Source organism: Erythrolamprus reginae, chromosome 3, assembly GCF_031021105.1.
Source record: "Erythrolamprus reginae isolate rEryReg1 chromosome 3, rEryReg1.hap1, whole genome shotgun sequence".
Classification (NCBI taxonomy): Eukaryota; Metazoa; Chordata; class Lepidosauria; order Squamata; family Dipsadidae; genus Erythrolamprus; species Erythrolamprus reginae.
In genome coordinates, this window is record NC_091952.1 from 221,380,980 (window position 1) to 221,453,068 (window position 72,089).

A 72,089-nucleotide genomic window follows, 5' to 3' on the forward strand; every position below is an offset into this window, starting at 1 on the left:
TAGATTTGTTGTACATTGTTTTATTGTTGCTGTGAGCCGCCCCAAGTCTACGGAGAGGGGCGGCATACAAATCTAATAAATAAATAAATGAATGAATGAATGAATAAATAAATAATAAATGGATGGATGGATAAATAAATGTATCCTTAGTGAAAGCTAATTTTTGTAAATATTCTTTAATCAAATACAGTGCATACAGATGATAATTGCAGTGTTATGTAGTGACGATTACATAGCATAAGACTCCTTTACACTCTCAAATTGCTCTGTCAACTATTTGCACAAATATATCAAGAGGGCAAAAATCACACATTGTGCCGAAACTACCTGCATGTCTGCTGTACTATGATAGGATGAGAGGTCACAGAAACAAATGTGCTACATGTGTTGATATTAAGAATTTTGGAACATTAAAGTTCTAAAACCTTTTAATGAGTACAAACATAGGCCCATTCTTCTAAGTGAGTAGTCATTACCATGTAATAGAATCTCATATAACCCCATCTTTAGTTCTCCAGCAATATTAAAAGCAGGTTGACAAAGCTGGCCCCTAAAAAGCATAACCTGTTTGGACAATATGTTATTAAAGCTTAATAAAGTATGTTTAAAGTACTGTAGCTTCATGCTGCAAATGACACAAAGTTACACTGCTAAAGTTTTTGATGCAGTTCAAAGGTGGGAAAAAGATGACCTGTTTTCTATCTACATTGCAGAAACATGATTTTATTGCTTATTAGTAACCTGTGACTATCACTAAGTGTTGTATCTTATGATTCTTGATCAGTGGTGGGTTGTAAATGATTTTGCTAACGGTTTGGACACACATGCTTCTGTGCATGCGCAAAAGTTTGTGCACATCACAGAAGTGTCCTGGGTAAATGGGCCCAGTCTCTCGCAGACAGCTCTACCGGTTCTAAGAACCGAACTGGGAGAAACCCACTGCTGTTCTTGATGATTGCATTTTTTTCTTTTTAAAAAAAGCTTTATTTATTTATTCATTCAATTTTAAAAACATCACAATAGTTTCGTACAGATCAGAACCAGTGTCTTATATTACATCTATAACTTACTGTTGTTATTTAAATTTACATTATTTACACATGTTCTTCATATTTACATAATTCTTATATTTGTAAGTACTTTCACATTATATCATGTTTTTTTATTACATTTATTTTCCATCTAATTATACCATCTTTGCCAGGAATCATAATATTCTGAGTTATGTAATCCTTTGATCTGCATTGTAAGCCTATCCATTTCTGCACATCAGTATATTTTGTCTTTGACTGAATTTACTGAGAGCATATGCACCAAAGAAAAATTCATTGCGTGTCCACTCACACTTGGCCAATAAAGAATTCAGTTCTATTCTATTCAAAAAGTCGCATACAAAACCGAGTAGAACAGATCTATGTATACAGTATATATTTAGAATTAAACTCAAAGTACAATTACTCTGTAGTGCAATCCATATAAACTGTATTTTAAAATGTTGATAGCAGCAAAAACCAGAACATAAAATAGATCTCTCCAGAGTGATACTATTCTGATCTTAAATGTCTCCTGTCTTTGGATAATTATTTGGGGAATCAAATAAAGGATATGTATGGCTACTAAGAGAAATAATGTATGGCTACTAAGAGAAAGCATACCCGATTTTCTCATTTTAACAGCCAAGATTTCTTTACTATATAGGAGAAACTTTAAATTCCTCTAAATTCTGAAATTAATTGCCTCTGGCATGTCTGTCCCAGTTGCCCTGAAATTGCAACTCCAAAATAATTTCCTATTTCCCAAAATAATATTCCTATTCGCTTAATTATACAGTAGTACTCCATTTCATTTTCATACTTGCTGCACCTACTGTAGTTTCTACATTCTCTTCTACACAAGAGATTGCATTTTTCCCTGCATGTCTTTTTCTCCCAGCTGAGAATAATGATACTAGATGTAAGACAAGTGGTGGAAGTAGGTAGTTTGAAGGAGAAGAGAGGAAAGGAAAAAGTAAGATTATGAGAGGTAAAAAGAATATTGCATACCCTGTTAATTTCACCTTAAGTAATAAGATGGGAGTAGAAATTCATGTAAGATCTGACATTTACTATGTGTTTCAAATGGTCCCATTCTGGGAGGCAACAACATTGTATAGTGAAAGCTACAACACTGTTTTATATCTATGATTTTGAATATTTCCTAAGTGGAAATGCCTGAAATAAACTTCAGTAATTAGTTGGTTGACCTTAAAGACCAGCCCTATAAAATTTTCATACAAACTGTTATACAAAATACATACCTTTTTAATTTTTTTTTTCAGATTTGGAAAATAACTAATAATGAGCCGAGGTGGCGTAGTGGGTAAAGTGCAGTACTGCAGGTCACTAAAGCTGACTGCTAGATCTGCAGCTCAGCGGTTCAAATCTCATCACCGGCTCAAGGTTGACTCAGCCTTCCATCCTTCCGAGGTGGGTAAAATGAGGACCTGGATTGTAGGAGCAATACGCTGGCTCTGTTAAAAAGTGCTATTGCTAACATGTTGTAAGCCGCCCTGAGTCTAAGGAGAAGATTACTGACGAATGAGTTAAACACTGAGAGACTTATGGATACATTTTTCCACAAAAGACGGCAAAAGATCTTATGTCCAAATCTTTATTTTCCTCAGACAGCTTTATACAATTCTACAGAGTGCTTTTTCTCAGAGCCCAAAATTACAAAGTGAACATTGAAAAGTCTAAACACATGGAGATTCGTGTGCTAACAATATTAAGACAAACAAATAGTACCGGTAAATAGCATGAAGAAGAACAAAGCTTGCTTTCTTTTCACAGGAAGAGGAGACAAAAGGCACTTTGAGCGAACAGCCGCTCAGCAAAATGTTTCTGAGGATTCCATAAAGCTGACCCACACTACAACAAACATGTGTAATAGAGACATGATTGTGCAAATCACCTTACCTTTCCTTAATCAAAAGGTATACATGGGTGTGTGTATATGTGTCTCTGTGTACGCATATGCCAATGATCTGTTTACAATAAAGTGCATTGTTGGGCATAACACAATTTGTATGTAAGCTACAGAATCCCTGGTATCTTCATACAAACTGCAACTAGATTTCATTAACGGTACAGAGGTATGGCTTTAACAAATGGCCATTATCATTCATATACATATTGAATAGGTATTAAACAGCACACATGCATAAGTAACAAAGTAGGAGGTAGTGGTTTTTTTAATATATATATATATAAGGCAATCATTAGTTATGTAGAAAAATTATTATAAGATTTAAAGGAAAAAAAAGTACAATGTTAAATCAGTTTTTACATTATTTTCAAGTGTATATGATCATCTACAGTATAACTAGGCTATTATTGTCCCTCTCCCATTATAAAAACCTCCCAAGCTTATTTCTATTTTTGAAATATTATTTTGGTACTGTAAGGTTTTCTAATTTATTGCATTAAAACATACATACAGTATTTAAATTTATCAGTTTAAAAACATGAGAGATCATATACTGTTTGTGAAGCCTGATAGCAGAATTATATTTCCAGAGCATAAAACTATATCCTATATAAAGAATCTGCAAAATCAGATACCAAAAGCTGCCCATACAAAATAGTCACAAATTAGTAATAAACAGGCATGACAAGCCAAATGATAATTGATATTTAACCTTTATCTACTGCTAAATTATACACATTACTTAGGATTCTTGGTGTAACATAAACGTAACCAAAGTTTTTTATATATTAATATAGTTCTCCACATATCTATATATCTTAGATAATAAATGAATTAAAGCAGCAGCAATGATTATTCTTCTTATGTCAAAAATGTATTGTGAGTGATTCATGTAAACATTCCTGTCATCTTCAGTTCTACTGCTTTTTTTCAACAACTTCCAGATAGATTCTCTTAAAATAAAAATAAAAATAAAGCAAAACAAGCCATGCTTACATATTTATATCAGCAGTATATGCCACTTCGGCTACTTCAATTTCTGGCATAAAATTTTCTACCAGTGACCCACTCCAAGAGGTTTTCCAATCTTCTTTTTCAGACCTGCAGATTCAGATCAATATATTTATCATAAAAATGTGAGCCAACAAGCTCTTTTTATCACTCAGTTCTAAGTTTTGCTATGTCTTAAAACAACAAGTTTGGGGAAACTGTCTATCTGAAAATTGCTGGGCTCATATTTTATATAATATTCATATCTTATGAGTTATAATGCTGTGCAAGTTCTTCAGCAGACACCCAATTGGAGAGCTAGCGGCATCAATTGATTGATTTTTAATTTCAGTTTCATTGAATAGTAGAAAAGCATTGGAAAACCCAAGTACATGTGGGTATATATAGAAACTTGAACACAAGTACCGTGCTTCCCCAAAAATAAGACCTTGATTTATTTATCTATTTTGAACTCTAAAATAAGTGCTTGGCCTTATTGCCATGATCACAAAAGCCTGATTGGGCTTATTATCAGAGGATGTCTTATTTTGGGTGAAACAGGTTAATATAAAATTTACTATGTTGGATTATAATAAAAGCACAATCCTATGGAAAATATCTCCAGCAAAATGCCTTGAAATGTCGGGTTACCCCAAAGGACTATGATTTGCATTTCAGAGCTTAAAATTGCTCAGTGATAATTTACCGGCTGTCTTCTTCCAATGTTCTTTGATCTGCCTCTGTTGCCGATGACTCTACTTCTCCACTGCATTCACTTCCATCTCCTGACAACTTACAAGACTTTGTTTCCACTAAATTTAAGTCCCTGTAACAAAATCAAGGTAGTTTTTTTTAAAAAGCTAGAATTATTATAAAAATGTCTATGGAAGAAAGCTTCCTTCATAGGGGAAAACTATGCACATGTATTTAAAAGAGTCATTGAATTCAGTGGAATTTGCTTCTAGAAATTGGGGATAAAACTGTAGCCTTAGAAGAATTTTCTAGGAATAATTACATTTTACTCATTGTTTTAAAGTGCTGCTTTTTCTACTGATAGAACAAAACAGTAATTTTCATCATTATTACAATAATTAATAATATATACTGAATATATGCTGAAAAATGTTCATTGAAGATAAAGTCATCTCTGATACCATTTATATTGTATTTGGGATTGTAAAATTGAATATTTCTGAAATTATTAAATATAAACGGAATATTAATTTTGAAAAAGACCTTTGCCAGAAAAGCATTCTCCAAGAGACTGCAAACTCTGTTGCAATTTTCCCACTCCTCTTTTCAAAAAGAAGTTAAGACATGATACGCGTTGTATCACACACATGTTCTTGGTAGAGACACAGAACTTAAAATGTCTTCTTTGATTAGAATCTCCACAAGTATTTCCTACCTTTTTGGGTCCCCTGGGGAATTGGCCAATAGTAAGATGGCTCTGTTATCATTAATATCCTTTGTAGATTTTTGTTTTTGTTTTTTCCCCGTTTTATAGTTTTTAATGCTTTTAATAATTATACAGTGATCCCCCGATCATTGCGAGGGTTCCGTTCCAGGACCCCCCGCAACGAGCGGGTTTTCGTGAAGTAGCGCTGCGGAAGTAAAAACACCATCTGTGCATGCGCAGATGGTGTTTTTACTTCCCAGCAGCGAGGAGCCGAAGATTGGGGTTTCCCCGCCGCCCACGCAAACTCCTCGCTGCTGCCGCGCCCGCCGCTCGCCCGCCCTGGAAGGGAAAGCCCCCCCAGGCCGGCTCCGATCCCCCCAGGCCGGCTCCGATCCCCCCAGGCCGGCTCCGATCGTTTTAAAACAGGCGCGCCGTTCTCCGCTGACTCCTGGCGAACTTCCCCGCTTTAGGAGTCAGCGGAGAACAGCGCGCCTGTTTTAAAACGATCGGAGCCGGCCGGCTCCGATCGTTTTAAAACAGGCGCGCCGTTCTCCGCTGACTCCTGGCGAACTTCCCGGGCGAAGGGCGGGTGAGCGGGTGCTGGGGGGGGCTTCGCCCTCCTGCCAGCAAGAGGGGGAAGACCCAGGGAAGCCGCCCAGCAGCTGATCTGCCCGGCGCCATCTACGCATGCGTGCCCATAGAAAAAAAGGCACGCATGCGCAGATGGTGTTTTGACTTCCGGGTTCAAAAATCGCAAATTACCCTGTTCGCAATGGTCGGGGACGCAATAACCGGGGGATCACTGTAATTGTTATTTGTAAACTATTTTTTTTAAAACTTCCTTGTAGGCCTCCCAGAATCATTTCTGTTGGGCATGTTAGGACTATGTCCAAACAGTTGGTTTGTTAATATATAAACAAGTCATCAATCTATGTTTGTATATATTGGAGTAATTTAACTTTAAATGTACTGCTTTATTATGATTGGCTATGGTGTTTTAAGTTTGCCATAAGAGGGAGCCAGAGATCCTAGTTCAGTGATGGCGAACCTATGACACGCGTGTCACCACTGACACGCCTAGCCATTTTTGGTGACACGCGGCCGCCGGAGAAACGGAGCTTTAGGGAGTGCAATTGCAACCGCAATTATTATTATTTTTCCTCTCCCCTTAATTAAGAGGCCGGGCGATTTTCGCCCCGCCGATATTTGCGATGGCTGGGAGGGGCGAGAACACCGCCTCCCAGCTGATTGGCATGGTGCCAAGCATCGAACGGTGGTTGGCTCGCAGGGGCCGCTGGGAGCGAGGGGAGGGGTTGCAGGCCTCCTCCCTTCCCCCTGCCCAGGAAAGAGTTGTAAGAAAGAAAGTTGTAAGAAAGCGCGCTGCTTTCTCGGAAAGCCAGCTTTCCTGGCCAGCACAGGGCTTTCCCGCCGCTCCCTCCCTCCGAAAACACAACGGAGGTCCACAGCGAAGCCGAGTGGAGCAACGGGAGGCTCAGGCTGGTGGCGGTAGACCTCCGGGTTTTTTTCGGGCGGGGGGGGGGCAGGAGGACCTTCCTGGCTTTCCGGGGCAGCTGGCTTGAGACTTGTGCCGGTCAGCAAAGCCAGCTGCACGCCGGAGATGTGGAGAGAAAGAAGGGAAAGAGAGGGAGGGAAAGAGGAGAGGACAGAAGGAGGGAGGGAAGGAAGGGAGAGAAAAGTGAATGAGAGGGAGAGAGAAAGGGAGGAAGAGAGGAAGGAAGGGAGACATAAATATAAAGAGGGAGAAAGGGGAATAGGGGAAGGAAGAAAAGAGAAAAAAATGGAAGGAAGAGAGAAGAAAGGAAGGGAGAGAGAGAGAGAAAGAAAGAGAGAGAGAAGATAGGAAGGAAGAGAGAGTGAGAGAGAGCAAGAAAGAAAGAGGGAAAGATTGAGAAAGGCAGCGTGTGTGTGTGCGCGTGTGTGCGTGCCGCTGATGGTCCGGGAGCTTAGCGTGTGCGTGGAGAGATGAAGAGAAAGAGGGAGAAACGCAGCGTGTGTGTGTGCTGCCAGCGTGTGCGTGGAGAGATGAAGGAAAAGAGGGAGAAACGCAGTGTGTGTGTGTGTGTGTGTGTGCTGCTGATGGTCCGGCAGCTGCAGCGTGTGGGGGGGGGGGCGCCAATGCTAAGGCAGTCCGTCCGTGGTGGGGCTGCAGGGCAGGCACAGCAGCCCAGGGAGAAAGAGGGAATTGAGATAAAGAGAGAGGGAGAGATGAAGGGAAAGAGGGAGAAAGGCAGGGAGAGAAAGATAGAAAGGAAGAGGGAGGGAGAGATAGAAAGGAAAGAGGGAAGGAGGAAAGGGAGGGAGAGATAGAAAAAAGGAGGGAGGGAGGAAAGAAGGAGGGTGAGGGGTAGTAGGATAGGGAGAGGGAAAAGGAAGGGCTTGGAGAAAGGCAGGGTGAGAGAAAGATAGAAAGGAAAGAGGGAGGGAGGAAAGAGGGAGGGAGACATAGAAAGGATAGAATTATAGATGCAAGAACTCGCTCATGTGTGATAGCGCACGCCCACACTTTATTTATTTATTTATTTATTTATACTTATATGCCGCCCAGTCCCAAAGGGATTGTCACTCAGACACTGTACTTTTCCGCCCACCCCGAAAAAAAATTAGAGGGAACACTGCCCTCGCCCCTCTGCTCCCTGCTCGCCTTCCAGAACGGTGTTACAGGAGACGGTTCTAAGGTAAACCCTTTCCGGGTTATTAATTTGTAATTTTAAAAAATCATGCCGGGCTCGCAAAAAAGAGAGTCTGAAAAAAAAACCCTGTGTGGACGTCGCACCATTTGCTTCCTCCTTTGGCGGCTCATAACTAGATTTTTACAACCCCCCACCCCCCTTGATAAGCTTTTACTTGAATCTGAACAGTTTGGGGGTTCGCCAAAGAGAGAAAAGTGAACGAGAGGGAGAGAGAAAGGGAGGAAGAGAGAAAAGTGAACGAGAGGGAGAGAGAAAGGGAGGAAGAGAGAAAAGTGAACGAGAGGGAGAGAGAAAGGGAGGAAGAGAGGAAGGAAGGAAGAGATAAATATAAAGGGAGAGAGGGAGAAAGAGAGGGAGGGGAAGATGGGAAGGAAGGAAAAGAGAGAGAGAAAGAGAAAAAAGTGGAAGGAAGAGAAAAAAAGGAAGGGAGAGAGAGAGAGAAAGAGAAAAAAGTGGAAGGAAGAGAGAAGGAAAGAAAGGAAGGAAGGGAGAGAGAGAGAAAGAGTGTGAGAGAGAAGATAGGAAGAGAGAGGGAGAGAAATGATAGAATAAAGGGGAGAAAAAAAAGAGAAATGAGAAAATGATTGAGGCAGAGAATGACAGGAAAGAGAAAGATAATTATGCATATTTATTATTTAAACTATAAATATCACAAAATTATGTTTTTTTCTCAAGGTGACACACCACCCGAGTTATACTCAGTTTTTTGGCGAATTTTGACACACCAAGCTCAAAAGGTTGCCCATCACTGTCCTAGTTGGAGGCCAATATGTTCCAGAATGCTGATTCATTCCTGATTGGCTGTATGTGATAAGGAGGTCTGTGTGAAATTCTTATTCTCCAAAAGTATTGAAGTGTTCCTTAGCTGTAATCTTTGTTTGATGTTTAGGCTGGTAAGACGATTATAGTACTTCTTGATATTGGCTGACTAAACATGAATGACCTTGACTGTTTAAGGAGACTGTTCTATTTATCTAAAAGTAAACTATTTTATATACTTTAACGTATCTGTTTATCACTCATCATTTACTGGATATCTACTGCAATCCCATTTCCTAACCCCAAGTCTCTGATAACTCAGGGGTAACTCTGATCACTTTTCCTTAACAGGGCATATATGGTACCTCTACTTATGAACTTAATTCGTTCCGTGACCAGGTTCTTAAGTAGAAAAGTTTGTAAGAAGAAGCAATTTTTCCCATAGGAATCAATGTAAAAGCAAATAATGCATGCGATTGGGGAAACCACAGGGAGGGTAGAGCCCCTGTTTTCTCCCAGGAGATTCCTAGGGAGGCCCCACGGAGGCTTCTCCCTGCCTTTTCCGGTTACAGTTTCGGAGGCTCGGGTTTGTAAGTGAAAAATCGTACTTGAGACGAGGCAAAAAAATCTGGTTCTTATCTAGAAAAGTTCATAAGTAGAGGCGTTTGTAGGTAGAGGTACAACTGTACATATAAGGAAGCATTCAGACATCCTAAAATATTAGATTTATATCACTAGCTATGATAGTGAGATTTTGTGATGAGCAGCTTTGTTTTGGTCTTACCCAAGTCTTTTTTCCATTTCATTTATGTACAATTCTTTTTCATTTAACAACTTTTTCAGAGTTTCCACCTCTTTTTGTTTTTCATTAAGTTCCTTTTGAAGCCGGTAGTTTGTTTCCTCCAAAGTTTCACAAAAAGCCTAGAAGGAAATTTAAATTTTTGAAAGTAAGGAGGGTTTTTTTGTAAAAAGTAACACAGAGACATTAGCTTGCTCTGCTGTTACAAACAGTTATGAATTATTTTTGTATGTACACAAGTAGCATCACTTGGATCTGGTTTTCTTTTATTGAAAATAATATTCTGATATACTAATAATGTGATCTAGCTATCATTCCCTAATTACTGGACAAATCTGTAATGAAAATGTAACACCTACAAGGTTTTATTTTGGCCTCTGCTCATGTATTGCTGAATTATTATTATTATTATTATTATTATTATTATTATTATTATTATTATTATTATTATTTATTAGATTTGTATGCCGCCTCTCTCCGAAGACTCGGGACGGATCACAACAGTAATAAAAACAATATAGTAGTGGAACAAATCTAATATTAAAAAACATATAAAACCCTATCATTATTTTTTTAAAAACCAAACAGCACATTCATACCAAACATAAAACAAAGTATAAAAAAGCCTGGGGGAAAGGTGTCTCAACTCCCCCATGCCTGGCGGTATAAGTGAGTCTTGAGTAGTTTACGAAAGACAGGGAGGGTGGGGGCAGTTCTAATCTCCGGGGGGGAGTTGGTTCCAGAGGGCCGGGGCCACCACAAAGAAGGCTCTTCCCCTGGGGCCCGCCAAACGACATTGTTTAGTCGGCTGGACCCGGAGAAGGCCAACTCTGTGGGACCTTATGGGTCGCTGAGATTCATGCGGTAGCAGGCGGTTCTGGAGGTACTCTGGTCCAATGCCATGTAGGGCTTTAAATGACCAACATTTTGAATTGTGACCGGAAACTGATCGGCAGCCAATGCAAGCCACGGAGTGTTGAAGAAACGTGGGCGAATCTTGGAAGCCCCACGATGGCTCTCGCGGCTGCGTTCTGCACGATCTGAAGTTTCCGAACACTTTTCAAGGGTAGCCCCATGTAGAGAGCGTTGCAGTAATCGAACCTCGAGGTGATGAGGGCATGAGCGACTGTGAGCAATGACTCCCTGTCCAAATAGGGCCGCAACTGGTGCACCAGGCGAACCTGGGCAAACGCCCTCGCCACAGCCGAAAGGTGATGTTCCAATGTCAGCTGTGGATGAATTATGAATTTCAAGCTTCCATTATAGCAACAAGATACAAACTTGTAGCACTGACTACCAAGATTTATTCTTACTAATGCAGTTAGTGATTTTAATGGAATTTCACTTAAATCTGATGAAGTAAATTTTCATACTGTGTATAACTAAGGTACTATGTAACCAACCTTGCTACAATATGCCTTATCTTCAATTATCTACTGATATTCCTGTATTAGAAAACTAGAAAATTAATAACCTGAGAAACCATTACATTTTTTTGGATAAACCTTTGATTTGATCAGTTAATTTCATCAAACAGGGTGACAAGATTGTGTAACCGTCTCAAACATGTCTATTTAAAGATAAAAATAAAACTGAGATGGGCTATACATTATTTACAGTAAGTAAATAAGCCTAGAGGATATATATGTGTACAAACTATTCCGATTTTGAAAGACTAATTATGGTATCCTGTTTTATTTTTACATCTTAACCACAACTAAAAACAACAACAAGCAATTCAGGAGGATGTTCAAATGTCTTTGACATGAATGCTACACTCACTGGTAGCCTCAGCAGATCATAGCATCAGAGGTCTTCAAACTTTAAGACTTGTGAACTTCAATTTCCAGAAATCAGTGCCAGAAATCATTAACTTTGTAGGATATCTCATTTGGCATTTTAGCCTTTTCAGTTAACTACTGAAGTTGTTAGATGTTCTCCAATTGTAAAATATTCATGCAATATTATTTATATGCTACAGTTAAAAATATTTGGAAGTAGATATTGGATATAAAATAGGTTCAATCTTATTTAGAAAAGTCCAATGAGCATTAACAGCCTTATATAAAGCTATTATTCTTTTAAGATTGCTAGTAAATCCATTGTAATGTCAACATTAATCTGTTTTAATCATATTTGCTGGACATGATGCCAAACAATACATTATTCAATATCCTTTCTGCTTAAGGATAGCAATTTTATGAATTATCACAATACTATTTGCACCATGTCAAAAAAAATAGAGACTAATATATTCACAAAAATATGACCAAATACTTATTTCTCTTATTACAATAATAACAGTAAGATGATTTAAATAAGAGATTATTGATAAGGCACATATATCAACTATCTCTGATTGATTTTGACAATATTTCATGTCTGACTTACTTAGTAGTCTAGAATTATATAAAGGGCAGGAAAACACATTAGATTTAATATTTTTGCAGAAAAAAAGAAAAAAGGCCCATTCAATTGTACATCATGACTGAAATGGTTTAAAAAACCTATAAACAAACATACAAATAAATCACATTTAGTATAATTATAATAAAATAGATCATACAAAGAGAATGAACAAAGCTGTGGAATCTCTGTACATTTAATTACAGTGGTACCTCTACCTATGAACGCCTCTGCTTACGAACTTTTCTAGATAAGGTGTTCAAGATTTTTTTGCCTCTTCTCAAGAACCATTTTCCACTTACAAACCCGAGCCTCCAAAACTGTAACCGGAAAAGGCAGGGAGAAGCCTCCGTGAGGCCTCTCTAGGAATCTCATGGGAGGAAATAGGGCTGTAAAAAGTGGGGAGAAGCCTCTGTGGGGCCTCTCTAAAAATCTCCTGAAAGGAAACAGGGCCGGAAAAGGCAGGGAGAAGCCTCCATGGGGTCTCTCTGGGAATCTCCTTGGAGGAAACAGGGCCAGAAAAGGTGGGAAGAAGCCTCCATGGGGCCTCTCTAGGAACGTCCTGAGAGGAAACAGGGCCTCCACCCTCCCTGTGGTTTCCCCAATGGCACACATTATTTGCCTTTAGATTGATTCCTATGGGAAAATGGCTTCTTCTTACAAACATTTCCTCTTAAGAATCTGGTTATGGAACAAATTAAGTTCGTAATTAGAGATACCACTATATTATGTTTCCCAAATTCTTTTCCTCGCCCTCCTATTCTTTTCACTTTCATTCTCTTATTAGATCCATCTCTTTGCATTTTAGTACCCAGCTTTATCCATATACAGTTCATAGATTATTCATTCAATCTATTTTGCTACATGATGAACATGTTTAATTTATACTTAGAGAAAGAACAAAAAGTTGCTGCTGTTCACATCCAGGCATTATGTGATAAAACGTAGGTCACTGTGCAATTAAAATATTCTCTTCCTCTATTGCACTTACCCTGCTCTCTTCAAGGCTATCAAAGGGCCCCGGAGGTTCGTCCAAATGAAGAAATTCTCTCACTGCAAGGCTTTGAAAAGAATGGACAATAAGACCAATTGACAATGAAAATACGGGACTATGTTTTATATCTTATAATATGGAATGAAGACTGGGAATAGGCCAAATGTTGTATAGTAATGCTTCCCCAAATAGGAGTTAGCTGCATTATTAACATTTATAAAGACAGATCCAAACATAATTAGAGGCAAAAGTTTGAATGTAATTTTCTCTCTAATAAGCATACATGCCATTAAAAAGAGTGAAATATTTTGAAAAGTTGGTTCAAGACAAAAGTAAAATTAAAAGTTCAGTTACACATCATTTTCTTTGAATACAACAAGTTGTGTGTAATTGAGATTTAAAACAATCAACATCATTTAAGGTACTGGTATGCTTTAAATGGCTTATTTGATGCACCAAACTGTTTCTTCCTGCCTTTTTGTTCAATTTATGCACTACATTTAACCACAAAAGTTCCATATAAGTATCAGCAGTTATATATAAGTCTACATTTTTGCAACGGATTGATACATAATCCAATTTGTAGAATTATTTCATTTAAGAAGTCTATCCTAAGATTCCAATCAAAGCTATAAATAGCTGTGGCTACAACATAAATACTATCAAAATGGGGGGAAATCCTCACATTATAATTATCTATTCCATATATAGGTTTTTATATTTTAAAAATATATTACTGTTTTAAGTTTAAAAAAATAAAAATTAATTTTAAAAAATACACTAAAAGTAATGGTATCTGAAAAGTTCTAACACTGCAAAGTAAAATTCTAAATATTGACTGTCGTTAAAAAAAATATCCTACCATGAAGTTACAAAAGTTCTTTATTTTATTTTACCATCATCCATTCATCTGATTTAGTCATCTAGGGGCAACTTTATATTATACCCCCATTTTAAAGGTAAAATAAAATAACCAATTTTTAGGATCCTACTGACTGACGTTTTCACCTAGGTAAGGCAGAGGGAAGGAGAAATAATACGGTACTAAAATCTATCTAAAATCTATTTAGAAAAATGGAAACAATAACCCTTTTCTTCATTTGATATGGTAGCTGAACTGCTGTTTTGAAAAGAAATGAGATGGGGCGGCAAAAGGCCACGTCAGAAAGGTTTTTTTAAATGAAGTTCTGCTGCTTGTAATTGTCCAATTTGTCATGGACTTTACTTGTTCCGTAACACATTCAGAATGAACTGTCAAGTTAAGAGGACAGCTCCAAAACTACATAACTATAAAACTGAATATTTAGTAGCCAATATGAACACATGATAATAAGGCGTACATTTCTATGCACTTATCTAAACATGTCAGTTGCCTCTACAATAAGACAGGTAACATAATTAGCGATGCAATTTATAGCTGTGTAACAGTACTCATCCTATATGTACAAGAAACAAAGTTTTCATTAAGAAAAAATGCAGCTTAAATGTGCAATTCGGTAACTCACAACCACACTTGAAAATAAGCCTCAGATGGCAATATGTTTCTAGGTGCTAAATAATTGGGGGGGGGGGGGGGGGATAAATCCACACAGAACATTTGCTCTCAAGTCTTAGTACAGAGAACCAACTAGCTCTTATTTGAAACAAGACATAATGTAGCAAACTACTTTAATTAAACATATTGTGTGTAATCAATATAGTGAAATGTGCTACCAGCAAATTGGCTAAGATCTGGTTGATTTGGGTTTTTGTTATTTATTTATTCATTCATTCATTCATTCATTCATTCATTCATTCATTCATTCATTCATTCATTCATTCATTCATTCAATTTTTATGCCGCCCTTCTCCTTAGACTCAGGGCGGCTTACAACATGTTAGCAATAGCACTTTTTTAACAGAGCTAGGCTATTGCCCCCGCAATCCGGGTCCTCATTTTCCCCACCTCGGAAGGATGGAAGGCTGAGTCAACCTTGAGCCGGTGATGAGATTTGAACCGCTGACCTTCAGATCTACAAGTCAGCTTCAGTGGCCTGCAGTACAGCACTCTACCCGCTGTGCCACCCTGGCTCATTAGTAGGATTTCAGGGAAGAGAATTTTAGTTTTGGATTTTAAGGCACCTGAGAGCCGTTACAAACTACTGTATTGAGATTACAATTGTATAGCAATCACACTTAAGACATATACCACTCAGTCCTCTCTACAATGTCAACATATTGCTATCCATCATCTCGGTTCTCATTTTATTGACCGCTGAATGGGAGGCTGAATCAATCTTGGGCCTGTCAAGATCACAGTTTATATCAATTTGCTTATTAACTCATTAACAAGATTGTAAAAACATTTATCAGTTATTACTTATATGTTTTCTACAAAAGGTTGCAGTTATAGTAGTAAAAAAACATTTGTGCTCGAACTCATATCTTGCTCTCTAAGTACAGTATGCTGAAAACAGAAAAAAACACTGAGTCCCATTTTTAGATATTTTTTTTTTGCGGCATCAAGCAATTACTATTGATAGACTGAGGAAATGAAGGAGAAGATAGAAGACAACCATTATAGCTTTAATTTTTCTCCAGTTTTTAATATTCACACATGGGCAAAACTCTCTAATAAAATCCTACCTATCATTATCATCCAGAAATGCTTCTCATAAAGCACTCTAGAATCAGTACAGTACAGAACGAGTCTGCGGAGAGGGGCGGCATACAAATCTAAATAATAAATAAATAAAATAAATAAATAAAATGTTTTACTATATTTCATGCACACCAGAAAAAATATAAAAAATATATAAATATATATATTTATATATATTTATATAAAATATATAAAGAGGAACATGCACTCATGATTAAGGATTAACAAGTATCTTGATACAATTGGAAACCAAATAGCTAATCAACAATGCCTTCATATATTGTTAATCCTTAAAAGTGAGATCCAAACATTTAATTATTATTGTTTTTCCCCACATACTTGAGGTATTATTAAAAGAAAAATAATATAATATAATAATATGCACAAAATCAGCAAAGTTCATGGATTTAAGCAGGGGTGAAATACTCCTGATTCGCTTATGCTTATTAGTTGTCGGAGAGATGGTCGTGAAGGCACCCACCCGGCATGCGCAAAGGGTAAAAGAATCCAAATGGCGGCTGGGCAGGTAGGCGGAGCCTCACGCTGCCTTCGTGACCAGCTCTCTGATGACCGACAGGCACAAGAGAACTGGGAGCATTTCACGCTGTGGATTTAAGTCATAGTGATGTCTGTCTGGTATTGTTTTGTTTCGCACAGTGTTTCCCAACCTTGGCAACTTGAAGTCCAGATATCTTCAAGTTGCCAAGGTTGGGAAACACTGGTTTAGCACACTCTGAAAATCCAGCCACTGTGTCATATTCAAGAAATCACGGTTAAGCAAAAATAAAGCTAAGAATAAAGTATTTTCTACAAAAGTGTCCCAAAAGAGGTTTGTGCAGCTGCAATATTAAAGGCTGAAACATCTGGGATAGACAACAAATGTGCTCTAAGATTATCCAAATCAAGAGTTTATGTAGCAAAGTTGATGATTGTCAACCACTTTTTTTTGCCACTACTGTTCTCTCTCTCAATCAGTCATTCACACATTCCCTGTTTCTGTATTGAAATATTCAAAAAGAATATATAAAGTACAACTTTTCTCAACCAATTCTCAGTCCTTATATCTTTTATCCATTCTACTCTAGCAAGACATTACAACCACTATTCTGAATCTCTACTATTAAAAAAAAGACCTCTGAAACTGAACCTTGCAGTCTGAAGAATTATTTAAAATGTAAGCATTGCCATATTCTTGTGTTATTAAATATTTTGCTTACAGAAGAAAATTATTTACATCCTCTGGAAAAAGTAACAATGCAATTTAAAGGAGGAAAAGGAGATCTGCAAAATCTGCTAAGATGAGAATAGTTTTTAAAAAATTACCTACCAGTTGGCAATGTCTTTGTGAGCTACTAAATTCTGTAGGAATGCTTGGAGTCCTAGCTGTCTATCTTCTAGGAAGTCAGGATTGTAATTATCCTTGAACCAACGTTTTGGGGGCAATGCCAGTCGAAAACCAGGAAACATATCTTTCAGCTGAAAATATATATTGGAAGGTTATGGCATACAGAATATTAATTTCTGTAGATAAGAAGGAATAGTGACATTATACTATCAGAGTTATAAAAAGTCAGTGGTTAAGGCATAAAGCTGAAAACCAAGAAAATCTGTGAATTCTAGCATAGGGTGGATGGAAGGAAGGGAGGGAGGGAAGGAAAGAAGGAAGGAAGGGAAGAAAGCAGGCAGGCAGCAGGATAAAAACTGGGAGACTGTGAATTCTAGATTAGATTTAGGCGTGAAGCCAGCTAAGCGAGTGTGGGCTAGTCATTCTCTCAGTCTTAGAAAAAGAAGAATGTCAAACCACTTTCAATTTTTTTGTTGTCTTTCTGAGTTTATTATTTATTTATTTAGCCCCGCCCCAAAATGTAGGGAGGTTTTCTTTCTTTATCTAGGCAGTCATTAAAAAACAAGAGTGAAGGAGCATTCATGCATGCACACACATGCCCAAACCAGAAGTGGGTTCCTCCCAGTTTGGACTGGTTTGTCCAAACCACTGGCGACCCACTGGTGATGTCATGATGATGTCACGGAAGCAGTTCAGTCAGTGACGATCTGTGGGCGCCACCATCTTTTAAAAAAAGTATTTTTATTTTATTTTTTCTTCTGAGCATGTGCAGAAACCGAGTTTCTGGCACTGTGCATGCGGTTGCCATCTTGTTTTCGCCTTTTCCACCCCGGAATTTTTCGGCATTATGCATGCACATATGTGCAAGCCAGGCCCACGCAGCATGGGAGGAAGCGAACAAGCAGCAATGTAAATTAGAACCGACCCCTGGCCCAAAGTCACACAAAATGAATTACAGCAGTTTAGCAATGATCTAAAACAGTGTTTTTCAACCTTGGCCGTTTGAAGATGTGTGGACTTCAATTCCCAGAATTCCCCAGGCAGCGTTGCTGGCTGGGGAATTCTGGGAATTGAAGTCCACACATCTTCAAACGGCCAAGGTTGAGAAACACTGTGCTAAAATGTACTTTGTATTTCAGATTTGCATTAACATTAGATTTAGCAACGTTTCCCAAAGTTGCACTCTGCAAATTAGACAACTTTTCATGCTCTACTCTATTATACTCAATGATTCATCTTATGAATACCTATCTTTAGATACGTAAAGTAGAAGCTAGCCATACTATATCTAAGCTGCAAAAACTTTCCTTTTTACCACCTATAGCAGTAGTTTCCGCATATTTGCAGCCTACCTGTGATACGCCCATTTAAAAAATATAGAAACTGTATTATAAATCAGTCACTTTCTCTCAGAGCCTTTTCACATTCTTTGATAATTATATGTGAACTATTGAAATAGAAACAGCATTTAATTTTCATTCATTCATTTCAACAGTAAATATGTCAGGCAAATGATTTAGGGCTCCTATCCACATTTATTTTCTTTGAAGGCTGCAAGTTTCAATTTCATTTAACTGATTACACAGGATTGCCATGGCTCATTTCCACAAATACATTCATTGTCAATGCAATGTGCTTCGGAGTTTGCATCACTTAAACCAGTGTTTTTCAACCAGTGTGCCGCGGCACACTAGTGTGCCGTGAGACATGGTCAGGTGTGCCGCGAAGCTCAGAGAGAGAAAGAAAACAAGAGAGAGAGAAAGAAAGCAAGAGAGAGAGAGAGAAAGCAAGCAAGCAAGAGAGAGATAGATAGAGAGAAAGAGAGAGAGAGAGAAAGAGAGAAAGAGAGAGAGAAAGCAAGCAAGAGGGAGAGAAAGAACAAGAGAGAGAAAGAAAGAGAGAGAGAGAAAAAGAAAGAGAATGAGAAAGAGAAAAAGAAAGAAAGCAAGAGAGAGAGAGAGAGAAGAGAACAAGAGAGAGAAAGAAAGCAAGAGAGAGAGCAAGAGAGAGAGAGAAAGAAAGAGAGAGAGAAAGAGGGAGGGAAGGTGGGAGAGAGAAAGAGAGCAAAAAAAGGAAGGAAGAGAGAAAGAAAGTGGGATGGAGAGAGAGAGAAAAAAGAGGAAGGGAGAGAAAGAGGGAGGGAGAGAAAGGGAGGAAGAGAGAGAGAGAAAGAGAGAGAGAGAGAGAAAGAGGGAGGGAAGGTGGGAGAGAGAAAGAGAGCAAAAAAGAGGAAGGAAGGAAGAGAGAAAGAAAGTGGGATGGAGAGAGAGAGAAAAAAGAGGAAGGGAGAGAAAGAGGGAGGGAGAGCGAAAGGGAGGAAGAGAGAGAGAGATAATTTTTTTGTCCAAACTTTTTTTAGCCGCCCCCACCCCCTCAATGTGCCCCATGGTTTTGTAAATGTAAAAAATGTGCCGCAGCTCAAAAAAGGTTGAAAATCACTGACTTAAACATAAACTAAACATGATCATTCAGCAATCAAAATGTAAGCATTGTTGACAATTACCAAAAATGTTATCTGTAGTTTCTGAAATACCGATTATTAACACTTTTCTGTAACAGGAAACATTTGAAAAGAGCATATATTCCATATCTATTTCTAGAAAAACTGTAATTGCAAAATGCTAAATTTTGAAACAGGTACAGTGATCCCCCGCTCTTTGCGAGGGTTCCGTTCCAGGACCCCCCGCAACGAGCGGGTTTTCGCGAAGTAGCGCTGCGGAAGTAAAAACACCATCTGCGCATGTGCAGAGGGTGTTTTTACTTCCGCAGCGCTAGCGAGGAGCCTAAGATTGGGGGCGGCGCGGGTGTTTTAAAACATCCCCGCCGACATGAGGGGCTCGCTAGCACACCCCCAAACCCGGGTTGGGGGTTCGGGGGTGTGCTAGCGAGCCTCCCATGTCGGCGGGGATGTTTTAAAACACCCGCGCGACTTTCCAATGAGTCCCGAAGACAACGCGTTTGTCTTCGGGACTCATTGGAAAGTCGCGCGGGTGTTTTAAAACATCCCCGCCGACATGGGAGGCTCGCTAGCACACCCCCGAGCCCCCAACCCGGGTTTGGGGGGTGCTAGGAAGCTCCCATTGTTGGCGGAGACCTTTTAAAACACTCGCGCGGCTTCCAAACCGAGTCCTGAAGCCGCGCGAGTGTTTTAAAAGGTCTCCGCCAACAATGGGAGCCTCCTAGCACCCCCCAAACCCGGGTTGGGGGCTCGGGGGGGGGGGGTGCTAGGAAGCTCCCATTGTTGGCGGAGACCTTTTAAAACACTCGCGCGGCTTCCAAACCGAGTCCTGGAAGCCGCGCGAGTGTTTTAAAAGGTCTCCGCCAACAATGGGAGCTTCCTAGCACCCCCCAAACCCGGGTTGGGGGCTCGGGGGAGGTGCTAGGAAGCTCCCATTGTTGGCGGAGACCTTTTAAAACACTCGCGCGGCTTCCAAACCGAGTCCTGAAGCCAAGCGCTTTTAAAGCCAAGCGCTTTTAAAACACCCGCGCGACTTTCCAATGAGTCCCGAAGACAAACGCGTTGTCTTCGGGACTCATTGGAAAGTCGCGCGGGTGTTTTAAAACATCCCCGCCGACATGGGAGGCTCGCTAGCACACCCCCGAGCCCCCAACCCGGGTTTGGGGGGTGCTAGGAAGCTCCCATTGTTGGCGGAGACCTTTTAAAACACTCGCGCGGCTTCCAAAATGAGTCATGAAGCCGCGCGAGTGTTTTAAAAGGTCTCCGCCAACAATGGGAGCTTCCTAGCACCCCCCAAACCCGGGTTGGGGGCTCGGGGGGGGGTGCTAGGAAGCTCCCATTGTTGGCGGAGACCTTTTAAAACACTCGCGCGGCTTCCAAACCGAGTCCTGAAGCCAAGCGCAGAAGTTCGCCTTTGGCGCTTGGCTTCAGGACTCGGTTTGGAAGCCGCGCGAGTGTTTTAAAAGGTCTCCGCCAACAATGGGAGCTTCCTAGCACCCCCCAAACCCGGGTTGGGGGCTCGGGGGGGGTGCTAGGAAGCTCCCCATGATGGCGGAGACCTGTTAAAACACTCGCGCGGCTTCCAAACCGAGTCCTGAAGCCAAGCGCAGAAGTTCGCCTTTGGCGCTTGGCTTCATGACTCGGTTTGGAAGCCGCGCGAGTGTTTTAACAGGTCTCCGCCATCATGGGGAGCTTCCTAGCACCCCCCCCGAGCCCCAACCCGGGTTTGGGGGGTGCTAGGAAGCTCCCATTGTTGGCGGAGACCTTTTAAAACACTCACGCGGCTTCCAAACCGAGTCCTGAAGCCAAGCGCCAAAGGCGAACTTCTGCGCTTGGCTTCAGGACTCAGTTTGGAAGCCGCGCGAGTGTTTTAACAGGTCTCCGCCATCATGGGGAGCTTCCTAGCACCCCCCCCAGCCCTCAACCCGGGTTTGGGGGGTGCTAGGAAGCCCCCCATGCCGGCGGGAAGACCCAGGGAACGTTCCTTCGGCCGCCCAGCAGCTGATCTGCCGGAACGCAAACTCCACCATCTACGCATGCGTGCAGATGGTGTTACTTCCGGGTTGAAAACTCGCGATATAGCCGTTTCGCAATGATCGGGGTCGCGATACCCGGGGGATCACTGTACTGTGAATCTTTGCTTTAATTTTGAACAACAGCTTATTGTTAGGTACAAAAGCTGAAAGCGCCTATACACAGTGTTGGATTCATATGTCCTTGTCTCTCATCCAATCAGATTATACAGAATATATCATTACAAATTAGCATTTAAATCAATTATATATTGCCTTTATGGCAAAACACAGACATACATTCATGCAATCTTTTATGTTGTTTTTAACACGTTCATTTTTATTTTTAACTTTTCAAAGTAATTTATGACACACAGTATTAATATTAAATTTGTAATATTAACTACTGATTGGCCTATTGAAATGCATGTACCGTGTCATTAAGCCTGGAGAAGTCTGTATATCTTCTGAAAACTACCCAGTTTTCTTCTGGATTTTTCTTCACAAGTATTTTGTAAACCTATTAAAAACAAAAAAAAGACAAAGCCCCATTAAAATAGTTTCAGGAAACAGCATGTGTAGCAGGCTTCTCATATTTCACTGTAATTATTGAATAGTTCTTTGTTTACAGAACCAAACAGCCATTAACAGATTTGGCAAAGTTTAAAGAACTTTGAAAAAGAATTTTTTCATACAAATAAATATTGTTTTTACTAACCAAGAGGAACTAATTAATGGTTTCAGCTAGTACTAAAACTGATTTCATAAGCACATCACATTGCTGCAAATAATATACAGGTACAATTTATTTAAATTTTATTTAAGCTGAAGGATATTTAATTATATTCCTTGTTTCTTGGGATATATTCTTACACCTTATTCATGCTTCAATTCTGAAAGGTATTGTTGTGGTGAATGAGACAAGATTGAGAGTGTTTGTCATTTCATCAACCTGCATTAATTATTTTTTTCAAAATGTAGCTTTTATTGATTATATCTGCAAATAAAGATGGCAAGAAAAAAGCAAAGTCTGCCTATTCAAAAATGCATTTAGTGAGGCTGATTCCAAGGGAAATAAGCTTGCAAATTATCACAAAAAGTATGTATCAGGTACTATCTCCATTACAAAAGCAGCTTAACCTTAAATTATAAAAAATAATATTACTTAATGTAAATCTAGACATGCTAAAAATTACCCATTTAGGTAAAACTGAACAGGATTAAAATATACAAAGCTAAAGAATGTATGATATTTAAAACTGTGCTGAAACCAATAAATTTAACACAAATTCAGCAGTTTCACATAGCAAACCATTTCAGAGTCACTAGAAAATAAGAACTATTATCCCATACAGTTGGAAAGCTGTATTCACATTTGTAAAACGTCAATGATGAAATGAAATAATGTAATACAATTTTCAGAAGAAAAATGTATTCATTTATTTTTATTTGTTTAATTATTATTATTATTTATTAGATGTATGCTACCCCTCTCCGAAGACTGAAGCTCATGGTGAGTCAAGGTGGCTTACAAAATATAAAACCACATTGAAAACATAAAACTAATTTAAAAAATCAAATAAGTATAGTATAATAAAATCACCAACCACCAACCCGCCACAGCGACAGATCACACGAGCGATTTAATATGGCTCCGTCCATATTATTATAGCTTACAAATATTACAACTTACAGTGAATTTTGCTCTCTCTTCCATTACTTCATAACTAAGTATTGTGGGAGTAGTGGGTCGATCTTCCCAGTTCTCCAAGGTATTTTGCTCAGGTGATTCCAATGGTTGAATATAATATTCCATAGAGGTGTTTAAACCTAACATTTTAGTCCTAACAAGTGGACTACTGCAAGGACATGAAGTAGTACCAATCTCATCTGGAATACTCATTTTTTTAAAGTTACTTTTAGACGACGCTTCTATCTGTCCCTTTGGAGAATCTGAACATGCTGAAATACTCCCAAGAGATGATCTTCTTTGGTTTCTATTTACGGTAAAATTAGTAGAATTTCCTATAGGAATTGGAACAGGAACATAGGGAGTAGCCATCCTTCATTAGAATGTTTAAGAAAGTTTGTATATGTCCAAATTGTTGAGCTTAAATGATTCTCTCGTTTTAATTTTTTTCACAGGTATCTGGAAGGATAAATAAAGTTTAAAAGTATTTCAATTGTCCTTTCAAGAAAAAATTCAAATTAAATGACAAAGAAGCATGGAACCTTACTTATAAAAGTGTATGATTAAGTAATTATTCTACAAATCCAGAGTATAATTTAAGCTTATTAAATATAATAAAGTATTTTAATAGTTAAGTAACAAAACTAGGAACCTCAAACCAAAGCTTACCAATCTAAAGAGAAGCAGACAGAGATATTAATATATAATACCTGTATCTTTCCAAATATATTAAAAAGTAACAATTTCACTGAGTTATTTCAATCAGCTGATGAGTATGGAAATTTGTAACTTTAAAAAAAACCCTATGCCATGTCCTAATACCTATTTCGCTGTAAGAACTATTATTCTATCCAGTACAAAAGAAAGTTTTTATTTTGAAAATATCAATATAGTACAATTTAATATTATCTAATTATGTATTTATGCTTTAAGCTTACAGCAATATTTTAGAAGAACAAAAACATCATCACTGGTATTCTCCATCATGATTATCATCCCAGAAATATATGTCAGCATTATCAAATTATAAACAATATTTAAAAACTGGATCACTCCATACCTCAGCCTAACACTGGAAATGCTCACAATACTCCCATTGTTTAATTACAGGCAAAATCACATAATAAAATTTGCCCTAAGTTGAGAACAGTACTGACATAAAACCATTAAAAGTATTTTCATTAAAAAAAAATACTTTGAACCATGTCATTTCAGTCTCTTTGTAAACCTCCCTTCTCATACTGTAATGCAGACTTTGCAGTTTTTTTAACTGCACCAGATCTCTGTTAATTTTCCCTTTTCTTTCAACTTCTTCCTCTTTCTTCTGCATCCCCACTCTTCGTGTGAAATTAATTTTGTGCTAACTTTGCCATTTTAATTGCTATCATGTGATAGCAATTATACTCCTTCAAGAGAGCCAAGTGGAACTCTGGGAATGCAGACATGAACGTGGCATCATGTGCTCTACCTAACAATAAGAGTATACATTTTTTGAGTTTTCCAATTTAGAATTTGGCTATCCAGGAAAGTTATAGTTTAAGAAAGAAATTGCTCTCTGAAACAGGTAGTCCTCAACTTAAAAGCACATATTTAGCAATCTTTCAAAGCAATCTTTCAAAGGGGGGACATGATCGAAACATTTAAATATGTTAAAGGGTTAAACAAGGTTCAGGAGGGAAGTGTTTTTAATAGGAAAGTGAACACAAGAACAAGGGGACACAATCTGAAGTTAGTTGGGGGAAAGATCAAAAGCAACGTGAGAAAATATTATTTCACTGAAAGAGTAGTAGATCCTTGGAACAAACTTCCAGCAGACGTGGTTGGTAAATCCACAGTAACTGAATTTAAACATGCCTGGGATAAACATATATCCATCCTAAGATAAAACACAGGAAATAGTATAAGGGCAGACTAGATGGACCATGAGGTCTTTTTCTGCCGTCAGTCTTCTATGTTTCTAAGTTAAAATACATTGAAATATGATTGGCCTTCATATTTATGTCTGCTGCAGGTCAAAATTCAGGAGCCTGGCAACTAGCATGTATTTATGAGGGTTGTAGTATTTTAGGGCTCATGTAATCACATAGGAACATAAGAATATAAGAGCCATGCTGAATCAGGCCAAAGCCCATCGAGTCCAGCATTCTGTGTCGCACAGTGGCCCACAAATTGTACATGGGGATCCTGAGCAGAAAGAGAAGGCAAAACCCTCCCTTTCCCCTGACCCCTAACAAATGGTACTCAAGGGAATCCTGCCTACCTCAATCAACATAGAGGTGGCACATGGACATCCGTTTCTATAACCACCGATAAACTTGGCGTCCATGAATCTGTCTAATCCTGCCTTGAAGCTATCAAGGCTGACAGCTGTCACAACCTCTTCTGGAAGTGAATTCCATAAACCAATGGCCCTCTGGGTGAAGAAATATTTCTCTTTATTTGTCCTTGCTTTCTTACCTATGAGCTTTAGGAAGTGCCCCCTCGTCCTAGTATTGTGTGATAGAGAAAAGAATTTTTCTCTATCCATTTTTCTATCCCATGCATGATTTTATACAATTCGATTAAGTCATGGTTGCGAATCCCTACACAACTATCGTGCTTAGTAAAAGAAATTTTGGTCCCAAATGCAGTTGTAAATGTGGATTACGTACAGTGCTTTCCAAAGTATTCACCAGGAACATAGAAAACGAAGATTGCATTGTTAAGAAGCCTTACAGTTGATTATGCATTGTTCTAGTACCGTACTGAATGTTTCAGATGGGAGTTATTGATAGAACTTAGTGAATTCAGGCATGCTTCTATGATAGATCACTCCTAAGACCAATGTTAAGAATTAGAGAATGCAGAGCTGGTCATCCCCCCCCCCCTCTAAATTCCAGAGTAGCAATCAAGAAGAAAACACTGACAAAATATGCAGCGGTTAGATTGTTTTTAAAACCATGTCCAACTTTTGTGAAAGTCTATACCACAGGTTTTCAAAAAATATTAATGAAAAAAATACTCCGTGGTTTTTTTGAACACCATGGGTTTTCCTGCGGCCGCCCGATGTACAATACTGTGCGTTTTAATTCTCCTCCCCCCCCAGCCGTCCTGCTTCTTTAAATAAAAGCTCCGCTTCCGCCCCAGCCTTCCTATCCCTCCCCTTTAATTCTCGGAGTGTTGGTATGCTCCACTTGAAGCCGAGCCTTACTGCCGCTCGCTGCCGCCACCTCTTCTTCCCCCATTCACCTAAGCCAGCTCCCTTAGTGGTAGCATCCGACCTCCCAGCTGACCGGCCTGGAATCCCAGCTTCGAGTCCTGGCCTGGATCCCTCGTCTTGAGCTTCCCCTTCCCCTGCCCTGACCCAGAGCACCTGCAGCGAGCACAGCAAAGCCCCCAGCTTGCCGCCCTGTTGCCCCTGCAGGTTCTGGGGGTTAAGTAAAACCAGGAATGGAGGAGGGAGGGGGAGGAAGGAAGGGAGCGTCTCTACTTTGTGGAAATTTGACTTTCACGGGCGGTCTTGGAACGTATCCCCTGCGAAAGTCAAGGGACCACTGTATGACAACGCGTATGTAGCGCTTGGCTTCACTGTGACTACGGTGAGAGTTGAGGAAAGACCGGTATGTTTACTGTGTCTAAAAATGTTGGCACTGAACAGCAGGAAGGCAAATAAATTAAGGCATCTCTTAAACACATTGCACCCCAATCACGCCGAAAAGCTGGTTGAGATTTTTCAGTGAAAATGTGCAAACAATTGCCAGTGGAGAGTTGGGAGGCGCGAATGTTTACTTTTTCCTGGGTGTGTGTGTAACAGAAAATAATCGACAAGCACTGGACTAGAAGTACAAGAGCTGATGCAGGTACTACTTGTAGTATCAATATACTGTACTTTCATCCCAATTCACTTCATAGGTTGTTTTTCTGGGGAAAACAGGAAGGAAGACCATTATGTATGCCTCCTTGACTTATGCAAAATGAAGGCAAGAGAGAAATGTAATAATCAATAAATCACTGGGCTCATAGAATCAAACTGTCTTGTGGAATTGATTTCAAAGTACTGGACATTTGAAAGGTTCTCAAGCATGAAGTAGATTTCAAGGGTTGAAGGCTACTAGAAAAGCAGCAGAAGCTTCTGCAAGAAAGTTATAAATCAAACTTTAGCAAAGGTAGAATTATGCGTATAAAGCACCTTATCTTCAGTTCTATTAAAGATTTTTTAAAAATACTGTAAAGAAAAAAAAATCTGACCTTGGCAACTTTAAGATACATCTTAAAATCTTGGACCTAGAAAAACTAAAGCAATGAATTTTGCTCACAACTGCTAGAATCAGTACAGTGTGAATTCCGTACCCTTTGAATGAGTGAATACTGTATACTGTATTTGAAATCTAATACATTTACCCATTCACTTAGTTACTATTTTGTTTTCTTTGCCACTCCAGTCATGAGGCTCTTGCATGGCTGACATTAGGCATTCAAATAGAATGACTACCAATGGAAGAATGTCACTGTGGGTGTGACTTGTTACAAAACACCAGGTATGAGAAAGCAAACTTGTGACTGTATTTTTTCTTCACATGCAAGCTAGGGTGGTAGAGAGCACTCTTAAGCTGATAGCTTAAGAGTGTTCTCTATCACCCTAGCTTGCATGTTTTTTTCATTGATTAGGTGGAGAATCTTATAAATAAACAAGTGTATGCACTCATTGTTTAGTTTTGGAAGACTATGCATGAAAGAGCAGAATCATTTTAATAATAAACTTTCTACTTTACTCTGCCGCATGTCTATTGTGGTCTCTTCTTTTTTAACTGAAAGAATCAGCAATAACAAAAATAAAATAAAAGTGGATCAAAGGCCTTGGTGGCGGCAAAAAGCAGTTATTTTCTGAGGGTACCGTGTTAACAATTGCAATAATACATGGACTTCACAAATCACCTATGAGTTTCTAACCCAGTGTTTTCCAAGCTTAGCAACTTGAAGAAGTTGGGGGATTCTGGGAGTTAAGGTCCAGGGATTTTCAACTGGCAAAGGTTGAAAAATATGGTTCCTAGGTAATACATGATAGATCATTATAACATCTCCTCCCAAATGTTAGTGCAATTATGGATGCCTGTCATCTTAAAATTAGAGAAAAGGCAAAATAATAAACCATGGGAAAGAAATGCAGAACCTGTATTTAGTGTTCAAGGTAAATATTCCAGATTTATGGAATACAAGTTAAATGCATGTAAAATGTTTGTTTCAAAGCAAATTTACAGGATGAAACATAACTTTACCAAATGGGCACTAAAAGATATAACAATATTATCAATTGTAAGAGAAAGATGAAAAATAGTTATGCATTGATTGTAAGAAAACAAACTATCTATGAAATATATCTATGGAGCTAGGAGACTATAATAAATTATCTGAAAGGCAAACTGCTTCATAATTTTGAGTACTTACAGATTCAAATATCAAGAATTAAGCAAAAAATTTGAACATTGCAATTGGCAAATTCAGAAAATATGACACACCAAAGGGAAGATCCTTGTTAAAATTATTGTATAGAAATAAAATTAAAACCTAGAAGCCTAGAAGTTATTTTATGATTTTTAAAAAGAAATCTTAAGATGATTTATTCCTACTTTCTTCAAATTTAATAGCCATCAAATCTCAGATGTCAAAAGAAAGAAAATAAGACAGTCACACCTATAAATATACTGCACACACTTCACAAAACCTTTTTTTTAAAAAAAATGACTATGCATGTCTTAGGACAAATCCAGGCTGGACAACAAAGTCCCAAAATACTATGGGAGATCAACTTACATCAACAGATGCAATTTATGGGCAACTGGGAATTGGGCAACGAAGCCATGAAAAGTGAAAGAATCACAGGTGACATTAAAGTGGCAAACATAATAATTAGTTGCACAGGTATTACCATCCTGCAGTAATGGCCATTTCCTCAGATGCATCCAATTTTATATACAGTATTTAGTTCGGAAACATATAAATATATAAAACATAAAGATATACGTACTATATACTCTGTGTGTGTGTGTGTTTATTAATGAATCAGATTTCTATGCCGCCCTTGATAGAACCCACATTGCATAACAGACATTAATACAATTGAAAGAGTACTCACAAAAAGAGTCCTTCAATCCTCCTCTCAAAACAAATTACCTTACTCCTTCAGAATTCAAATACTATGTTTAGACAATTTACAACTAAGTTGCCTCCGAACTGATTCAACTGTTGTTCATAAAATCATACACCATAATGTCCTTACTGCTAGTGACTACTTCACCTTCAACAACAATAACACAAGAGCACGTACTAGATACAAACTAAATGTAAATCGCTCCAAACTAGACTGCAGAAAATACGATTTCAGCAATAGAGTGGTCAACGCCTGGAACTCACTACCTGACTCTGTTGTTTCTTCCCCTAACTCCAAAATCTTCAACCTTACATTATCCACAGTCAACCTCTTCCCTTTTCTAAGAGGTCTGTAAGGGGCGTGCATAAGCGCACCATTGTGCCTACCGTCCCTGCCCTACTGTCTTTTTATCCTTTCTATCACTACTTTCTACTTATGTTATGTTAGTACAAACTATAATTCTATACTTGTTTGACAAAATAAATAAATAAATAAAAATAGATAGATGATTGATAGATAGATAGATGGATAAATAGATAGATGATAGATAGATAGATAGATAGATAGATAGATAGATAGATAGATAGAAGATTGTCGTCAGAAAAACTCCATCTAGTCTTATACGATTTCCTGTATTATATTTTAGGATGGATATATGTTTATCCCAGGCATGTTTAAATTCAGTTACTGTGGATTTACCAACCACATCTGCTGGAAGTTTGTTCCAAGCTTCTACTACTCTTTCAGTAAAATATTTTATCACCTTGCTTCTGATCTTTCACGTTGCTTCTGATCTTACTTATTAATACTTACTACTGATCTGATAGATAGATAGATAGATAGATAGATAGATAGATAGATAGATAGATAGAGGGAGAGATCTCCCATTTATAATGGCACGGAAAGGATCTCTACCACGTTGAAATTGTATTTTACTTTTGATTTTCGCTTCAAACCTTTTCTGAATACCTTTTCCAATCTGGATCAGCGCATCACATGATGCTCGGTCTAAACCACGAAAGTTTATGCCGCAGCGCAGCTCTTATAGTCTTTCCATACTTGAGTAAGTTAAGCAATTGTTTCTCTCTTGGGAAGGCGAGCGCGAAGTCTGTGGAAAGGCAGCAGCAAGCGAAAGCAACACGACCGCGAGGGACCGGGGTAAAAAATCCCGCACAATCCCCGGTGGGGAAAGGAAAGCGCACCCTCCCGCCGCAGTGCGAGGTCCTCTTCTCCGTCCGAACGCTGGTTCACCTTACCTTGCGGGCAAGCAGCTGGACACTTGCTTGGCTCGCCTTGCCTGCTTCGCCTCGCCTTTCACGGGGGAGTCCCAGAAGCTGCTTGCCTCCCACACCCGAAGAGGCGGCGAGAGGCAGAGGCCGCGCAAAAAACCTGTTGCGAGGGGCGGGAAGCTTGTTTGGACGCGGCGCAAATCCCTGACCGCCCGAGCCGCCACTGGTTTGTAGGCCGTCCCGACTACATCTCCCGAGATGCGCCGCGGCTCCGTTCCGAGGACGCTGCCTTTTTTTTTTTTTTGAAACTACACAACCCAAGAGGCATCGCGGTGGAAGAAAGCCGTGAGTCGGCGTATTCGCGTTAAAAGCCTGGCGGCTAAAGTCACGCCTCCTGCTTTTCCTTCGGGTAGAGCCGGCTGCTGGGATTTGCAGTTCTGTGGGCGGAGCCAATTTGCGCGAAAGGTATTAAAAGGTAAGGTTGGGTTCAGGCGGAATCCGATTCTTGCGTCTTACGTCTCCACCCTCTGCTGGGAAATCGTTAGCCAAGGAAAAGCAAATGAAATAATCTTCAACCGCAGTAATACACGAGCGCGTAACAGATTAAATTAAACTAAATTAAATTAATAATTCAAATTAAATTAAACTAAATTAAATTAATCATTCAAATTAAATTAAACTAAATTAAATTAATCATTCAAACTAAATATAAAACTTTTTACTAAGTCTTTTACTAAACTTTACTGTCAAGCTTTTTACTAAGTCTGCACTTCAATTTCTACTAGTTTTTTCTCATCATTCCTCATCATCCATTTCCTCCCACTTAGGACTGTATGACTGTAACTAAGATTTTTATTAATATTGATTGTTTCTTCATTGCTTGTTCGACCCCTATGACAATCATTAAGTGTTGTACCACGTGATTCTTGACAAATCTATATTTTATTTTTTATGTACACTGAGAGCATATGAAAAATTCCTTGTGTGTCTAATCCCACTTGGCCAATAAAGAATTCTATTCTATTCTATTCTATTCTATTCTATTCTAAATCAAACTAAACTAAGGGGCGTGGGTAAGTGCACCAGAGTGCCTTCCATCCCCTGTCCTACTGTTTTTTCGTTTACAAGTATCATGTATATAAATATTATTTCTCTGTATACCACCAATACATATGTGACAAAACAAACAAACAAAATAAAATAAAATAAATGTAAACCGCTCTAAACTTGACTGCAGAAAATATGACTTCAGCAATAAAGTGATCAATACCTGGAATGCACTACCTGACTCTGATTTCTTCTTCAAACCCCAAAAACTTTAACCTTAAGACTGTCTACAGTTGACCTCTCCCCATTTCTAAGAGGTCAGTAAGGGGCGTGCATAAGTACACCAGCGTGCCTTCGGCCCCTGTCCTAATGATTCTCTTACTAGTAGTATCATGTATATAAACATTCTTATACTACCAATAAGTACTTGACAAAAATAAATAAATAAGTGCACCACTGTGCCTACAGTTCCTGTCTTAGTGTCCTATTGTCCTCTTTTATCGTTATTTCTTTTGAACTTACGTTTATACAAACTACTATTATCCTATACATGTTTGACAAACAAACCTACAGACAGACATCGACACAGGAACACAAAATGTTGGCTGGAGAGTTAGAATGGGAAGAGAAAAGAGACTCTTTGCCCAATGAAAGATCTTAACCCTGCTGTTCTGTTCGGGTCGTATGTGACCCGAAACCAAGTTTGAGTCCCTGTAAAACATTTTCCCTGCATATCTGAAACTTGAAATTCCATGAGTTTTCATCATTTCAGGGGTTCTCTCTATGATAATTTTTTTGGGGGGGGTGGGGGGTTTCCTTCTTGCTGAAAAAAAAAACCTCCCTAATGTTATGTTCCCGGGTCTATTTGACCCGGACTGCAAATTGATCATTTTAGGTACTTATATTTGGTCTTTTTGAAAGCTTTTTTCACCTGGAAACAGGTTTGAACATTTCTGCACACAATGATATGAAAATTGAAATGAAAAAAGTAAATCTTATTGGTTTATTTCGTGGATATAATGCATGCCCCCCCCCGTTTTTGTGAATTTTTTTCAATTTTTCCAGTTCAATTTTCATATCATTATGTTCAGAAATGTTCAAGCTACCAATCCCACACCAACTTTAGTAAAATAGAATGGATTTTGCTAGCAAAACTATCCATAAAGTGAAGACTATTTCAAAAAAACGGAGGGGCATGCATTTCATCAACAAAATAAACCAATATGCATCAATTTTTCCAGTTCAATTTTCATATCATTATGTTCAGAAATGTTCAAGCTACCAATCCCACACCAACTTTAGTAAAATAGAATGGATTTTGCTAGCAAAACTATCCATAAAGTGAAGACTATTTCAAAAAAACGGAGGGGCATGCATTTCATCAACAAAATAAACCAATATGCATCAATTTTTCCAGTTCAATTTTCATATCATTATGTTCAGAAATGTTCAAGCTACCAATCCCACACCAACTTTAATAAAATAGAATGGATTTTGCAAGCAAAACTATCCATAAATTGAAAAAATTCACAAAAACGGGGGGGGCATGCAATATATCCGCAAAATAAACCAATAAGATTTACTTTTTTCATTTCAATTTTCATATCATTGTGTGCAGAAATGTTCAGACTACTTTCCAAGTGAAAAAAGTTTTCAAATTGACCAAACATAAGCACTTCAAATGAAGAGTTTTTGGTCCGGGTCGTATGTGACCCGAACATAACATTAGGAAGTTTTTTCGAACAGAACAGCAGGGTTAAGGCACATTAGAACAGCAATGTCTCCGATCTGAAACACAATTTTACTTACAAAGTGGTATTTCAAATCAATTCTTCCAATTTATTAATTTATTATTAATTTATTAATTTGACTTACATGCCGCCCAATCCCGCAGGACTCAGTTCGGCTCACAACAACAAAAACAATACAGTAAAAAGTCAAATTCAAGCACTAATGATAATAAAACTCTTTAGAATAAACACTTTTATAAACATTAAAAACCCTAAATAATGAATAAACAATAAAACCCCTTAATCGAATCAATACCATCACACAGACCAGTCAGAAGATGTTTGGCTGGAGATGAGCTGTTAATTCTCACGGCCCCCAGTCCTGTCACCAAAGCCAGGTCTTCAAGGCTTTTCGGAAGGCCAGTAGGGCAGTATAGACCTTGGGGGGCTATTTGGTCCCAAAGATCCGGGGCTGCCACAGAGAAGGCCCTACTCCACAGGCCCGCCAATCGACCTTGCTTAGTCAATGGGACCCAGAGAAAGCCAACCCTGTGGGATTTAATTGGTCTCTGGGAGGTGTGTGGCAGGAGACAATCCTGTAAACATTCGGGTAGATTTTGGGATATGGATGCATGTGACAATTATATAATAATCTGTAAAATTTTGATTCCAGTCTGCAGTAGTCTTTCATCTAAATAGCAGTACAATACTTACAACCATCCATTTAATTCAAACTTACAAAGATACTGAAAAAAAGTAACAGGACCATTTTTCACCAATATGTATTCATGTGATCAAAATTTGAAAACTTGGCTACTGGTTCATATTTATGATAGTTACACTGTCCTGGGATCATATAATTCACCGTTTGACAATCAAAGTCAGTGGGGAACCCAGATTCAATTTACAACTGTGTTACTAATTTAACAACTGCAAAGATTCACTTAAAAGCCATGGCAAAAAGGTTGTAAAATGGTGCAAAACTCATTTATCAACAGTCTTGGCTAAGCAATGGAAATTTTGAATTAAGTTGTGGCCATAAGTTGAGGACTACCTTTATGAAATAATTTCATAAGACAGTGATGGCGAACCTTTTTTTCCTCGGGCGCTGAAAGAGCATATGCACGGGCTATCATGCATGTGTGAGTGCCCACACCCATAGTTCAATGCCAGGGGAGGGCGAAAACAGCTTCCTCCACCCTCTGGAGACCCTCTGGAGGCTGGAAACGGCCTGTTTCCCAACTTCTGGTGAGCCCAGTAGGCTTGTGTTTCACTCTCCCAGGTTCAAAAACTTCCTTGGAGCTGGGGGAGGGTAAAAATGCTCTCCCCCATCCCTCTGGAAGCTCTCTGGAAGCCAGAAATGCCCTCCCAGAGTCTCTGTGCAAGCCAAATACACCTGTCCAGCACACTCATGCATGTTGGAGCTGAGCTAAGAAAACGGCTCGCGTGCCAGCAGATATGGCTCTGTGTGCCATCTGTGGCACCCATGCCATAGGTTCGCCATCACCGTCATAGGACCTTGACTTTTTGATAAACCACGGCAGCAGCATATTTTATAGCAATACTTTTCACTTCTGATTCAAAGAATGGGGGAAACAAGCATATTATGTTTGTTTATTGAGCTGTGTGATTATTGAGCTGTGTGATTATTTTATTATAAGGATTTTTTAAATTGTTTCTTAAATATTGGATTTCTGCACTGTTTATCATTGTTGAGAGCCGCCCTGAATCTTCGGAGAAGGGCGGCATACAAATCTAATAAATTATTATTATTATTATTATTATTATTATTAATTATTATGTTTAATTGGATTTATATGCTGTCCCACTCCGAGGACGCAGGATGGCTTACAACATATAAATAATAATTTAATAATAATAATTAATAATAATAATAATAATAATTTATTAGATTTGTATGCCGCCCTTCCCCATAGACTCCGTAGATAAAATCATTAGAGTTCTACAAAATCCAATTAATTAAAACTATACAGACAATCTAAAGTCTCCAGTTTTACTAACAACAGTCATACCTATTAAAACAACAGCCATCGAAACATTTATCAGCCAGAGGGCTAAGATCTAATTGCACCAAGCCTGGTGGCAGAAATGAGTCTTAAGACTCTTGCGAAAGGTGAGAAGGGTGGGGACAGTGCGAATCTCCGTGGGGAGCTGATTCCAGAGGGTTGGGGCCCCCATAGAGAAGGCTCTTCCCCTAGGCTCCACCAAATATGAACCGGTTTGTGAGGAAAGGGCCTTTATTTAATTCTGGATTGAACAAGATACTATATATAGATCAGAGCTGGATAGTCCTAGATGTTCTCTAAGCCAGATTGTAAATTTTTCATTACCCAAGGAGGTAACATTATCGGTGTTAGATAACTAATGGTGTTACCTAATTAGATAATAAAAGCAAATAACCTAGCTCAGAGAGCACCAATGATTTCACATTCTAGGGAATGTAGGCAGGCTTTTCTATGTTGTGACTGTTTTAGCGCAGTGTTTTTTAACTCATAATGACTTTAAGATGTATGAACTTCAATTTGCAGGATTCTCCATATAGCATGCTTAATTTTGGCAATATATTTTGTTGCAGGTTGCCAATAAATGATCAGGATAGAAATGATAGAAGCATCCTGGTCTGAAAGAAAACATATACTGTACCGGTAATTCTTTTTCTAGAATCTTGGGTGTCAGTTCAATTAGCTACATTTTTAAAAATGAAAAAAAAAAAATCATTAAAACATACAGTATGTGTATTTTGGGTAATGGTTTTGCTCATAATTAGTTGCATTGAGGGCTCTCTTGCTAGAGCTGTTAATAAACAGTAAACGGAGAAAGTGAATGGAAGATGAAATGCAATAATCTTTTTTTAAGAAAACAAAATGAAGCCCTCTGGTGGCCACATAATATATTTTACAACTACTGTACTGTATTATGAACATTATGCAAATAATAATCAGTTCAAATTTGCAAAGTTCTATCCACAAATGGGTAATGCTGTTCAAGTATCTATATCTATTTTAGAGATTTCCTTCCTTCCTTCCTTCCTTCCTTCCTTCCTTCCTTCCTTCCTTCCTTCCTTCCTTCCTTCCTTCCTTCCTTCCTTCCTTCCTTCCTTCCTTCCTTACTTACTTACTTACTTACTTACTTACTTACTTATTAAATTGGTATGCTGCCTAACTCCTGAAGGACTCAGCGGCTTCAACATCTAAAAAACAATGCAAAAACAATTTAAAACCCAATAATACTATCATAGAATCATGTGGCTGGATCTAGAGGTGGCCCCAGGCCTGCCGGCAAAGCCAAGTCTTTAAGACTTTCCGGAAAGACAGTAGGTGGGGGCAGTCCATATTTCAGGAGGTAGTTCCAGAGAGGCTGCCCCGCCAACCCTCACTGCTTAGCCGATGGAATCCGGAGAAGGCCAACCCTGTGGGCTCTTATCGGTCACTGGGAGCTATGTGGAAGGACGGTCCCAAAGATAGTTTGGCCCTAAACCATGTAGGGCTTAGATTCATGGCTCCTGTGACATATTTTCCTTTTTAATAGATTCTCTGTGGTGAAGAAAGTGCAAAGGAAGTAAGGATTATAGGAGCTGTGTAGGGAATAAATTGGGGACATACTGTAACTGTTCCATAAAATTTAATGGATGAGGCAGAATCACTGTACCATGTATACCATTGTTTGGAAACGCAGATATTTAGGAATAAAATCCATAATGTTCAGTAGGACAGAATCATCCAAATTCATAGTGACATCCCATGAAAAGTTTGATTTAAAATTTCATCGTTTAAAAATATGCAAGGTATAAAGACAGTTGGTTGAGAGTAGGTAGATATATTTTTCTTCTAGCCTCACCAGCAGGCCTGGAATTAGGCTGATTGCAGGTATGTATGTTTTTTATATTATTGTTATTACTGACCTTTACTATTAGATTTTAATTGTTTTTTTTAAAAAAAATTTTTAATTAATTGGATTTGTATGCCGCCCCTCTCTGCCCCTCTTTTATTGTTGATGTATTTATTCTGATTGTTAGCCGCTCAGAGTCCATTTGGAGTGAGCAGCATATAAACACAATAAATAAAATAAATAAATAGAAATAAAAATAAACCAAAAGAGCAACATGCAAACAAAAGCAAATAAAACACTCCCGGAAACAAAACAAATTAAAGTTTAATTTGTGTGCATTGTTTAATGGACTGTTAAATTGGCCACGCCCACCTAGTCACATGACCTAGGCATGCCCCCCAGCTGGTCTACCCCTCCCAACAGTCTGAGGGACCATGAATTGGCCCCCTGTTTAAAAGGTATGAGGACCCCTGCTGGAGATGTTGGAAGGAGATGGCAAAATCGCAAGCTTGAAAGAAGGTCTATTTTGCACAACCCCAAATCTCTTGCTTTAGTACAGTCATGGATGGTTCACTGAATATGTTCATGATAAGAAGCTATTAAAGAGATGGCAATTTTCCCAAGTTCTGGGGCAGGGTGAAAGTTGAGTCCCTACTGGTTGGCTTCCCCTCTTCCATCTTTTTTGGTTGTTTGTGGATTTGGGAGAGGGGGCTTTCATGATAAGAGTCCACAGAGTTGGCCTTCTCCAGGTCCTGTCAGCCAAACAATGTTGCCTAGTGGGTCTGTGGGAAAGGGCCTTCTCTGTGGTGGCTCCAGCTCAGTGAAACCATCTGCCTCTGGAGATTCGTATCCTTCCCACCTTACCAGCCTTCCGCAAAGGTGTAAACACCCTGCTGTTCCAGCAGGCCTGGGGCCGTTGATCGAATGAGATACTGCCCAGATCCAGCCATTTGTGAATGTGAGAGCATATTTATTAGGGTTTTTAATGAATGTTTTTTATGCTGCTTTTAAAAATTGTCTTTACTTGCTAGAGGCCACCTAGAGTTCTTTGGGAGTTGGGCGGCATATAAGTTAGACAAAGAAACAAACAAACTCACTTTTTTTCTTTGTCCTTTTTAACATTTTAATTAAATTAAAATTAAATTTGGATTGGGGGGGCTTTCATGAAGTCATTTTTTTCTTTTATATTTTTAATTTAAATTTGCCCAGAGTTGTTGGAAAATGGGAAGTCTATATACTGTATTGCATAGATACATAAGTAATCTCTCATCATCACTGTGCAAACAATATTCAGCTATTATTAGTCCAGTAGCATTTCAATATGAACAGCAAGCATCATTTTGTTATAAAATATTATATAATATTTTATATTAATATAAAATAGTAAAATATCCTGGGACAACTCTACACATATTTAGCTACTGCAGGGAATAATTCCCCTACAGCATAGGAATACTGAATAATGAGGTCCACAGACACAATCTTACTAAATTATAAAGACGGCAGACATTTAAAGTTTTTGTTGATATTTGGCAATATCAAAAATAATATAAATAAAGCATAATATAAATAAAGCCACCCCGAGTCTTTGGAGAGGGGCGGCATACAAATCTAATAAACTATAAACTATAGTAAACTATAGTAAATAAATATTAAGAATATTAAAACTTTAACAGGAATACATACACACACACAAACACACACACACAGAATATCAGTTTTGTTTGAAAACTGTTTAAAACTGTTCTTTGAGCTCTTTGGTTTAGGTCCAGATTTCATACAACAGTATTGTTATTAGGTAAGACTGGATTGAATGAACATGTTGCATATTCAGATGTAGATGAGAAAGTCTTCGTATTCATTTCATCTCCAGAAATACTCTATTTAAATTCATTGCAGCATGCTACAAATGTCTTTTACAAAAAGTGATAGATGTATGAACTTTTTCTTTGGTGTTTAAATAAACCTGTATGTTAAAGATGTTGGTGTCTATCCAACTGTATTAAAAGCAAATAGTTATCTGACAAACATACAAAGATGCCTTTATAGAAGAAGTTAGAGGCAGAGATAAGAGGATTGTCTGCAGTACATGATTGCAACGATCGTGTAGAGTTCAGGCTGAGTGGAAGATAAGATTGGGCAGCATGAAGCAAAGAAGAAGAAATAAAATTGTATGAATTTCTTATATAATATGACATAATCTACAGGCAATTTTCATATTCTACATTTCACTTCCCCTTGTATGTGTCTTTTCAGGCCTCCTCTCTGTTTCCTCTTTTTTCTCCTAAAACCAAGAATGAATGAATAATATTGCCTTTGGAAATATCCTGTGGAACTGATGAAGTGGCTGTATTCCATGGAAGTTTATTTCATTTTTATAACATTAGCTTTTAATGTGATACCAGATTCTTTATTGTTTTTGATAACAACAGACTAGTAGAGTTAATCCTTCCAAAATCGTTATATTTTGCTGCAAAATTGGGAATGAGAGTAGAGTAGATCCATCCTATAGGTGATGGCAAACCTTTTTTGGCTCAGGTGCCAAAAGGATGTGCTTGAGTGTGACTTCACACCCATAATGCAATGCCCTCCCCCACACATGCACACAACCCCCATGTGCTGTTATCCCATGTGCATTTGCACAGGCCTCACTGAAGCCTTTGGACTTCTGGTAGGCCTGTTGGGCCAGTTTTCATCATCCCTAGGTTGCAAAAGGTTTCCCTGAACTCTGAGGAGCACCAAAAATGGGCCAACGGGCCAACCGGAAGTTCATTTACAGACTTACGATTGGGCGATCATTTTTCACTGTCCCAGGGTTCAGGAGGTTTTCCTGAAGCCTGGGGGGAGCAAAAATGGCTGAAATGAAGGCCGAAAATGAGCTGGCATAAGGCAACCCCTTGTGTGCCCTCAGATATGGCTCCGTGTGTCACCTGTGGCTTGTGTGCCATAGGTTCACCATCACTGCTGTAGAAGCTTAAATACAAACAGGTTAGGGTCTCATATTGTAAAATTACTAGTATCTTTATTTCCTGAATGTTTAATTTACATGTCAACTGGGATGGCTCTGGCTGTGGAGATGCTGCTTTCTGTACCAGAGGTAGATTTCAGCAGATTCTGACCAGTTCTGGAGAACCGGTAGTGGAAATTTTGAGTAGTTTGCAGAACCAGTAGCAGAAATTTTGAGTAGTTTGGAGAACCAGTAGTGGAAATTTTGAGTAGTTTGGAGAACCAGTAGCGGAAATTTTGAGTAGTTTGGAGAACCAGTAGTGGAAATTTTGAGTAGTTTGGAGAACCAGTAGCAAAAATTTTGAGTAGTTTGGAGAACCAGTAGTGGAAATTTTGAATAGTTTGGAGAACCAGTAGCAGAAATCTTGAGTAGTTTGGAGAACCAGTAGCAGAAATTTTGAGTAGTTTGGAGAGCTAGTAGCAGAAATTTTGAGTAGTTTGGAAAACCAGTAGCAGAAATTTTGAGTAGTTTGGAAAACCAGTAGTGGAAATTTTGAATAGTTTGGAGAACCAGTAGCAGAAATTTTGAATAGTTTGGAGAACCAGTAGCAGAAATTTTGAGTAGTTTGGAGAGCCAGTAGCAGAAATTTTGAGTAGTTTGGAGAACCAGTAGCAGAAATTTTGAGTAGTTTGGAGAGCCAGTAGCAGAAATTTTGAGTAGTTTGGAGAACCAGTAGCGGAAATTTTGAGTAGTTTGGAAAACCAGTAGCGAAAATATTGAGTAGTTTGAAGACCTGATAAATACTCTGTTTGACTCCACCCCCATATATTTTCTGCCTCCCGAGTCCCAGCTGATCAGGAAGAAATGGGGATTTTGCAGTATCCTTCCCCTGGAGTTGGATGGAATGGAGATTTTATAGTATCCCTCCCCTGCCAGGCTCGCCAAGCCACACCCACAGAACCTTGCTAGCAAATTTTTTTTTGAAACCCACCACTTATCTGTACTTGAAAACTAACTCAATGCAATGGCCTAGTGGAGTTATGGCAAACCTTTTTTTGCTCAAGTGTCAAAAGGGCGCATATGTGTGTGATAACGTGTGTGTGTGTGCTTTCACCCATAATTCAATGCCCTCCCCCCCACATGCATTCACAAACCCCCTTGTGCTGTCCCCCGTGCACGCATGCAGACCTCACTGAAACCTCCGAACTACCACTAGGCCTGTTGGGCCATTTTTTGCCATCCACAGGCTTTCCAAGCCTAGGGATGGTGAAAAATGGGCTCAAAAATGGGCTTTGTTCGGAAACAAACTCCTGGATGGGCTATTTTTCACTTTTCTCAGGCTTTCCTGAAACCTGGGGAGGGTGAAAAACGTCATTTCTGAACTTCCAGTAGGCCCATTGGGTCCATTTTTTGCCATCCATAGGCTGCAGAGGCTTTCATGAAGCCTGAGGATGGTAAAAATGGCCTCCCCCACCCTCCAGAATGCCAAAAATCAGCTGGCCAGGGCACATCTGTACTGGAGCTTTCATAGGGCAATTCTACACATGCCTTAGGTTCGCCATCATGGGCCTAGTGAAAAAAGTTTAAAAAGAATATAGGCTAATTCATTTTTCAGCAGAACATTTTTTCCTATTTAAAAAGAACTTGTGCCTTAGCCTCAGTATGCATGTACTCTTGTTTCCATTCTTTATTTCTCAGTACTGTTCTGTATGCTGTTTGAGTAATTTGAAAGGAGTGATGAGCAATCACCGATAACTTATTTCTTCAGAAGTTTTTAGTAATTTCAGGCAGGAATTTTTTTTTTATTATTTTCCGGCTTATAACTTTTAGCATCATTTTAGAGGCAGAATTCATTTCTTTTGATGTATAATAATTTGTTGCAGAAGGGAGAATTTTCATTTTGCTGTATCGAGCCCAAATTAGATTTGATGAGCTCCATGTCAAAAAGAAATGGCAAGGAATTATATATGCTTTCTCTTTTGAACATGTATTTTGCATTGAAGCTACAGTACTACTCTTTGAACTGTAATTCTGTATTTATTGAACTGACAACATTTCAGTGAAGGATAGTAACTATATAAAGGTTGGAGCATGCAATTTTATTACAAAATTTGTCTTTTTATAGTATCTAACTTTGTCTGTTCTGTTATCTGCATAGTTATTCATCTATACATTCTATACTTTCAGAAATAAAAAAAAGATGTGAAGCTTCATATTTCTAAAATTCCAATATCAAAACTGGTTTTTGTTTACTGTATTTAGATGACATCAAATTAGGAGAAGGAAAAAGTTATTAAGAAATATCTCAGGTTTGAAAAATTTCCTATATTTTCTTTCACCAGATTAATAGCAGTAGCATTTAGATTTAGACAAGGAATTTAAGTTGCTGGAAGTTAGAGTTCAATAATAATGCTAAACATGAAATAACAAGTTTCATTTAGTTCCTTCAGAATGGACTGTTTAGCAGATTCCATTAACAACCAACACATGACCGTCAATTGCAAATTGTACTAATATTATTGAAATTATATAGAAACATAGAAACATAGAAGACTGACGGCAGAAAAAGACCTCATGGTCCATCTAGTCTGCCCTTATACTATTTCCTGTATTTTATCTTACAATGGATATATGTTTATCCCAGGCATGTTTAAATTCAGTTACTGTGGATTACCAACCACGTCTGCTGGAAGTTTGTTCCAAGGATCTACTACTCTTTCAGTAAAATAATATTTTCTCATGTTGCTTTTGATCTTTCCCCCAACTAACTTCAGATTGTGTCCCCTTGTTCTTGTGTTCACTTTCCTATTAAAAACACTTCCCTCCTGGACCTTATTTAACCCTTTAACATATTTAAATGTTTGGATCATGTCCCCCCTTTTCCTTCTGTCCTCCAGACTATACAGATTGAGTTCATTAAGTCTTTCCTGATACGTTTTATGCTTAAGACCTTCCACCATTCTTGTAGCCCGTCTTTGGACCTGTTAAATTTTGTCAATATCTTTTTGTAGGTGAGGTCTCCAGAACTGAACACAGTATTCCAAATGTGGTCTCACCAGCGCTCTATATAAGGGGATCACAATCTCCCTCTTCCTGCTTGTTATACCTCTAGCTATGCAGCCAAGCATCCTACTTGCTTTTCCTACCGCCCGACCACACTGCTCACCCATTTTGAGACTGTCAGAAATCACTACCCCTAAATCCTTCTCTTCTGAAGTTTTTGCTAACACAGAACTGCCAATGCAATACTCAGATTGAGGATTCCTTTTCCCCAAGTGCATTATTTTACATTTGGAAACATTAAACTGCAATTTCCATTGCTTTGACCATTTATCTAGTAAAGCTAAATCATTTACCATATTACAGACCCCTCCAGGAATATCAACCCTATTGCACACTTTAGAGTCATCGGCAAATAGGCAAACCTTCTCTACCAAACCTTCCCCTATGTCACTCACAAATATCTATACCTTTATCCAAAGGGCAACCATTAATTCATTACAAAGAATGCCAATTATTTATTGTGAATATAGAACTATTTATTCTTATTTTAGGAGTGATTGGCAATTTGTGGCTGTCTAGCTGATCGTGAAGTTTGCACATATCTCATAATTGATGAGGTGCTTGGGTTGCTGGAAGTTAGAGTTCGGTAATAGATTGCTGATAAATTACCCATCTTGGCTAAAGAGTCTCCCTGAGCTGCTACTTATGATGGAATGCCTGACAGTCCATGAGAACATAGAGGGACCACAAAATAGTTAATGGAGGAAAAAATGGAATAGGACAACTTGCCCTGACCAACTCACCAGGGCCAATTCACCATGATCAACTTGCTGTGACCAATTCACCTTAGTCAATTCTCCACAATTCCTACAAGGGACAATTCAACAATGTTTTCTTTAATGTTTGTATTCCACCATTTCATTGATGTTAGCATAAATCTTGTCCCGTGACGAATTGTCCTGAGGAGAGTTGCTCTCGGTGAATTGTGCTGTGGAGAATGGCTGTGGCAAGTTGCCACGGCAAGTTGCTGTGGTAAGTTAGCCGTAGAGAACTGTTATAAACCTGGAAAGAGCCATTGCAGAAGAAATTCTTGAGTCCAGAAGACAGGGAAAAAAATTAGAAAGAGAATAATTTCACCCAAATTTTAGTAGATATACATTATACAGGAGAATGATTTTGGTAGGCTTTCAGTATTCTGGTATATTATCTTATTAGCAATAAGGATATTTATTTATTTATTTATTTATTTATTTATTTATTCATTCATTCATTCATTCATTCATTCATTCATTTGTCCAATATACAAATACATAGGCAGAAAAATAGACGTGATAATATAAAAGAGGGTGAAAGTGAACTTAGAGGAGAGGATATATGAAAGGAAGAGAATATATATGATAGGTGAGAGAAAGGAAAGACAATTGGAAAGGGGACGAAAGGCACACCAGTGCACTTATGTACGCCCCTTTCTCTAGTAATCTCTAGTAATCCAAGTGGTTCTTATTTTCTGAGTTTTTCCAGTCTAGAAGAACTTAATACTATCCTATATGGTCAAAGATGGTTCCTGAAAATATTAATATGGTAATATTACTTTCACATATTGTTACAGTATGTAACTATAACCTATTAGGGTGGATCTATATCATCAGAGCTAGTTACAAGGATTCATTATGACGATGCCACAAGTTGATACAAAAGCTATTTCCATTGCATTGTGAACTCCATTGCATTGTGAACAGATTATGCGTTATGTTCTGACAAATTTCAAAATGTCATTCATTTTACTTACTGCTGAGTTAAGAAGCCGTGTCATTTGGATGGTTTCAAATGCCAATTGAGAGGGCAATTCAAGAATAAGCATTGCTGATTTTGGGACACTTCTGCTTACTGGTTTGTGGCCACTCTTTCTAGTAGAAATTCCTGAGCATCTGCACTTTGTAAAAGGTAATGAAAAGGTTTTTGATTATATTCTTTACTGGCAGATGAACTTATTGCTGAAGATTAGTAAACAAATTACTTTGTACTATTAAGACTCCTTATGTGGATGCCAGATGTTCACTTGACGGGCATGGCAGCTATTAAATAAAAGGTAACTAACCATAAAACAATTGATTTTTGTATAGAGGTTTACTATGTGTGAGAAGGTGCAGGAGCAAGGAGCAGATTACTTATTGAGTACGCTATTGAAATCTAACCAGGTTAAAAAAATTATTATTATTATTATTATTATTATTATTATTATTATTATTATTATTAATTAGATTTGTATGCTGCCCCTCTCCGAAGACTCGGGGCAGCTAACAACAATAAAAACAGTACAAATACAATAGTTAAAAGAATTTAAAATCCTTAATATAAAAGCAATCATATGTTGCTGCTATGGCCCATTCGCGACCTGCGCAATTAGTAATGGACCCAGAGGACTCAGAGACAGTGGAACCACGGTACAGGCGTCCTGTGTTTCTGGCACCCAAGACTGACAGTGAGAGGGTATGGTGTCAGAGGCTGAAGAGCAACCAGGACCTTCTGCACCTCCTGTGATGAGTGGCTCAAGAGAAGAGGAGGAGCCTCCTCTTGATGCTAGGATTCGCAGGGCCTCTAGGAGGCATGAGTGGTTACTCAGGAGGAGGCTATTTAAGAGGGAGTCATGCATTGCTTTGGCACAGAGAACAACGTAGTTCATTTCAGAAATCTTGTTGCAGCTCTTTGGCTTGTGTTTAAAAGAACCACATTCTTGGCTCTTTTAATCAGTCTGAACTTCCAGCCAAGCTCTGTAAGTCTGCGCCACTGAACCTTCCTTCAATCTGGTAATTACTGTTGTGTTTATCTATTCTTGGGACTCTGGCCAGCTGATAAGACTTTATAATCAGTGCAGTGAAACCTTTGCTAGTATTTAACTTCTCTTCGAAAAGGCTCAAACTGCATAAGACTTTTGTATATAGTAAAACCTTTAGTAGTTAATGCTGTGGTGTGCATCTTATTTTGGGGGGCTCGACGCTGGGACAGAACAGTTACGTTGAACTGGTAAAACTGACAAAAGATTATAGAATAAAGGCATGAAACTTCGTATCACCATGTGTACTTGAAGTGCTCCCCCTATTTTTAAATTATTCATTAACTGGAATATGCATGCTGAAAACTGCAGCACATGTCCCCATAATATTTATTCAGGGCCTTAGACAATCCTGCAATCTGCTTTAATCTTCTGCAATCTACACAGAAGAAAGTTTATAGCTTTACTGTTTGTCTCTGATTATTTGGAGGAAAGCTTGTGTGTATTGAGGAAATTAGGGTATGAACCATTCTTTCCATAGCCATTGAATTATTTTACACTGTGTTAGTTACAAGCAATATATCTTTCTAAACATTTTACTATGCATAGACTTTAGCTTGAGCTTCCAAACAATGAAAAGGCTGCTGCTGGCTTTTATACAAAAATGTTGTATTTTTAAAAAAATAATCTGTCAATCTGCTTCTCTTTCTGGCTGTCAGACAAGAAACAAAACAAAAACCTGACACTTAGCATACATATTTCTTTGTTTAAATAGGAGGATAAAGATAGAATGCCATCAACAAAAATGTAAGATCTATCCATTATTCATCCTATTTGCAATGAACTTTGCTCAATTTGCCATGGGGAATTCTGCCATTCTGTGTTTCCTTAGAAAGATTCTACTTTATTCCAAGTCCGATAGCATTCCAACTGAATTAGCATAATTGTTTACAATGGATTAAAACATTTTGGTAAGCCATGTTTTATTTAAATGTTTCCTTCAATAAACCACAACTGGCTTTGTTTACATATCACAGTAAACAGTGAACCACAGCTTAAAATTTACAGTCTGATAAACTAAATGAGCCATGATATGTGAAACATGCCTGTCATTCAGAATTTCCTCAAGATTTTAGAGACAGATTTTTCTGGTCTAAACTGAAGAAGCTCGTCTTTGAATGTGAAGACTTCTCCACAGAACTAACAGATCATATTGGATTTATATGGGACTATATCTACAAAACCATAACTGCCATTGTTTTGATGGTAGTTGAGACTTTAATCTTTCAAATCAATGGATAAAAACTAATCAAGGAGAGAAGCAACTTAGAACTAAGAAGTAATTTCCTGACAAAAAATATTAATCAGTGGGATAACTTGCCTTGTTGTAGATGCTCCAATGCTGAACGTTTTTAAGAAGAGATTGGATAACCATTTGTCCGAAGTGGTGTAGGGTATCTATCCTTCCCTTCCATTCCTAAAAACTAAAATTTTTAACATTAATATGTACCATCTGGGATTTTTAATCACTTTATTTTTTCAATAACTTTTTCAAAAATGTAAACTATGCAAATCTATTGTGGGATAGTGCCATGCATGTAATCAAATAACATAATCTTTATGAATCACAAATTAAGCATTTAAGCTTAAAATTTAAGCAAGGTTGCTTTCAGAGAATGCTTTTATTGCAAAATTTGCATCTCTTATAAATGAAATTTTACATAGGACTATGGAGGATGCATATTTTATGTTTGTTTTCAGTCTACTTACAGTGGAGTACTGAAATTGTGAACAAGCGGCCTATTTTTAGTCACTGCTCACAGTTACTCATGCCCTCATCACCTCGAGGCTCAACTACTGTAACACTCTCTACATGGGGCTACATTTGAAAAGTGTTCGGAAACTTCAGATCATGCAGAATGCAGCTGCGAGAGCAATCATGGGCTTTCCCAAATATGCCCATGTTACACCAACACTCCGCAGTCTGCATTGGTTGCCGATCAGTTTCCGGTCACAATTCAAAGTGTTGGTTATGACCTATAAAGCCCTTCATGGCACCGGACCAGATTACCTCAGGGACCGCCTTCTGCGGCACAAATCCCAGCGACCAGTTAGGTCCCACAGAGTGGGTCTTCTCCGGGTCCCGTCAACTAAACAATGCTGCTTGGCGGGACCCAGGGGAAGAGCTTTCTCTGTGGCGACCCCGGCCCTCTGGAACCAACTCCCCCCAGAGATTAGAATTGCCCCCACCCTCCTTGCCTTTCGTAAGCTACTTAAAACCCACCTCTGCCGCCAGGCATGGGAGAATTAAGATTCCTTTTCCCCCTAGGCCTTTACAATTGCTGTTACATTATAGGTTCAGGCTTACCTTATAAGTTCTGTGCTTTTCAACATATTTGTAAATGACTTAGATGACAGAAAGGAGGAAAACTATAACAATGAGCTGAATTCATTAAGATGAAATGCAGTAGGGACAAATATATTTGGTTAGGTAAAAAATAAAAATAGGATGTGGGAAGGAAGGAAACACTTCTAAATAATAGTTCATGCAAAAAACCCTCCTCAACTAGGTTTATTGGGTTCACTCATTAATCAACAGAGTGATGCAGCTGCAAATTTAATTGTAGGTTGCATTAACATATGCATAGTGTTTAAACGAAGAAGACCTATTCTTACATATTCTCCACTGGTCAGATCATACTTAGAATGCCACATTCAATTGCAACTACCATATTTATGAAGGACATTGACAACTTGGAGTGTGTCCAGAAGGGAAATATTAATGGCCTGGAAGGAAAAAGTGCTGAGGAATCTTTAAGGTTTGAGACATATATAATTTTGAGAAAAGAAATCTGTAAAAAATATGATTGCTGTCTTCAAGTATCTGAGGAAGCTATCATATAAAGCCCTACATGGCACAGGGCCAGATTATCTCTGAGACCGCCTTCTGCCGCACGAATCCCAGCGACTGGTGAGGTCCCACAGAGTTGACCTCCTTAGGGTCCCGTCGACCAAACAATGTCGGTTGGTGGGACCTAGGGGAAGAGCCTTCTCTGTGGGAGCCCCGGCCCTCTGGAATCAACTCCCCCCCAGAGATTTGGACTGCCCCCTCCCTCCTTGCCTTTAGAAAGAGCTTAAAAACTCATCTTTGCCGCCAGGCTTGGGACTCTTAGATCTTCCCCTGACCACTGAATGCCTTAAGTATGATTGCTGAATGTTTGGTTAATAAGTTAATTTTTTAGGTTAATCTTCTCTTTCTAATCGTTTTTAATATTGTAGTACTAATTGGATTATATTACTGTTCTTTTTTTATATATGCTGTGAGCCGCCCCGAGTCCTCGGAGAGGGGCGGCATACAAACACAATTAAATAAAAAAAATAAAATAAAAACAATAGAAAATAGGGCAGAGTTATTCAGATGTGTTCCAGAAGAGAGGATTTTAAAAATAGGTTTCAATTCCAAAGCAGATTATTGTCAGACGTTAGACAATTTTGTAATGGTAGCAACTGTTGATGGTTTGAATAAACAAATGGAATAAACAAAGGATGCCAAAAATATTGTCAACCGTCTAGATGACTACCAACCAGGAATGCTATAGTAGTGGATTCCTGAAGTGGGCAAGGGTTAGCTAAATGATCTCTATGTTCAATCAATTCTTTGTTCCACGAGATTATGATAACGCTCTCTACATGGGGCTACCTTTGAAAAGTGTTCGGAAACTTCAGATCGTGCAGAATGCGGCTGCGAGAGCAATTATGGGCTTCTCTAAATATGCCCATGTCACATCAACACTCCGCAGTCTGCATTGGTTGCCGATCAGTTTCCAGTCACAATTCAAAGTGTTGGTTATAACCTATAAAGCCCTTCATGGCACCGGACCAGATTATCTCAGGGACCGCCTTCTGCCGCACGAATCCCAGCGGCCAGTTAGGTCGCACAGAGTGGGTCTTCTCCGGGTCCCGTCAACTAAACAATGCCACTTGGCGGGACCCAGGGGAAGAGCCTTCTCTGTGGCGGCCCTGGCCCTCTGGAACCAACTCCCCCCAGAGATTAGAATTGCCCCCACCCTCCTTGCCTTTTGTAAGCTACTTAAAACCCACCTCTGCCGCCAGGCATGGGGGAATTAAGACTTCTTCTCCCCCTAGGCCGTTACAATTGTATGCATGGTATGTTTGCATGTATGTTTGGTTTTTTATATTAAGGGGTTTTAATTTGCTTTTAGTATTGGATTATTATTGTATATTGTTCATGATTTTTGTTAGCTGCCCCGAGTTTTCGGAGAGGGGCCGCATATAAATCCAATGAAACTTGAAACTTGAAACATGATAGCCACCAGACCCGATGCATTTTTTGTGATCCTCAGCCATGTCTAGCTTTGACTCTGTCTTGTGATTTTATGGATTGTATTCCAGCCTCCAGGTTTTGCTATTGCATTTGATTTGATTTCACATTGTACTCCTCAAACTGGTTGTTTAGAAAATGGATCAACCCATGTGTTTCATATGAAGGGAAGATAAAATGATATATAAAAAGTATAAGTCATTGAGAATTTTTTTAGGTTGGATGTCAGTAACTGGATGGATTACAGTAATCACAAGTTTTGCTTCACCTTCTTGCTATGTGTTCAATATTCATATTTAATATCAATGCATATAAATGCTCAATAAAAAGCAATAGCCCAAAGAAACAGAAGTACCCACTTTATATAGATTTTCTGCATTGTTTTGTAAGAAAGATTAGACCTACTTTTCTGGTAATTTTATTGTCAGACATTGAGCCAGCTTGCTCCTGCAGTGCATTGCTCTTTATAGACACTTGAAGAGGAAAAATATTATATAACACAATGTAGCTACTAGTTTCTCACCACAGTGGTGCTATTGCTTTGTAGACTAGCGCTTATACCATGCAGTAAATAGCCATTGATTCTTGCCTGAGTCTTTAAAGCATAGTTCTTTTAGGAATAAATACAGGGGAGCATCCACGTTTTCTGTGTTTTTTTTCAAATGGATTTACTTTAGAAAGCTTTCTAACAATGAGCCAGGGGGTAAGTTCTCTAAGAGATACTTGATTATATCTTTTGATCTATCGTTTCTGCTAATGGATGGCTTTGGCTGTTTTAGTCAAAAGCACTTCTTCAGCTCAGTTTAATTCAGTTCTTTCCATTCAAACTCCCTTTTAGCTCAAAATTAATGATGCTGCCAGGCATGGGCTCTATGATCTAGAATCAATAAATTATCCTTCTTGGTATCCTTTGCCAGGCAACCTGGTTTAAAATTGGCAGAAGCTTCCCAGACTCACAATGCAGCAGGACTAAATATTTGGATAAAAGAGTTTGAAATACTGTAATTGATTGCCATTTGTCAATGGGAGACTGCAGCCTCCTCATATTCCCATTGCAGTGTAAAACTGGGATATTTTTCAAGCCATTCCATGGTTTAATTGCAATTTGTAACTAGGGAGATCAGACATTTCTCCTTTGGGGAAATAGAGTAATTTCACCAGAGATAAATAGATTCAAAATATATTTTTCCAGAAAAACGATATAACTTTCTGGTTTCGGGGTTGCCTTTGGGAGGGCGTAGCAGTCGGCAAAGGGCGCTGTGAGTGAAGCTGCCTCAGCCGGGGGGAGGTGGCATGTGCCCCTCCCCTGCCACAGCTCACTCGCCTGAGCTGCTTTTCGGCCTGCTGGGAGGGCTCCTCAGGCAAAACCCACCAGTCTCCCGCAAGGAGGGAAGCTCAGGAATTCTGCAGCTGATGCCCTCTGCCCGGCGCCCTGGGCAGGTGAGGCGGGGTGCACGGCGGCAGCTGTGGAGAAGCTGGCTAAAGAACTCATGCTCCCTTCTGTATCGCACAAGGTATAAAAAGCCTCAGGTAGAATTACCTCAAAAGCTCAAAAGGCCCTGCCTGCCCTTGAGCTGGAGGCCTTGGACTGCGGAGGCACTGGGAAGCATTGACCCTTTCGAGAAATGAGATACAGCAATGGAGTCTGCTACTTTGGTGCCACGCTCACAAATTTTGCCCACAGCTGCAGAGCCCAGTGGCTTTTTGAATGCCCCGCCCCTTGGGGTGAGGAGAGGCATCCCGGTCAATCCAAGGGAGGGATTTTCAGAGCAGCCAATAAATGGGCAAGAGTGGTGGGGAGAAGGACCCATAGGATGGCTCTGATGGGATTGGGTGGGAAAGATACGCATGCGCCAGCGCTTGTGCTCACACACATGCACAGTCCCCTGCAGTTCCTTTCGGTTCCCATGCGGGGCTCGGCTCGGCTCCCAGAGTGGTTGCCATGGAGATGGTGGCTCCTCACAGCCAGGTGGGCCACATAGGTGAGAGAGATTGGAGGCTTTTGCGCTGTCAGAGTGTTTCATGTGTGTAATGACTTCTCAAGCCCTCGCCCCCTCTTCTTTCTTTCTCCCTTTCTCCCCACCCGACCGATCACCCTTTGGACTACAAATCCCATCGGTCAGGCAGCCAGTGATCTCCTCCTGTGCATGGGAAGCCACTAGGGTTGGGGGCTTGCCTCCCCTGCTGCAAAGGCCTGCTTTTCAAAGTCTATCCCTATTATATTTGTATTATTTAGCATTGAGAAATCAGAAGGTGACTTGGATATACTGGGGGCGCTTTGGATTACAAGTCCCATCAGCCACCTCTGAGGTGGGGGTGTTGATAGGGATCGTCCCTTCCTGCAACAGAGAGCTTCTCCCAGTTGTTAAAATGCTCTTTTTAAAAGAAAAAATCTGAAAATTTAATAATTACAAAAACTAAATTATGGTTATATGTACAGTATATAGTTCCCATTAGCCAGTCTGTTGCAAGAGAAGCAATCCCCATCAGCCCCTTTTCCAAGGCTGAATAATGGGAACTCCAGTCCAAAGCATCTCTAAAATTCAGAACTGAAGAATTTATTTACATTTACATATAACATTTAGCTGGAAAGGGAGATACCTCTCATTTTATTTGTAAAATTAGTTGCGACCTCTAATATTTCGTGTTTTGTTTCTATTTAGGAAGGTAGCAGAAGAATCTGAAACAAGACTTTTTTGATACATGCATTGGGCTTTCTATGAAGTGTGTCGGCAGATAAACATTGTCCCTTCTCCAATTTTACAATTTTACCAATAATAATAATAATAATAATAATAATAATAATAATAATAATAATAATAATAATAATAATAATTTATTAGATTTGTATGCTGCCCCTCTCCAAAGACTTGGAGTGGCTCACAACAATGATAAAAACAATATTATAGTGAAACAAATCTAATATTAAAAAGAAATATATAAAACCCTATCATATTAAAACCAGACAACACATACATACCAAACATAAAATATAAAGAGCCTGGGGAAAAGGTCTCTCAAATCCCCCATGCCTGGCGGTATAGGTGGGTCTTGAGTAGTTTACGAAAGACAAGGAGGGTGGGGCAGTTCTAATCTCGGGGGGATTGATTCCAGAGGGCTGGGGCCGCCACAGAGAAGGCTCTTCCCCTGGGGCCCGCCAGACACATTGTTCAGTCGACAGGACCCGGAGAAGGCCAACTCTGTGGGACCTTATCGGCCGCTGGGATTCGTGCGGTAGCAGGTGGTTCTGGAGGTACTCTAGTCCAATGCCATGTAGGGCTTTAAAGGTCATAACCAACACTTTGAATTGTGACCAGAAACTGATCAGCAGCCAATGCAGGCCACGGTCTCCGGTGGATGGGGCAACAGGAAGGAAAGGGCAAGGGTCTTCAAACATGGCAAGATTGAGGCTAGCATGACTGGTGGAGGAATTCTTGGAGTTGAAGTCCACAAGTCTTGAAGCTGTCAAGTTTGAAATGTACATGGTTTTAAAAAGTATACACGGTTGTAAAAAGTATTCTGCTACACTGGTATTTTATTAAACAATATAATACTACACCACTTGGTTCAGAATACTTTTTTCCTTGTTTCCCCTCTCTAAAATCTAGGTGTGTGTTATACACCGGTGTGTCTTATACACTGAAAAATACGGTATGTATGTGCTAGACAGACACAATAACAATTTTAGTCCAGCAAATTTTCCTGCTACATGACTTACCAAAACACACAGTTTACAGAGCATCAGTACCAAAAATAAGAAAGAATAACAAAAATAATACTTCAAACTTTAAAGTCTAATGCAGTACTTACAGTCGTTTTCTTTTCTTTTTTATTCTTCTCTAGAGAAAAGACTGGCCTTGAACCAAATTTCATCTTTGATTGTTAGCTGGAAATTTCATTATAAAAAGCTTTTGGATGGAAATCTTAGCTTTCTATTTCTGATCCCCAATCCCTCCCTTGGCTTACACCTTTTTGTTCTTTTTCACCATGTGGTCTGATGCCTGCTCTCACAGGAACAAAAGCTCTTCCACCTGAAAGGAGACAGCTGGGGTGTGGGAATTTCTTTTTCCACATGCTTTAGGAAGCAGCTCTCTCAAGAAGATTCTTCTAACGTTTGTTTCAAATGTTTGAGCTGGCAGTTTGTCATCTGGCATGAAGGCCTGGTTGGCAGACTGTAAGAGTAGAATTTTGTCGCCTGCCAATTCACTACCCCACAAAATAAGAATTCTTCACTAAGGTATTAAAAAAAGCCAAAAAGGAAGTAAACAAGATCTAAGTATTGCCCACAAGACCATATGCTGCAATGTCCTGCCTGTCGGCGACTACTTCAGCTTCAACCACAACAACACAAGAGCACACAACAGATTTAAACTTAATATTAACCGCTCCAAACTTGACTGTAAAAAATATGACTTCAGTAACTGAGTTGTCGAAGTGTGGAACTCATTACCGGACTCCATAGTGTCATCCCCAAACCCCCAACAATTTACCCTTAGATTATCTACGGTTGACCTATCCAGATTCCTAACAGGTCAGTAAGGGGCGAGTACAAGTGCACGAGAGTGCCTTCCGTCCCCTATCCTATTGTTCTCCTATATCTCCTATACCTTTCCTCTATTCCTATATCTCTTCTTCTATTATTTCTTAGATATACTGTATTTTACTATGAGTATCTCCTCTATAATCTTCACCATGTATTTTACTATGTGTATATTGATATATACCCACTAAAACCCTCATGGTGTATTGGACAAAATAAATAAACAAACAAACAAACAAATAAATAAATAAATAAAAAGTACAAAACAGACTCACCCACCCTTGCAGGCAGGGGTGGGTTCCTCCCAGTTTGGACCAGATCAGTCGAACCATTAGTGACTAGCTGGAGATGTGACGATGGCATCATGGATCTGGTTCGGTCAATGTCGCTCCGTGCACTCCACCATCTTTTTTTCAAAATTATTGGTGATTTTTTTTTCTGCGATTGAAAGGCTTCTCCTCATCCTTTGCTTCCAAAAAAGCCCTCCTGCCCGCCCCTGGGTTAATACTAACCTTTATACCTTCACCCGAAGCGTGTGATCAACTTCTCATCTGTATTTTGGGCTAAATTCAGCTTCTGAGCATGCACGGAAGTGAAATGGCATGAGGGGACACGTGTGTGTGTGTGTGTGGGTGTGAAATGTTGCAATGCAAACCAGTGGTAAAGGCAACCTACTTGCAGGTTAAGACTCCTTTCTACTTATTTATTTACTTACTTACTTACTTACTTACTTACTTACTTACTTACTTACTTACTTACTTACTTACTTACTTACTTACTTACGTACTCATTCATTCATTCATTCATTCATTCATTCATTCATTCATTCATTCATTTGATTTGTATGCTGCCCCTCTCCGTAGACTCGGGGCGGCTAACAACAATAATGAAACAACATGTAGCAAATCTAATATTTAAAATAATTTTTAAAACCCTTATTTAAAAAACCAAACATACACACAAGCATACAATGCATAAATTGTATAGGCCTAGGTGGAAGGGAATATCTCAATTCCCCCATGCCTGACGACAAAGGTGGGTTGTAAGGAGCTTACGAAAGGTGAGGAGGGTGGGGGCAATTCTGATCCCTGGGGGGAGTTGGTTCCAGAGGGTCGGGGCCGCCACAGAGAAGGCTCTTCCCCTGGGTCCCGCCAAATGACGTTTATAGTTTTAGGTGGAAGGTTTAGGTCACAGGAAGGTCTATTTCTTTGCCCAGATCAATTCTGAGATTTTTATATGTTTTGATTCTTTCTTTCTTTTATTTATTTGTTTGTTTTGTCCAATACACAATAATACACAATGAGGGTTATAGAGGATATAATCAGGTAGAATGTATTAAAAGGGGAACAGAGGAGAAAATAAAGGAGTGAAATATAACTATGAGAGAATAGCAGAAAAAGATATAGGTATAGAAGAGAAGATATATGAGATATAGGAAAGACAATAGGACAGGGGATGGTAAGCACTCTGGTGCACTTATGTACGCCCCTTATTGACCTCTTAAGAACTTGGTGAAGTCAACCGTGGATAGTCTATCCTATCTTTAGGGAGAGTGTTATAACAACATGTTTTTAGATTTCTTGACAGAGTAAAAGATATTTAGTTTATTGTTGCTATATTTTTACTGTGAGAGTGATGGCTGTTTGTGGACTCTTCTGATATTTGTTTCCCTACCTCAGGGGTATGCAAACTTGGCTCTTCTATGACTTGTGGGCTTCAACTCCCAGAATTCCTGAGCCAATCATGCTAGCTCAGGAATTCTGGGAGTTGAAGTCCACATGTCATAGAAGAGCCAAGTTTGCCTATCCCCACCCCACCCCAAGAACTAAAATAACTAAACTGCCTTTATAGAAGCAGAACTGGGGAGAAAAATAAAAGTATTTGATTCTCTATTTCAGGTGATAAACAATTACTTTACTTAGTCTAGCCTAGCTAATTTTTCAATCTGATGGGTTGCAGTTGCATTGGAAAAAAGGCATAGTGTTTTTTTAATGGTAAAGGAGAAATCAAATATGCAATTTGATTTATCTGAGTCTCAAAGAAAAACAAATTAACTAGCAGTATCTGTATAAGAGAGGCTTTTGGCAAATAAATCTATGGGTTTCTATAATCTTAATTTGATTTCTGCCTGGCAGTTGCTACCATATTTCAGGCAGTCCTCGGCTTACAACCACAATTGAGCCCAAATTTTTATTTATTTATTTTGTCAAGTATGTATTGGTAGTATACAAAGAAATAACAGTGTTTAGATACATGATATTGGTACTAATAATAGGAAAACATTAAAACAGGGATGGTAGGCACGTGGTGCACTTATGCACGCCCCTTACTGACCTGTTAGGATTCGTGTGAGGTTAACAGTGGATAAGGTGACCTGGTAGGCCTGATTTTGACTTCTAAGGTTTGTTTAATTTGGACTAGTGTGTTAAATGGGGCTTATAGATTTGTATTTGTTTTTATTGTTTAATATCAGCTTATCAAGAGGGGCTTGATGAAATATAATAATGGCATAATAATAAGTAATGAATTTAAATGTTTGTATTTATTTGTTTTTTAAATTGACAAAGTATATAATTTTATATAGATAAGTTTTTAGTTTGTTTTTAGATTTTTACTAAAGAGAATAAGGCACTACGGCTTTGAAATTAAGATTCTAAGATTCAAAGGATTTAGATTTTACACATTAATGATGGACCTAATCAGACATTAATTGAGATTTATCTGGATGATGAAATTAGAAAGAAAGGTATAAGGGGTGTGTGATGATAACCGAAATTAAATAGATGGGATTTAAGAATCTATAATTTGATTATACAAGATGTACTAGTCAAAAACTATTTTATTATAACAAAAGAGAAAGTATATGATTTTTTGTATTATATGAGATGGAAGAAAAAAAATAAAAAAAATTACTCTGAAAAAAAAACCAGTGGATAGTCTAAGGGTAAAATTTTGGAGGTTTGGTGATAATACTACAGAGTCAGGAAGTAAGTTCCATGCATTAACTACTCAGTTGCTAAAGTCGTATTTCCTCCAGTTGAGTTTCGAGCGGTTTACTTTGAGTTTGCATCTGTTGTGTGCCTATGTATTGTTGTGGTTGAAGCTGAAGTAGTTGTTGACAGGAAGAACGTTGTGACAGATGATTTTATGGGCTATGCTTAGGTCATGCTTTCCATTGCTAAGCAAGACAGGTGAGTTTTGACCCATTTTATGACCCTTCTTACCATAGTTGTTAAGTGAATCACTGCAGTTAATTTAGTAACATGGTTAAATGAAATCTAGTTTCTCCTTTGACTTTGCTTGGAAGAAAGTCAGACAATGAGATCACATGACTCCCTGGGAGAGTGCAACCATCATAAACGTGCCAGTTGCCAAGCATCCAGATATTGTTCATGTGATGATGGGGATGCTGTAATGTTCATAAGTGTGCCATAGCTTTTTTTCCAGTGCCATTGTAATTTCAAAAGGGTCACTAAATATGATTACTGGACCATGGAGTAGTTGCAACAGCCCCAACATTATGAATAAAATGTTCAGTTCCATAGAAGGGTCCTGGATTTTTCAACTATAGTTTAATTTAGTAGATGTTATGCATCTTGACTGAAAAATTGTTGTGTCTTTGGGTAATTGGAATGTTCAAGCAGACAAACATAAACACAATGAGAGTTTTAATAGTAGTATATAAATAGATTTTCATTATGTGTGTGAATCTTTAAGTTTACTGCCCCCCTTTTTTTGGTGGGCAAATTCCTAAAATGGTCATTTAATTAAATTAAGATTTTTTGTTTTGAATCCCTTACAACGGAATAATTTTGAATACATTCTTTTTTTTAAAGGAATGTAGATCTTATAAGGCCTGATAGAAGATTCCATAAATTCCAACCTGCTTATTACACTGGGCTTGACCAGAATAATGCTTCCAGTGAGGTAAGTTTTGAGATGTCAAAATACAACACCTTGTCCATGGGTTTCTTGTTTTTCTTTGAGGGCATTTTTACTTCTCATCCAAGATCACCATCCAGTCAGAGATGAAGAGGTTTCTTGGATGAGAAGCGAAACATCTTCAAAGAAAAACAAGAAACTCTAATTGCCTCTTGAAAAAGCACCTTTTGGACAACCGTGACCTAGACTATGAGAATCTCCATAGACAATGTCACCTATATCTGTGCACAACCCATAAACCCATGTATTGCAGACATTTCTTCATTCAAAGGCCTTAAAATGAAATGAATTATGGGGTACTTTGATGGGAACATTGTTATCTTCAGCTTTGCAGATGTTTAAAACTCCCATTTACCGATTTAAAACACTACAATGCTACAAAATGAGAATAGTTTCTCCCACTTTGGGCAATGGGATGAGGACAAATTACAAGCCTCAACCATAAAAGATTATACACACATTATAATATTTTTACTTAAGGCAGGGAAAACATTGAAACATTATTTATTTTGTCACATTAAAACAAATATCATTTAAGCTTGCTATAGATAGTAATCACAACTGACGTCCATTTCATGCATACCAAACAGGACAATTATTATTTATGGGCAATTTATCCATAATTTACAGATAGTGCTTCACTCTCTATCTTGGGAATTCCGTGTGCAATAATTAAGAACATTTAAGTACATTTGCTTTACTGTAAGCATTTTTTGTTTTATGCATTATAGGCAAGAAGAAATTGCATTTTATAGTTTATATTCTGTTATGTTTGTAAAAACGTCTAAGCTGCAATGTATTCTCTATTATTATTAAATGCTGAAATATTTATCTTCATGCAGAGTTGACAGTGAATAGTTAATCAAATTTCTGATTATAGAGAAACATTTTTCCATGTCATATAAAGGATTCTGTTCCATTTCTATAAATATTATTCATATACCACCTCTTTCAGAGTCTAGTTGCAATTACCAATGTGCCATTTTATGACTAGCATTTAGAAATCAGCTGGTGACTTAAAATAAGATTTGGGCTTGGCCTCAAATTATAGTAGAACACATGGCATATTTTAAGCAATTTTATGAAGATAAAGTATGTAAACTAACATGGAACAATAGTTTTTTTAAAAAATCTTTTAAAGTAGAATAAATGTTGAGAAAATTTCCCTTTTAGCCACACTGTCATATAAAAAGGTGCAATAGAGAGTAAAAATGATACAATACAAAGTTAATGGGCTCAGTCTTATCCGTTGAGCCACTTTTCCTGAAAATAAGGATTCAACTCTCAATGCAGAGACAGCTGCACCTGAACAATATTGCAAGTTATCACATCACAAGCTCTTTGAGAGACCAGCTGTTTTACTAGAAAAATTGCCCAGCCATTTTACTAGAAAAATTACTGAAGAATTAAATTTATTCAGGAGAAATTTACAGACATTGCCTCAATCTACATTGGATGGAAAATTTTGATGCAGTATTTCAGAATGTAATGCTAGTAACTCAGTTGACATGCACTTCTTAATGCTGGATTGTTAACATTAGAGTCTGAAATAATGCATCAAAATTCTCCATCCAATGTGTGATCAGAGACAATGTCTGCAAATTTCTCCAGACAAAAGGATAAATTCTACAGCAATTTTTGAAGAGTAACATTTCCTCTTAATACCCATACCAGAGGTGGGTTCAGACTGGTTCAGACCAGTTCACCCCATCCGGTAGCGACCTGGTAATGTCACAATGACATCACTGAACTGGATTGGTTGGTGCTGGTCTTTGGGCAGTGCCATCTTTTTTAAATTTATTTTGTTGAATGTTTTTTTTTCCTTCTGAGCATGAGCATAAGCTGAGTTCCAGCACTGGACATGTAGTCGCCATCTTTTTTTAGACTATTTTTTTCTCATTATTATTATCCATGTAGACATGCACAAAGAGCATGCACTCTCACGAGGTGCGCCCACATTTATTTATTTTATATTTATATTTATATTTATATTTATATTTATATTTATATTTATATTTATATTTATATTTATATTTATATTTATATTTATATTTATATTTATATTTATATTTATATTTATATTTATATTTATATTTATATTTATATTTATATTTATATTTATATTTATATTTATATTTATATTTATATTTATATTTATATTTATATTTATATTTATATTTATATTTATATTTATATTTATATTTATATTTATATTTATACTGTATTTATATTTATACTGTATTTATATTTATATTTATATTTATATTTATATTTATATTTATATTTATATTTATATTTATATTTATATTTATATTTATATTTATATTTATATTTATATTTATATTTATATTTATACTGTATTTATATTTATACTGTATTTATATTTATATTTATATTTATATTTATATTTATATTTATATTTATATTTATATTTATATTTATATTTATATTTATATTTATATTTATATTTATATTTATATTTATATTTATATTTATATTTATATTTATATTTATATTTATATTTATATTTATATTTATATTTATATTTATATTTATATTTATATTTATATTTATATTTATTTATTGGACTTATATGCTGCCCCTCTCTGTGGATGTGGGGTGGCTTACAACATTTTAGTAAAAAATACAATAAATAAAACATTCTAGGCCAATTAATAGGATAATAACTTTAAATTTTTTTCTTAAAACTAAACATTTAAAATCAAAAGGTCACACATATACTATCACACCAGATACATGCATTGGGCAGAGGCTGGGGTCTAATGACCCCAAGCCTGGCGACATAAATGTGTTTTCAAATTCTTATGGAAGGCAAGGAGGATGGGGGCAGTGTGAATCTCTGGGGGAAGTTGATTCCAGAGGGCTGGGGCTCCCACAGAGAAAGTTCTTCCCCCTCAGCCCTGCCAGCTGGCATTGTCCAGTTGATGGGACCCTGAGGAGACCAACTATGTGGAACCTAACCAGACACTGGGATTCGTGCAGCAGAAGGCGGTCTTGGAGATAATCTGGTCCTATGCCATGTAGGGCTTTAGAGGTCATAACCAACACTTTGAACTGTGTCCGGAAACAAATTGGCAGCCAATGCAGTCCTCGGAGTGATGGAGAGATGTGGGCATATTTTGGAAGGCTCAAAACTGCTCTCGCGGCTGCATTTTGGACAATTTGAAGTTTCCAAATACTTCACATGGTGCAGGAGGGAGCGAACTGGCAGTGAGGTAAGTTGGAACCCACCTCTGACCCATACCCATAACAAATACCGTGTTTCCCCGAAAGTAAGACAGTGTCTTACTTTCTTTTTACCCCCAAAAGCCCCACTACGTCTTACTTTCGGGGTATGTCTTACATTGGAAAAAAATTGAAAGGGTCACGTTCCCGAAGGTATCTCCCCAGAGTCCAGAAGGGCAGCCGCGGGACAGGAGCCTCGTGAGCCCTTTTCCAAGTTCAACCTCAGGGCTCCAAGCAGCGTGCACGCGTGGAGCCACAGACGCGTGTCGGGGAAGCGTGTGTCTGGAGGGGAGGAGCCGCTCTGCACAGTTGGGCAGCCCCACCTGCCTGCCGGAAAGGAGGCGGGCGAAGGAGGACGCAGCTCCGGCCGCTCGCCTCGGAGCTGGTCGGCCTCGCTGGCCGCTTGCAGCCGAGCCTCGGCAGGACTCGGTTGCTGGGACAAGCGCCTTTGCTGCAAGCCGCCGCCCGCTCGGCTCGCTTCGGATCAGCGCCGTCCTTCGCTTTGCCAAGCCGGGGAAGAGCTTGGAAGCGACGTCATCGGGCTCCCCCCCCGGCAATACCCCCGTGTTTCCCCGAAAGTAAGACATATGTCTTACTTTCGGGGTACGGCTTATATTAGCCGACCCCCCTGAAACCCCCGATACGTCTTACAATCGGGGGTGTCTTACTATCGGGGAAACAGGGTACTATTGGGAAAAATACCTTTTTGATTTTTAGCTTGGATTTATCTGGAACATGAAAAGCCAAGGAGTCTAAAAGCTAATGGAGTAGCGATTGCAAGATGGGAGATGATACAATCACATTCAACCTTGCAGTTGAATGAATAAAAGAATATGTTTCACAGATAAAAATTGCTATAAAGACTCTTGTCCTTTAAAATAATTTCTAAAGTGAGTTCCCTTCCATCAGAACTTGTAGGAAAAAAAATATCTATCTGGCACAATTAAAAACGAATGTTTAGATTAATTTTTAACATGAAGCATATCCATTCTCCCTACAGAACTGGTTTATAATTGCCTGGGATGTACTTGATAAAGTATTTATGTACACAACCATGTAAGTGGATGAACAAACAAACTTTTCCATTATACAATGGTCAAGGGAGAGACGTGCAAATTAGATTCTTGGAAAGGAAGGACAAAAGATTCTTAGGCAAAACAGAGTCAAGTGTCTTAATAATGTTTTTATTTACTGAAGATGACCAAGCATATTGCTACATTTTGTTTGTTGGCTTATCCAGAAAAAGAGATGGAAAGTAAAGAAAATGAAGATAAAATAAAATATGTAATGTCTTGGCACTAAATTGTGCATGATTCCAACTTGTCCCATTGTTTCAAATGCAAATATTAAAATTAATAATATTCTTAGTAGATTTATATAATGCAAAATGCAAGTGAATAAAATTAAGGGGAAGGTAGAAAAGAAATTTTTTTCTGGAAATTTTCTCTTAAAATTATGATACTTTTTGCTACTGGGTATACATTATTTAAATTATACAATACAATACAATACAATACAATTTTTAATGTATTGTACAGATAGTATAGTATTAGTTTTAACCAAACTTGATTTCTCCGGCTATGAATTTCTGAATGGTAGAGGACAATTAAATTAGTATGGATTTAAACTGGGCATATACAGTACTACAAAGTAGGTAATACTATAGGCTAGTAATGGCTAACCTATTTTCCTCAGGTGCCGAAAGTACGCATGCATGCACTATCATGTGCATGTGCTCACACCCATAATGCAATGCCCTCCGACAAGTCCATCTCGCTGTGCATGCGTGTGAGATCCCCCCCATCTGTTAATGATTCCTGTGCTCCTTCACCACCTGCACATACATGAACAACTCCCCCACCCCATTTTGGGCCTAGCCGGCCTATCTGAAGCCTCCAGAGACTTATTTCCTCAGGCCTCCAGCAGAGCAAAACCAGCCTCCTGTGGGTTCTGGAGGCTGGAAATGGGCCCAAAATGGGTACTTCTGGTAGGCCTGTTTTTCACCCTCCGAGGCTCCAGTTCAAGGGTAAAATGCTCCCAGTTCAGTCGTGCCTGTTGCTCATCAGAGAGGTGGTTATGAAGGCAACGCAAGGCTCTGCCCACCTGACTGGATGCTTTTACCCTCTGCACATATACAGAACACTTTGCGCATGTGCAGAGGGTAAAAACCAAATGGTGGTATCTGGGCAGGTGGATGGAGTTTCGTGCTGCCTTCATGACCAGCTCTCTGATGACCAACAGATAAGACCGAACTGGGATCATTTCAACCCTGCTTTAGAGGTTTTCCTGAAGCCTCCAGGAAGATGAAAATGGCTTCCCATGGGCTCTGAAGGCCCTCTGGAGGCCGGAAATTGGCTCATTTTCTGACTTCTGGTACTTCCAGTAGGGCCATTTTTCACCCTCCAAGGCTCCAGAGACTTTCCTCAAACCTCCAGGAAGGCAAAAATGGCCTTCCACGGGATCCGAGTCTGCGGAGAGGGGCGGCATACAAATCTAAATAATAAAATAAATAAATAAATAAATCTGGAGACCAGAAAGGCCACTTTCTGGATTTCGGGGGGGGGGGGGCATTTTTCACCCTCTTAGAGCCTCTGTATGAGCCCTGTACTTACCTAGCATCCAAAACAAGTTGTGTGGAGACTCCTAAGAAGGGAGGAGCAGTGTGACATGCATGCATGTAACCCACATGTGCTGCAATGACCCCAAAATCAGCTGACCAACAGGAGGCATGCATGCATGCACAGTGGAGCTAACCTAAGGTAATGGCTCATGTGCCCACAGAGATGTCTCCACATGCCACACACGGCACATGTGCCATAGGTTCTCCATCATGGCTATATACCAAGAAATGTATGTTGTCATGATGCATACTATATATGAAGGGTAAGACTACTAATATTTATGTATATCTTAAATGTACATAAACATCTTTCAGCTGTGGCGAGGGGGACGTTTGCCCAGGTTCGCCTGGTGCACCAGTTGGGGCCCTATTTGGACCGGGAGTCACTGCTCACAGTCACTCATGCCCTCATCTCCTCGAGGCTCGACTACTGTAACGCTCTCTACATGGGGCTACCTTTGAAGAGTGTTTGGAAACTTCAGATCGTGCAGAATGCAGCTGCGAGAGCAATCATGGGCTTCCCTAAATATGCCCATGTTACACCAACACTCTGCAGTCTGCATTGGTTGCCGATCAGTTTCTGGTCACAATTCAAAGTGTTGGTTATCACCTATAAAGCCCTTCATGGCATCGGACCAGAATATCTCCGGGATCGCCTTATGCCACACAAATCCCAGCGACCAGTTAGGTCCCACAGAGTTGGCCTTCTCCAACTAAACAATGTCGTTTGGCAGGGCCCAGGGGAAGAGCCTTCTCTGTGGTGGCCCTGCCCCCCCGGAACCAACTCCCCGCAGAGATCAGAATTGCCCCCTCCCTCCTCGCCTTTCGTAAGCTCCTTAAAACCCACCTCTGTCGTCAGGCATGGGGGAATTGAGATATACCTCCCCCTAGGCCTATATAATTTATGCATGGTATGTTTGTGTCTATGTTTGGTTTTTAATAAGGGTTTTTAGTAATTTAAATATTAGATTTGTTATATGCTGTTTTTATTATTGTTGTTAGCCGCCCCGAGTCTACGGAGCGGGGCGGCATCCAAATCTAATGAATGAATGAATGAATGAATGAATGAATGAATGAATGAATGAATGAATGAATGAATAAGTAAATAAATAAATAAATAAATAAATAAATAAATAAATAAATAAATAAATAAATAAATAAATAAATAAATAAATAATATTCAAAGGTGATAGATAATCAGCTAATTTGAACAGCATATAAGTACTAGTGAAGAATGAATATCATTTTAGGGTCTTTTCTCTCAATTGAAACTGGATGCTGCTAGTATATTTTTATAATAATAGTATTCCTTCTCATGGAAATCTTATAATTAGGACATTAGGATGGCAGGGGCAATTTCTTTCATCCATCCGGATTTTCTGTACAGAAGCCCTAATCCATTTCTCTTTTTCTGGTATTCTTGCCTCTTCATCTTCCCCAATTTTTCCTTCTCCCGATCATGCTGTATTGATTCTTTTGTGGTACTAAAAGCTGCAGTAAGCTATATATACACTCAAAAATTGAACTTCCCTTTGTCAGTCAAGCTGTTTTCATGTTATATCCCACAAGACTAAGCTACAGCACCAGCAACTGTGAAGTGTACCGCCATTGGGTATTTAAAGCAAAACAGAACAATTACAGTTGTGTGTATATTCAAATTAAAAAATGACACTGTGCATAGAGCCTGATATTGATTTTTCAGATTTTTGCCTCGCTCCTGTGTAACTTCTTGCAGCGGAGTGGAAAGGTGATTTTTTTTGGATGGAAGCTTCTCCTTTCCTGCTTCTGAATAATTGCTTCACATTTGCATCCAGAGGGAATTGGCTGGAGGCAGAATGACAACCTGAAATGTGCTTATAGATTTCAATTTCTTTATCATTGTGCTTAAGTGTTAAACCTAGGATTTTCTGCAGGCCAGTTGAATGCTAACAGGTTCCAGATGATGGGAACAGATTTGCCATTTATGTTAGGCAGAGAATCAGGATGATGGAGAGGGATTTGCAAGTGACAAAGGCGAACAGGAGATTTGAACAAAGGATTGCAGCATTAAAGTAGCAATGCCATGGGAGACTTGGTAAATATACTTGATGAAAATAAGTCAGCCAGGTAAAATATTGTTAACAGGGAATGCCTGCTCTTTTGCATTTATTTTTGCATTTGTTTGTCTCCAAGAATAGAAAGTGATACAATATATACTGCTCAAAAAAATAAAGGGAACACTCAAATAACATATCCTAGATCTGAATGAATGAAATATTCTTATTGAATACAGTGGTACCTCGAGATAAGAGTTTAATTCGTTCCGGACCTGCGCTCTTAAGTCGAGCAGCTCTTATCTCGAACGACTTTTCCCCATAGGAATTAATGTAAATAATTTTAATTGGTTCCAGCCCTCAAAAAACTCACAAAGTTAGTCTAAATTATGCAAAAAGACATGTTTTTAATGAAGAAATGTACATGTACATATAAATGAATAATGAAGTTTCTTTCACTTAACTTGTAAACTTTCTTAAACTTTTAAATTTACATATGTTCAACTTCTCTGCCACCCAATCCTGTAGGACAGAGGTCCCCAACCCTTTTTGCACCAGGGACCGGCTTTAAGCGATCAAGAGAGGAATGGGTGAATGAATGGACAGAGGGTGGGAAGGAAGGAAGGAAAGAGGGAAGGGACAGGAACAGAGGAAGGAAGCAAGGAAACTTATGAAAGGGGAAAGTAAGAGAGGAATGAGTGAAGGGAGGGAGGGAAGAAGGTGGGAAGGAGAAAGAAAAGAAGAAATAGAGGAAGGGAAGGTAAAAGAGAGAAAGAAAAAGAGCAAGAAAGAAAGAAAGAAAGAAAGAAAGAAAGAAAGAAAGAAAGAAAGAAAGAAAGGGGAAGGGACAGGAACAGAGGAAGGAAGCAAGGAAACTTATGAAAGGGGAGAGTAAGAGAGGAATGAGTGAAGGGAGGGAGGGAGGGAAGAAGGTGGGAAGGAGAAAGAAAAGAAGAAATAGAGGAAGGGAAGGTAAAAGAGAGAAAGAAAAAGAGCAAGAAAAAGAAAGCAATAATAATAATAATAATAATAATAATAATAATAATAATAATAATAATTCCCAGAATTCCTCCACCAATCATGCTACTTTAGGAATGGGAATTGAAGTCTATAAGCCTTAATCTTGCCAGGTTTGAAGACCCTTGCACTTCTAACGCTTAACTCAGGGATCTTCAAACTTGACGGTTTTAAGATTAGTGGACTTCAACCCTCAGAATTCCAAAACAAGGATTCTGGCGCCACCTAGTGGACGCTCGGCTCGTATCCCGAATTTGAGCTCGTAACTTGAACAGAAATGTCTCTTCCTTCCTAGCTCGTATCTGGAAATGCTCGCATGTAGAGCAGCTCGTATCTTGAGGTACCACTGTACTTTGTTCTGTACAAAGTTGAATGTGCACAACAGCATGTGAAATTGATGGTCAATCAGCGTTGCTTCCTAAGTGGACAGTTTGATTTTACAGAAGTTTGATTTACTTGGAGTTACCGTATTTTTCGCTCTATAAGACGCACCTGCTGATAAGACGCACCTAGATTTTAGAGGAGGAAAATAGAAAAAAAATATTTTGAGCCAAAAAGGGGAGAGGAAGAGAGGAAGGAGTGAAAGAAGGGAGTGAGGGAGGAAAGAAGGGAGGAAGGAAAAGGAAAGCAAGAAATGGAGGGAGGGAAGGAAGGAAGGAAAGAAAAAAAGAAAGAAAGGGGGAAGGGACAGGAACAGAGGAAGGAAGCAAGGAAACTTATGAAAGGGGAGAGTAAGAGAGGAAGGACTGAAGGGAGGGAGGGAGGGAAGAAGGTAGGAAGGAGTAAGAAAAGAAGAAATAGAGGAAGGGAAGGTAAAAGAGAGAAAGAAAAAGAGCAAGAAAGAAAGCAAGAAAGAGAGAAAGAAAGAAAATGAAAGAGAAATAAAAATAGAGAGGGTGAATGAAAGAAATGGAAGGAGGGAAGGAAGGAGAGAAAGCAAGAGAAAGAAAGAAAGCAAGAGAAAGAAAAAAGAATGAAAGAGCAAGAGAGCAAGAGAGAAAAAGAAAGAAAGGAAGAAAGAAAGAAAGAAAGAAAGAAAGAAAGAAAGGCAACTTCAAAGAAAGGCTCACTGAGCATCTCTCACTCTCTCTCTCTCTCTTTCTATCCCTCTTTCTTTCTCTTCCTTTCTCTCTCTCCTCTTCCTTTATCTCCTCTCTCTCCCTCCCTCTCTCTTTCTCTCCCCCCTCTCTCCCCCTTTCCCTCTCTCTTTCTCTCTCTCTTGCTATCTCTCCCCCCTCTCCCTCTCTCTCCCCCCTCTCCCCCCTTTCCCTCTCTCTTTCGCTCTCAGAGCATTTCCGGAGAAGCGAGCGATCCGGGAGTCCGGGACTGTGTTGCTTTGCACCATGAAGAGGAAACGGCTCCGGCAGCAGGGAAAAGTCAGCCGTTTTCTCTTCATGGCGCAAAGCCACACAGTCCCGGACTCCCGGATTGCTCGCCCAAGGCAGGAGGCGGCGGAGGAGGAGAGGGGGCGGATCGCGCCCCAAGGCAGAAGGCAGCGGCGGAGGAGAGGGGGTGGATCGCGCCCCAAGGCAGAAGGCAGCGACGTTGGAGAGGGGGCAGATTGCGCCCCAAGGCACGAGGAGGCAGCGGAGGAGAGGAGGCAGATCGCGCCCCAAGGCAGGAGGTGGCAGAGGAGGAGAGGAGGCGGATCGGGCGGGCAATAGGGCAGCGTGGAGAAGCCAGGGGCGCATTTGGCCGGAGGCACCGTGGGGAGGCAGGGGCGGCCGCGGCTCCCTTTACTCCTACTGCCACACCTCCCCGCCCCCGCCCACCTCCCCGCGGGCTGGCAGGGGGATGGGGAGCCCGTGAAAAAGGGCGCGCACGGGTGTATTTGGGGGTGCGCGCAGCTTACAGGGAACGGTGGGCCAGGCAGCAGCTAGCCAGCCAGCCGGCGGGATGGCGCTTCCGAGTTCGCAGCCTCCCCCCCCCTCCCTGCCTGCATCTTCGCTCCATAAGACGGGGCTGATTTTTCATCCTACTTTGGGAGGAAAAAAACTGCGTCTTATGGAGTGAAAAATACGGTATATTGTGTTGCTTAAGTGTTCCCTTTATTTTTTTGAGCAGTGTATATCTTTGAAAGATGAAAGACCAATAATTATTTGCTATTCCTTCATCATAGAAATCTGAGTGAACCCTAGATGCAACCATATACAATTTCTGCACCCACTTAGAACCAATTTTCAAATATATATATACCATCTCAAAGGTCAATCTTAGAATTCACTGGGTCTATCCAAGACTTGATGCTAACTTTGTTCTTTGTATCTCAGTTTCATTTCCTTATTGTTTTATTAAATGTCTCCATTACTTTTGTTTATTTGTGCTTTTGGAAAGGAATGGAGCAACAACAATAATTTGTACAGAAGAGATGTAGGTTTGGTCCTTAGTTAAGAAGTATAATTGGAAGAAGACAGGACTTAATTTGTTTGCTTTCATTGAATAATTTCCTGGTGGTTTGTGGAAGCTGATGATTCCCACAGTTTGTCCATATTAGGGTTCAGTAAATTAATTCTTTCCTTTGTTTCTGTTCTTTGGTTCTACCCAGCAAGTCTACTATTAGTCTGTATACATATTAGGCTTAACCACCTGAGTGAAATACAGTGGTGCCTCTACTTAAGTATGCCTCTACTTAAGAACTTTTCTAGATAAGAATCAGGCGTTCAAGATTTTTTTACCTCTGCTTAAGAACCATTTTCTACCTAAGAACCCGAGCCCAGAAAAATTTCCCAGGAAATTTGAGATCGCCACGAAGGTCCGGCGAGTTTCCTGCCATTCCCCCTTTAATCCCGGACATCTTGAGCTGCCAGAGGAGCCTTTCAATGGCGCTTAAGGAGGCTTTGGCAGTCCAGAGCGAACGAAGCATTTTCCTTTCTCTGGGTACTTGGACAGGGAATAAACCTCTGCCAGCGCCCAGAGAAAAGAAACGCTCCCTGCTCTGGGCAGCCGAGGAATCACCACAGCGAAGGAAAGGCGCCAGCTAGAAAGCGAGCGAGCAAGAAGAGTGGGGAGCCCTTCAGCATGGGAAGGAAGAGGCAGCAGGTAGCAGCAGCAGCAGCCGGTATATGGGAGGCAGCCTCGCGCCGGGTGTATGGGAGGTATGTGCTCCTCCTTGCTATCTCAGAGTCCCTCTTCTTTTTTTTAAGCCTTAAAGTTTTGGATTTTTTTGATTCCCCTCACCTCACCTTCTTCCTTCGGCAGCGAATGTTCTCCTCCTCTTCTTCCTCATCCTCCTCCCACCCAAATTCCGTGCTTTTATTTTTTTTCCTAATAGGTTTGCACGCATTATTTGCCTTTACATTGATTCTTATGGGAAAAATTGTTTCTACTTAGAACGCTTCTACTTAAGAACCTGGTCACGGAACGAATTAAGTTCTTAAGTAGAGGTACCACTGTACTGGAATTGTCCAGTATATTAATGATTACTGGTTATTGGTTAATGGTTAATCTTGGGTTATTTCTTTTTGTGTAGCCAGTTAATGCAAACCCAGCCCTTTTAGTGATTTCAACAACAGAGAGGGGCAGCATACAAATCCAATAAATAAATAAATAATAAAAACTTTATCAGGGATTTAAAGAAATGAAATGCGTGAAGTGTGTTGCATAAGCAAAACACTTTTTAAAGTTGAGATAACTGCATTCTTCACCAAACACTTTTGCGTGCTTTATACAATCCTGCTCAGATTTTTATGTGTGGTATAGTCCCAAAGAGTTGTGAATGTAACAAGCAAATTGACTGCAGAATAGCTGTGAATATAAGATGTCCTAGTGCATGGACTATTAATAGTGAGCAAACAAGCTATTATTCCTATCAGAGCTCTGACTGTTCTTTTTCATGGGGGTTTGAAGTGTGTCTAAAGGATACATTCTTTTTAAAGCCATTGTTTCAGTGAAATCATTTATTTCATTGCTCTTTCCTGGAAGCTGTTCGTCTGTCATGAGAGTGATGGTTAGTGGTCTTGACAGATTCCAAGAGTTTCTGAGATAAAAGCATGATAGTAACTTACATATTGATCAATTTATTTTGTCTCTTACTTTTACAGCTTATTATGCTGTAAAATACGTTTGTGGTGTTTAAAATAGAATGAGCTGTCAGGGACCTTGGAAGTCTTATAGTCCAGCCCTGTGGTCAAGCAGGAGAACCTATACCATTTTAGATAAGTGACTGTCTTTAGGCTCTTCTTAAAACATCCAGTGATGGAGTGCCCACGATTTCTGGAGCCAAGCTGCTCCACTAGTAGTAGTAGTAGTAGTAGTAGTTGTTGTTGTTGTTATTATTATTATTATTATTATTATTACTATTATTATTATTTAGACTTGTATGCCGCCCCTCTCCAAGGACCTGGAACGGCTCCAAGCGACCTGGAGTTAATTGTCTTCGCTATTAGGAAGTTTCTCCTTAATTCCAGATTGCTTTTCTCCTTGATTAGTTTCCAACCATTGTTTCTTGTTCTGCCCTCTGGTGCTTTGGAGAACAAT

At 39.0% G+C, this 72,089-nt stretch overlaps 1 protein-coding gene across 2 annotated transcripts; it reads right to left on the reverse strand.

Moving 5' to 3' along the window:
* Window positions 1-2,635: 2,635 nt before the first annotated feature.
* SNX16 (sorting nexin 16) lies at window positions 2,636-30,834 on the reverse strand. 2 transcript variants are annotated; one of them, XM_070747986.1, is made up of 8 exons: window positions 30,552-30,834; window positions 23,172-23,627; window positions 21,912-21,998; window positions 16,991-17,139; window positions 13,020-13,089; window positions 9,608-9,744; window positions 4,661-4,780; window positions 2,636-4,065 (listed from the first exon to the last, which is right to left on the reverse strand). In XM_070747986.1, exons 2-8 carry the CDS (start codon window positions 23,538-23,540, stop codon window positions 3,957-3,959), a joined length of 1,041 nt encoding a protein of 346 aa, XP_070604087.1. In that variant the 5' UTR covers window positions 23,541-23,627; window positions 30,552-30,834; the 3' UTR covers window positions 2,636-3,956. The 2 variants fall into 2 exon arrangements, with proteins under 2 accessions (XP_070604087.1, XP_070604088.1); XM_070747987.1 differs by having other exon boundaries at window positions 30,265-30,729.
* Window positions 30,835-72,089: the final 41,255 nt, after the last annotated feature.

What these genes read in the sequence shown, in the direction of transcription:
- SNX16 (XM_070747986.1), bottom strand. Translation starts at nt 23,540, where the DNA reads ATGGCTACTCCCTATGTTCCTGTTCCAATTCCTATAGGAAATTCTACT. An exon ending in CACAAAGACATTGCCAACTG is followed by an intron (nt 13,090 to 16,990) that starts GTAGGTAATTTT and finishes TTCTTTTCAAAG; the next exon opens with CCTTGCAGTGAGAGAATTTC. An exon ending in GAAATGGAAAAAAGACTTGG is followed by an intron (nt 4,781 to 9,607) that starts GTAAGACCAAAA and finishes ATTTTGTTACAG; the next exon opens with GGACTTAAATTTAGTGGAAA.